At 46.5% G+C, this 71,236-nt stretch overlaps 4 protein-coding genes across 4 annotated transcripts; 3 read left to right on the top strand and 1 right to left on the bottom strand.

Moving 5' to 3' along the window:
• Positions 1–7,259: 7,259 nt before the first annotated feature.
• Positions 7,260–10,507, bottom strand: LOC127331343 (elongation factor 1-alpha). The gene is made up of 3 exons (XM_051357460.2): positions 10,367–10,507; positions 8,899–9,382; positions 7,260–8,358 (listed from the first exon to the last, which is right to left on the bottom strand). The coding sequence occupies exons 2-3, from the start codon at positions 9,358–9,360 to the stop codon at positions 7,477–7,479; spliced, it is 1,344 nt and encodes a 447-aa protein (XP_051213420.1). The 5' UTR covers positions 9,361–9,382; positions 10,367–10,507; the 3' UTR covers positions 7,260–7,476.
• An 18,553-nt stretch (positions 10,508–29,060) lies between these two features.
• LOC127328251 (uncharacterized) lies at positions 29,061–30,388 on the top strand. Its single transcript, XM_071825255.1, has 3 exons — positions 29,061–29,651; positions 29,752–30,071; positions 30,157–30,388. Exons 1-3 carry the CDS (start codon positions 29,061–29,063, stop codon positions 30,386–30,388), a joined length of 1,143 nt encoding a protein of 380 aa, XP_071681356.1.
• LOC139835405 (uncharacterized) lies at positions 30,377–42,399 on the top strand. The gene is made up of 4 exons (XM_071825254.1): positions 30,377–30,561; positions 30,662–30,925; positions 31,004–31,329; positions 42,394–42,399. The coding sequence occupies exons 1-4, from the start codon at positions 30,492–30,494 to the stop codon at positions 42,397–42,399; spliced, it is 666 nt and encodes a 221-aa protein (XP_071681355.1). The 5' UTR covers positions 30,377–30,491.
• Positions 42,400–43,512: 1,113 nt separating this feature from the next.
• Positions 43,513–44,219, top strand: LOC127331341 (polyubiquitin 11-like). Its single transcript, XM_051357459.2, has one exon. The coding sequence runs from the start codon at positions 43,554–43,556 to the stop codon at positions 44,217–44,219; it is 666 nt and encodes a 221-aa protein (XP_051213419.1). The 5' UTR covers positions 43,513–43,553.
• Positions 44,220–71,236: the final 27,017 nt, after the last annotated feature.

Genomic DNA, 71,236 nt, shown 5'->3' with positions numbered 1-71,236 from the left:
CAGTATATTCAGCGGCTCATCAACACCATTGTTCCTGCTCCTCTCAACGTTTTTGATGAAAAGGTCGTCATGGAACCATTCAGATTTCCTACTCTGGACGGTCGCCCGGAAGTCCCTTCCATGATGCCCACCACTGAGCGCCGTTCCAAGGAACAACATGATCCTGCAGCAAGCTCCAGCTACTCCCGGCGCCCTCAGCGTGGTGCCGCTCGCTTCTTCTCCAGCATGTGGCAGATGTGCAAGAACACCAATGATGTTGCACACCAGAGTCTTGCCTTGAACCAGGAGACACGGAGGAGGCAGAGTGAGTTCATGGCTGCACGGAATGCTCCTGTTCCTCCTTCTGGCCCTGAGATGGAGTCTATGGTTGCACCAGCTTGGGAGATGCCTCCCATTACCGATGAGATGCTCTAGAACTTTGACTTCTCCATGTATGCTCATGGTGGCCCTCCTCCTCGGACTGCTCGTGCTCCCTCCCCTCCTGCTGATGATGATGATGAGGATGATCGTGGTGCGGCTGCGCGCGATGATGACGAGAGCTCCTACTCCGTCGGGCATGAGTTCTATTGATGGGTGCGATAGCATCTCTCCTCTTTTCTTCGCCTTTTTGGTGTCCCGATGCCAAAGGGGGAGAAGAGAGTAGAGCTAGGACCACGGGGTTCCTTGCTTGATTGTCACAAGCCATGGGAGTTGCTTTATTTGGATCTTATATGGCTTGTGCTTATTTGTTTCGATTTCTCGAGAATCATTTGCTACTTTGAATAATTTGTGTATGGACGTGTATGGACGACTATGTGTGTGCTTATTCACTCTATTAGGATAATCATGTTTTATGCTTATATATCTTGATATACTTGTCCATACCATGCTTGTTTCCTAAAGATATTGGGGGAGCTTCTCATATTACATATATGGTGCACTTTGCATTCAAACGCAAATTCTCCAAGTGCACACATTATGGGGGAGCTGTCGTAATATCTTATATGGAATCAAGGTTTAGAGCTTATCATAATATCTATATGTGACTCTAGCTCGGTTTGTCATCGTATACCAAAAAGGGGGAGATTGTAAGGGTATTTTACCCTTATCCATTATTTTGGTAACAATGACACCGTGCTAGAGTATTTGACCTAATATGTTTATAAGGATTATCTCAGGTATTAGGCAAAGAGGCATAAATGGTGTATCAAAGGAACAAGAAGGCTAAAGGAGACCCCCCACTTCAACAACAATCGAAAAGGGGTCTACAGAAGAAATCCGGTCTGTCACCCGGTTGGACCGGGCTCCAGACCGGCTGGTCCGGCGTGCGGTCCGGTTGACCGGGCGCCAACCGGGCTGCAAACCAACGCCTGAAGAATTTGGTTTGCCGCCCGGTCAGCCGGCCTCCAGACCGGCGAGTCCGGCGTACGGTCCGGTCGACCGGGCGCCAACCGGGCGCCAACCGGAGGAGCTCCTGGACGAAGAAAAAGAGGATCTGGCCCAGCATCCGATCACAACCGGCTGGTCTGGTCACTGGTCCGGTCTGACCGGACTCCAGACCGGACAGTCCGGTCACTGGTCCGGTTGACCGGGTTTGACGAGAAGAAAGCTGAGGTGGCAAGTGACCAACGGCCATATTTCAAAGAACACTATAAATAGGCCTTCTCCTACCTCAGAACACTTAGGCACTACACTACAAACTGTTCTTGAGCTCTCTCTCTCTTACTCCATTACTAGAAATACCAAAAGCCTCCGATCTCCCTCCTCCTCCACCCAAACTCAAATCCCTCCGGGGAATCACTAGAGGAGGACCCGATCTACTGTTCTACCAAGCCAAATCTCATTCCCCCTTGTATTTATCGAGAAGCTTGCTTCCTAGGGTTCCTTGGAAACCCTAGGTGGGCAAGAGGAGTCCGGAAGCATCCGGGCTGTGGATTTGCTGCGGGCAAGATTGTGAAGGTTTGGAGGCTACCTCAAAGTCTACCACAAGTGAGTGAGCTATTCCTTCGTGGGATAGGCTCCGGAGAATAGGGTGAGCCTTCGTGGCGTGGGGAATCCTTCGTGGGACCTCCACCCCTCCAAACGTGACGTACCTTCTTGCAAAGGAAGGGAACACGGGAATACATCCTCGTCTCCGCGTGCTATCGGTTATCTCTAACCGAACTCCTTACTTGTGATTTAACTGCCTGAGAGAGCCTTCGTGCTCGAGTTAGTTGTATCCTCATATAGGTTGCCTCACCTAGTTTGCATTAGGCTCACCTTTATATTCCGCAAAGCCTAATATTGCAAAGAAAGAATTAAAATCTGTAGAAACCTATTCACCCCCCCCCCCCCTCTAGGTTTACCATCTCTATACTTTCACCATTAAACCAAGCCAAAAGAGTCATACAATATCATTTCACCACACAAAGTCAAGCTAGTACCAAAGAAAACAAGATGCAATTGTTGAAGTAAGTGCTCAAACATGATCAAGTAAGGGTAGGGTTTAAGAAGGGGTTTTAGAAGAGTAGAATGATCCTTTATGGTAGTAGAATGAAAATACCGATCACTCCATTATATTTTAGGAAACTAAAAATACATATTAGAAACCTTTTATAAAATTTTGACGTCACCCAAAATAAGGGTAAGCTATTTGGAAATTAGTTTGAGCCCAAAATAATTTTGGAACCCTTTTTATGCTACCATGACCGGAAGTGATCATAGCCCCTTGAGAACCAAAGGTGTAAGGCAAGATCATAAGAATTAAAATTTTGAGTTAGCAAAATAAAGAGTTTTTGTATTTTGTCAAAAACTTCAAATAATTTTGAAGGGGTGAGGCTAAGGTCATATAAGAGTAACCATAGCTTCACTATTTTTCTTGAGACTAGAATATGTGAGTTGAGGTACTTATGGGAAAACACCAATCAAAAGTGACATAAGGTTTTAGGTAGTGGTAGAAAAGTCTCCAAGGCCACACATGTGTTTTATTCAGTGAGTTGCTAACTTGTTTTACTACTAGAGGTGTTGTTCTTTGAGGTAGCTCAAGACAAATTTTCGACAAGCACAACAAGATAATTCCTCTACCAGCAGATCAAGGCATTTCATTCACACAGATCAAGGCAATTCATCTAATTAATCTTTAGAAAAAGTTTTTGTTCCCCCTGATTTTTGCACTAAGGATAACTAAACAAGGTTGCAAAAGTTGGGGTGTGACAGCTTGCTCCGCCCGCGCGATTGCTGCTTGGCCGCGTTGCTAGTTGATATCGCGCCGCCTGCTGTGTTCGTCCGCCGCGCGCGGCGCCTGCAGCGACGAGTTTGGTCAGCGGTGCATAATTTTAACAAAGCAGCCATAAATCGCCGGCTGGAGGTGGTTGTACGGATGGCGGTGCTGGAGGAGCGGTGAGAAATCCGTTCAGTTTTGCGCATGTAAACTGTCTTTGGGTTTGTATTAATAGAGGTCGAGTGTTAAACTATTCGGGCGCCTGAAAAAGTTTTTTGGGTTGGACGGCGAGTTTAGTCTCTGTTCTGCGCCACTTTCAACCTGAACCCATAAATCGGCCGAAAAAATACGTTTTCGGCGTGATTTACGGGCTCAGCTAGAGATGCTCTAACAATAGTCAAGCTCTTCAGCCTTCAGCCATTTCTTCGTCAGTATTCCTCATCATCTTGGCACTCTCTACTAGATTGGGTTTCGGCTTACCCGAGTACGAGGTTAAGTTCTCAGCCATTTTAATTATTTGCGCCTCCAAATTACGTTACGGTCTGGAAGAACATGCACATTTGTTTTTAGTCCAACAGCTTGATTGGTCAAATAAGTTTTAACTGTGCACAGAGGTATTATTTTGCTCGCTGCTCGGTCCATTGAGTTTTAACCTTTTCACAAAGGTATTATTCTGCTCGGTCTAAGCACTGAAAAAAGATTTTTTCAGTTTCATCAATAGTTGGGTGATTACAGTTGGTGGTTCTATTGTTGTTGCTATAATTGTTTGAGCACTTGCCGGATTAGTAAAAGGATTTTTCTAACTTGAGTCATAATTTTGACTCCTTGAAGCAATTGAAAATATTATGAGCAATAAAATTAATTTAGAATTTCTTCCTTACCTTTAATAGTGCCTATTAGCTCATAAAATTTTGTTGAAGACCTTTATTATTTTCTTCCGTGATGAAGTTTACCTTTCTCGATTGATATTTTCACATGGCATGGGGCATGGTTCTCTTGCATATCATTGAAGAGTTTCTTAGCAATTGTTGCTTCTTTTCCCATGAAGGTTCATTTTGCGCGAGTGTCAAGCATAGATTTCCAAAGAGGGTGTAAATAATTATAAAATAAAATGCTTAACCATTCCTCCATCCCATTGAGGCAGTTTCTTATGGCATCTTTTATTATTTTTCATACAAGTGTTAGTGGCTTCTGGTATTCCTTCATACAACTTGTAGCATTAGAATTCAAGTGCATAATTTTTCAAGACAAGAAATATTTAGTCTTGAATGCACTAAATCAATTTTCCTAAGAGGTAATTGTTCTTTTAGGTGATGCAAACAACCACTCTTTACATTTCCTCTCGCTGAAAAAGGGAATAAGCACAACTTAACTGCATCAGGGTAAACATCTTACATGTAATGATTCAAGGGGGCGAAATGGATCAAAGTGAAGCTCTCTTCCTTTGTTTCTCCTTCCTCTACTTTCGTATCTCTTGTGCGACGTTCCGTGGTTTTCGATCTTCTTCCTTTACAAAAATTGCTTATGTTGATAAGGCAAAGGTGGCGACGTGTGTATGAGCATGCCTGCCCATACCGCATGTTGTTAAAGCTTCCATTTCGCTTGGAGGAATTCCCTTCGATTGGAAAGTTACATATTTTCCTTCCAATCACCCCATTATATATGTCTTTTCATCTTCCTTACAATGTGTAGTACCTAGAAGTCATACAAGAATACATGGTTTATTTGTTTTCTATAAATATTTGTTAGTGAAGAGGCAAAAACCATTAAACTAGTAGTGAAACCACTAAAAGATACATCGGAAACATATATATAATAGAGTTCTCACTAGATAGCTGATTCAGGCAAAAGCATCCAAAACACTACTTTGTCACCTACACCACATAAACGATAAGGGTAGCCACCGAGAAGAGACACAAAAACAATCACAAAGTTGTCACAACTAAGAACCACAAAATAGAGTTATGGCAAACAAGAACATTGCGGAGTTTGCCACTTCCAACGATGATTACTTGTGTGTACCTATTTCTCAACCTCCTATTACAAAACTAATTTGGTGTTTCTATTTGTGAAGATGCATGTATGCATTTTATACCTTTAACGAGCTTTGTGACATGATGCACATACGATGTAAGTAAAATTGCAAGCGGGATGGACACGAGACTACAGAAAATCCCCTCTTAACCGGCGCATCTTTTGGATGGCAGAAGCTGAAGTTGCCTGCAAAAATGTTTTGGCCGGTGGATGAGCATTTCCAGCATCCAACAAGGACGGCGCACATATTTTCGCCGTGGTTAATTGCATATCGATGGATAAGGTCATGCCTGGTGGCAGACAAGTTCGATGCTACGTAGTGGCTCGGTTGAGCAAGGGATACATTTAGTGTTGCTCGTCCAACCAAACGAAAACCGGACGACCAAAAATGCTTCAAAAGCTACCATTCCAAGTGGACTATCTTCATCTCTACAATTATGGCCGAGATACTTGGCGGAAGAATATGTATATGTTCTTTTTAGATCATCCCGATCAAGCTCATCGAGATCACCCCTCATAATGGTATGGAGTTCCAACTGACTCAAATAAAGTTCAAAGAAATGTAAAATAAAACCACCGACATGTTTAACGTATGAAATGGGGGCTCTCCATGCATCATCCATCACCGTGTAAAGGACTAATATCTGAGTAGTAATCCCGTAGGTAATGTGTCCCTTCTCTAGTTCCGTCGTCATCTTAGCCAAAACAAAATTACTTGAAAATTGTTCTTACATCCTCCCTATTTTTGTATGAAGATAAAAATATTATAGTATGTGCATGGAAGATTTCCTAAAAGGTAGAAGTAGAGCTCCCCCTAGCACATTACTTCACACTTGAACAAAATGAGAGGAGCGGTCGATCAGGGTGATGCCAAATATGTCTTTTGTGGGAATAATGCAATCAAATACCCGTAAACCCTAAAGATGACGATCAATTTGTGTGGAAGCTCAGTGTCATTGTCCTTTGTCAGGGCTCCTTAGCGTATCAAGCGTTCTTCCATAGAAGTTTTTTCATGGGTACAAATGAGGTGTGGTTTAACAAACACTTTTGTCTGAAAATATATATTGGTTTGGCTGGCTATGACATCAACCTCATTGGCCCTTCCTCGAGACCCGAACTATATCCCACATTCCCACCTAGTGATTGATTGTTCCTGCTCCAACGGTCCAATCAGGTGTGGCATGACAACTCTACTCTCCCTGCAAAATCTTCAATACTACGGTTAACATCATCTTGAGGCAGATTTGGCTGGACAAGAATGAACGTGTTTCTAGCGTGAGGCAGACCCCACTCACTTTGTAACCAAGAATCTTGGAGGAAAGACATGAAATCATTTTGGCTCATAGAGGTATGCATGAGAGAGGAATAACATACTGCAGTTACTACTGGAAACAACACAAATGTTTCTGAAAGATGTGATGCAAATAAGCTCGTGTACGAATTTGGCATGCTTTACACAGATAGGAGATTTGGAAGCTTAGCATGCCTGTTGTTGCGTTGACATGGCAGGCTACATCCAGAATGATAAGTGGCAAACGAGTTCAACACACAGTATAACAGTTCAACATTACAAACGAGTAAAGTTGTGTAGATTTTTGCAGACAAAAGAAAAAATCAGTTCTTGCACAATGAATCATACGAAAGTACGTTTCAGCAGGAAAACAAGCTACTTTAAACAATAATCTATCAGCACAGAAAACATATAGCAGAGTACTGGCTACTGCAACTAAGATTTAAGATGCCAAGTTCATAACTAGCAAGTTACTGGTGAACTGCAACTACGGATAGATATTTGAAGGTGGAGAGTAGTTTATGGCAGGTCAAGATTTAAGATGAAAGCTAGAGATAAGTGGCTAGTTACTATCGAAAATGCAATGCATACATATCCTAAGTTGCAGTAGAAAGTTGCCAACTTAAGTTAAATACTGGGCAACTGAAACTTCCGAGATAAGATGCAAAGTTGCCAGCCAGTTGAGATAAGCTACCAAGCTACTACCCTAAATGCAAGGCTAAATATAAGAACAGAACAGCAAACTAATGCAAATAATAAGACTCAAAACTGCGGAGTATATAAAGGGGTAGCAACTTTAATCGAACATAGCATGATATTGTTCCACCAACACAAACGAAAGATAGAATGATAACAGCACGAAGGCTGCTCAACAGACATAACCAAAACAGTTTTCAACTCAGCTAACAAGACTACCATCACCACATACCGCCACAACCACAGGTGTGGCAGTGGACAACCACCAGGGATCTTCTCATTTCTTCTTGGCAGCAGCCTTGGTCACCTTGGCTCCAGTGGGGTCCTTCTTCTCCACGCTCTTGATCACACCAACAGCAACAGTCTGCCTCATGTCACGCACAGCAAAGCGACCAAGAGGAGGGTACTGCGCGAAGGTCTCCACCACCATGGGCTTGGTGGGAATCATCTTCACGAAACCAGCATCACCGTTCTTGAGGAACTTGGGGAAGGCCTCAATCTCCTTACCAGATCGCCTGTCAACCTTGGTCTGGATCTCAGAGAACTTGACGGCGATGTGGGAGGTGTGGCAGTCCAGCACTGGGGCGTAGCCGTTGCCGATCTGACCAGGGTGGTTCATGATGATGACCTGGGCAACGAAGCTGGCAGCCTCCTTGGCGGGGTCGTCCTTGGCATTGGAGGCCACGTACCCACGCTTGATATCCTTCACAGCAACATTCTTGACGTTGAAGCCAACATTGTCACCTGGCCCAGCCTCAAGCATAGACTCGTGGTGCATCTCCACAGACTTGACCTCAGTGGTCAGCCCAGTTGGGCCAAAGGTGACGAGCTGGCCAGGCTTGATCACACCTGTCTCAACACGCCCCACCGGCACAGTTCCAATGCCACCAATCTTGTAAACGTCCTGGAGGGGAAGACGCAGGGGCTTGTCCGAGGGCCTCTTGGGCTCATTGATCTGGTCAAGAGCCTCAAGGAGGGTGGGGCCCTTGTACCAGTCAAGGTTGGTGGACCTCTCAATCATGTTGTCACCCTCAAACCCAGAGATGGGGACAAATGGGACCTTGTCAGGGTTGTAGCCGACCTTCTTCAGGTATGAGGAGACTTCCTTCACGATTTCCTCGTAACGGCCCTTGGAGTACTTGGGGGTGGTGGCATCCATCTACAAAGAACAGAACAAGCACATTAGTTTCAAAGATAGTGCTGCTTACTACTTAAGGCATGTATAAGAACGAAATAAATAGAAACGAACAGGCAGCACATGCTTGTGAAAAAAAGAACAGCAGAACAATTAGAACAAATGTAAAAGACGTATTTGTTACAATAGAAGGAATTAATTAGCAGAACAAACTAAAAGAACAACTGCATGGATTGTAATAGAAGTAGAACTGGCATATTCCTGCAATCTTACAAGACAACTGAAAACAGACAGTCTAGTCTATTCAGAGTAGGACATCTCAGTGAACAACAGACTTAACAGCCAAACAATGTGTAACAGTAATGAAATGTGAAACACTACATACAGATCATGTTCACTAGAAACAAGCATCAACATCATGAGGCAAAAGAAAACAATTCAGGGACTACTTAATAAATAGCATCAAGATCATGCAGCAAGTTTGAACAAAGTTAAAGACTAGTATAACACAGGTGGCATCACGTAGCTTGAGGGACAAACACAGGTTGAACAAACAAAGTATACCTTGTTGCAGCAGCAGATCATCTGCTTCACTCCAAGGGTGAAAGCAAGGAGAGCGTGCTCACGGGTCTGGCCATCCTTGGAGATACCAGCCTCAAAACCACCAGTGGTGGAGTCAATGATAAGCACAGCACAATCAGCCTGGGAGGTACCAGTGATCATGTTCTTGATGAAGTCACGGTGACCAGGAGCATCAATGACGGTGCAGGAGTACTTGGTGGTCTCAAACTTCCACAGGGCAATATCGATGGTGATACCCCTCTCACGCTCGGCCTTGAGCTTGTCAAGCACCCATGCGTACTTGAAGGACCTCTTGTTCATCTCAGCAGCTTCCTTCTCGAACCTCTCGATCACACGCTTGTCAATGCCTCCAAGCTTGTAGATCAGGTGACCAGTGGTCGTGGACTTGCCGGAGTCGACATGTCCAATGACCACAATGCTGATGTGAATCTTCTCCTTCCCCATGGCTGCTGGAGCAGTTAACTAACTGCATAAACAATCAAAAATTAGTACAGAACACAATTGAACATCAATAAAAGCGAACAGAACATCTGTCGGTCAACAATTGACTCAACAGGTAAAGGCAGAACACAACTGATGTGAGAAAAGTAGAACAACATGTCAAGTATGTAAGCAGTGCTAGTAAAAACATGTGAAAAACAGAATCACAACTAAAACATGGATATACAGGTGGGTGCTAACAGTATTAGGATAACCCTATGTCCAGAATACCATGTCATGTAGCCAAGCTGATCTAATCCGAGTAAACAAGATTAGCAGGCAAGGCAAATACTCAACAAGGTAATTCAGGATCAGAGCAAAGTGGAGATGCAAGGAACGTCAACAGACGCACCCAATAGGAATCGAACCTATATCAGAAGGCCCCGCATGGAGGCCTTCAGTCTTTACCATTAGACAATGGGCACTCATTGCATCTCCAAATTGCTACCACGCAAACAGTACAGCAACGAACTCTAAACTAGGAGGAACCAACTTGCAGATAGCAAGCTCTAATTTAACAACATGAATAAGAAAAACTCTACTACGATTACCAGTTACAGCAGAATTATTTAACAGATCTGACAAGGATAAACCATAAACTGGTGAGGCATGTTTAATTCAATTTTAATAAGATGTTTAACCGTGAATCGAGGCATATATGAATAGATCTACCCATGACGACCGCTAAGATATAAGATCGGCACCATGGTACCAATTAACAACGAAAACCACGGTGAAACCGTGGAAATCTGAGAGGCTAAGCTACCGGTTGAACAAATCCAAGCGATAGGCTCGAAATCCAACCAAGCAGAGCAAGCAAAACTAGTCGATCTAGATAACCAGTTCATACGACAAAGCTCAGATACCAAACAAAGCAGATCTACCAGATACACGCGCTCGATCTATCCATCTACAGACGAGGAGAAGGCACACAAACGAAACCAGAATCGGGACGGCGAGGATGGGTTACCTCGCTTGAGCTCCCGAGAGGACGAAGAGGTCGAAGCAGCAGCGGCGGCGGGCGGGGGTGGAGTGGAGGAGGATGAGGGATGGTTCCGTCGCCCCTCTTTATATAGGCGGGCACGGGCGGGGCTAGGGTTTATCTGCGGCCGCCGCCGCCTCTCGGCTCTCGATCGCTGGACGGACGGCTGTGATTGTGGCGCCTCGTGGTTTCGTAGCCACTGCTCTTTCGAGGTTTCGTGGCGCCTGCGTTTCGCCCTGGTTGGCCGGAAAGGGAAATGAGGCCTGGGCTGGTCTCGCTACGCTGCAGTTGAACGAAATGGCCAAGCTCCTGGCCCGGCCAGACTGTTTCTGGGTAAGCATCTTTCACCACAAGAAGATAAGGGCATCTCCAGCGGCGCGACGCATTTCGGAAGCCCAAAAATGGTCGCGAGTGTCCGTTTGCATCGCCCCGCGGACATATTTTGTCCGCTCGTCCGTTTGCGTCTGGGTGTGCTCCCATCGGGGCGGCCCATTTTTTGAATTGCAACATAGTACAAACATTAAAAGTAGTACATAAAAATGCATAAAAACTATACAAAGTAGATCTATAGGCCTAGACTACTTGCTTCCTGACGGGCCGGCACCGTCGTTGCGTCGCTCCGTCGCACCTTCTCCCGCCGCCTCCCGCGCGGCCGCTATGGCTCGGTGCGCCGCCGCGTCCTCTTGCGAGCCTTTGCTCCCGGCCTCGCGTTGGCGGCCTCGTCCTTGAGCGTCTCGAAAGACTCGACGAGGGCCCGCTGCTCCGCCGCCCTCTCCTCCGGCGTCGGCGCATCAGGGTCATCGGATGACCAAGATATCTCCGAGTCGGAGTCCTCGGCTGCAGCGGCAGCCGCGAGCCTGCGCTGTTCCAGCTCGGCGTCCAACGCCGCGTGGCCCGCCAGCTCCTCCTCTGCTTCTTGCGCCGCGAGTGCCAGGGCCACGGCGTCCCTGACCGGGTCGAGGAGGTCGCTCGTGCTGTCGTCAGAGTCGAACTCCTCGGAGGAGCTCGACGCCGGAGGAGGTGGAGTGGGAGGTGAAGGTGGAGGTGGAGGCGCGGCAGCCTGGCCGCGTCTGGCGCTGCTCATGGTGGATCTGCTTGAGAGGAAGCGGCGCTACGGCAGCGGCGGCTAGGGTTTGTGGGGAGGAGGTGCTCATGGTGACCCCTGTATATATAGCGCGGAGGCAGGGCGACGGCCACGCCACGCGTGGCATCGCCATTACTACGTGCGCAGAGGTAGGCGACGGCCGCGAGCCACGCGAGGCATCGCCATTAACGCGGCCGCAGACTGCCGAAGCGACGCCTCGGTGCCAGTACTGGCGGAGAAGACGCATCGACGCTGCGCACGCTCGCGGAAGCCGAGGTACTTCATTAACGCGGCCCTGCAAAGGCTGCAGCGCGCCGCCCGGAAGTAATGCCGCGGAAGACGAAACAGTTGTGCCGCTGCCAGGCGGGCCCGTGCGAGGACCGAGCGGACATTTTCCGCGACCGCCGAGTGTACATTTCCGGTCACGGTGGACACAAACGGTCGCTCAGCGTCCGTTTGCGTCGCGCCGCTGGAGATGCACTAATACACAGATCTTTGGTTGGATCCTGGTTTTTTATACTATTATATTGGAGTTGATCGTAGGTCGTACAACGCGTTTGATGAAGGAGATTGAGAGCATCCATACCGTCGATCTATATTCTGATGTCACACAGATTCCACCACACAAAAAAGGAAGTTATAAAAAAGGAATGGATAAAGAATAAGTGTAGAACCAAAAATCTGGGACTTGATGATAGGCAATTCCGTCGCCAAATATTCCTCGCGCTAGAAAAAAGGAGACGCTGCGGGTAGTTATTGGATGCGCATGGATTTAATCCCTCGTTGGTTGGCTGTGTGGCTGGCCTTGAAACAAGGAGATGCATGCACAGTTCAAAAAAAAGGAGATGCATGCAAGGAATGAGTGGGAGCAATATTAACTGTGTTGGCTATTAAATAGGGGCACCTCCGGGTAAAAATTAAGGTGCATAACTCTTCTTAATCGGTGTGCTGCAAATTTTACGCCTTAAGCTACAAGACGGAGGGAGTTTGTCGCTCGTCCTTCATCCCCACATGCAGTCCCTCCGACGACCTAACCCCAGCCCGTGTTCTCCTTCGAGGCTGAGCATGACTTCGCCGACCTCTACCCTCCCCTTCCCCGGACGAACATCATTTCCATGTCCCGCTTCCGCCATTATAGGACTGCTTCGAGCCTCGAGTCAGTAGCTGCATTGGTCGATGCGAGATATCAAAATAGTGAGAGATTTAGGGCCCTGGCGAGCTTCGCCATCGCCTACCATTGGCGGCGCCAGGTTATTCCCCTGTATTCACGTGATTACCAAAGATTTCGAGCAATTTTTCTTTAGTACTACTCATATGGCCCGTGGCACATACAACGGTCCAGTAATCCAAACCAATCCTGGTTTGCTCACGCACAGAAGCCACGTAACGCATCGCTCGGATGAACTCCACGAAGCCACAACGCATAGGCGGGCGGCGGCAACCCTAGGCGAAGCGACCCGGCGGGAAGCAGAGCTGTCGACCGGCGGCGGCGACGATAGGCAAAAAGCGGCAGGCCGGCAGCCTGCAGGGGACCTCTACGGTGCGGCATCAAGGGCCAGGATTGGGGTTACCTCTTATTCGCATGATCTCTCCTATTCCCTTCAGATTTTGCAATTTGTATGCCTGCATCAGATTAGCACTTAGGAGTATTGCAATACTATATTAGTTGTTTGTAAGTTTGTAAGTTGCAAACGTCCAGCCTATTTGTGTGTTATTGACTAATTTAGGTGTAAACATCCAACCTAGACTACCAATTGCCGCTAGATGGGAGCTCGTAATTGACTAATTTTCTTGTAATTTAGATGAAGAAAAAGGGTGCTGCTATCAGTAGCCTATTTGCGTTGTGGGATAAAGCTTCAAAAGCAAAGAAGGTGAAGCGGAGAGCAACGGTACAACCCAACCTTAATTATAGAAGATGATGAAGCAACTAATGAAGATGATGAACAAACACAAGCAGATTTGGAGGGACTCGAACATGATCTTGGCATGCGGATTTCCATATCGAGGTATGCTGTCAATGACCAAGATAGTAAGGAGTTACTTGAACAATTGTTGTAGTATTGATAATTATTATAGATTTATGGTCTTAAAATTATGTACTGTTACTTGAAAGTTTTTGTTATACTGCTACTGAAATTATGGCCACATGTCTTATAGATAGCGTTTGTTTTTTTCTCATAGTGCTTTGAGATTTTTTTTTTTGCAACGAATACACAGTGTCCATTTCCTGGAGCCGCCACTGGCCTACCCAGACCAATTCAACGCCGCCGACATCATCTCTTACTACCAGAACAACGTCGCCATCCTCCTCTAGGACCTATACCAGCAGGTTAATTCCCACCATCTAATTCTACCTTTGGTTATGGCGATTGAGTTTTGTGTTTGCAGTTTAAGGGTCTCACAGTTTAATTGTGGGTGATTTGTGAATGAAAGGCTTGGCTGTTTTTAAGGTCGGCTTCATCCTAGACTTATAGCCTAGATGTGTTCAGACTTTTGTGCATATACTGCTTGGTTTGGTAGTGATCGTAGTTCTGCACAATTCTGTTTAGAAAATTCTCACATATTTATGGATCCACGTGGGCGTATGTTATTTTGATGAAAATTGTAATCCGCCTGAACGTTTGAAATCCCGTTAGTATGGCGAACATAGTACATCAGCATGGTCGTAGCTGGCATGGAGATTTCTGGCTAGATAAGTGCAGTTAGCAGAACCATGTGATTGCAGAGAAGCCAGTTCACTACTGATATGTTTAATTAAGCCTGCAATCATTCTATTATAGAAGGTGATTCCTTAATTTCTAACCTTGTGGTACAATGTTTACAAAGATCGGAATTTCTTGGTAACATAACATTTGTACAATGCAAGCATGTGCAGAAAAAAAAAATCGTTATGTGTACTTATGTATATTTATTTTCAGGTGGATCTATCTTTCTGATACTACAACAAGCTAGACAATAAATCCCTCTTCCGGGCGCTGTGGTATCTTCAGTCAATGCAGAAGCTGAGCCACCAAGATAAAAGTCCATACCTTGCCCCATGAAGATGGTTCTTTGAAGATTCTGGTACCTGCTGTCTCTATGTGTTGTTTTCACTCCTCATTTAGGCTTCCTCGACCATCTAGACATTAAATACAATATGCTCACATGCACGGACATGGTGCTTTTGCTCCTGGGCGCAGATGCTCCCTTTATTTAAAACTAGTATAAATGCCCGTGCGTTGCCACGGGTCCTTAAATTTTATTTCTTAATGCACATATATAATTCACAACTCACTATGAGAATTCAGAACAAATCAAGGTTGTCATAATGTACTACAACATGGTAATACCGAACGCAATAACAAGACTTCATTGTTGTGCATCTGCGTGGTTTCATGTTCTAGGTCTTCTTGTTACTCTTCCGCGGTAGTTCCATAAATGTGTTCTAAACCGTCATAATTGTCAACTCAATAACCTCTCTTTTTGGATGTATTATTGTCTCACAAAGCATGGGTGCTGCAAACACAGGTTTAACTGAAGTAATACTTTTTTTCCTTATATTAGTCCAAACAACACTCATAAATATCCAGAGACAACCTTGAATTACAGCGTTTGTGTCAAACATACAAAATGAGCTTAGCAAATCTTCGATAATGACCTGGGTAAAAAATTCCATCGTCAGGCCAGTGGTGTCGATGCTGATATTTTTAGGCAGCGATATATCCGCATAAGAGCTGGAGAGTATTTATATGAGGATGAGAGTAAGAATACCTTCCATACATGAATATGACCGATGTTACTCTTTGTAATATTATAAAAAAGGCATGTGAACTTGTGAAGGGTATTTTAGAATACTCAAATACACGATGATAGTCTTGGTTACGACAAAAAAAGCTCTTCTCTTATATACGAGTTGTATAAATATTACTCCCTCTGTTCCATTCTATATTGCATATTGTTTTTTGGCACGGAAATTAGCGTAAGAGTATTTTTTACACAAGACCCCTAGCTAAACGATTTGAGATCAACATAAAATTTGGGAAATCCATATCTTCCTTACTTACCATAACAATTTTGGGAGCTGGACGATTTGGGAGCTGAACGGGGAGGGGGTAATTAAAAAAAGCTAAGTTACAACTTTATATTCTGAAACAAATGCCAAAAATCTATAGGCACTATAGAAAGGAACGGAGGGAGTATTATAAGAGGAGAGTACTACAAATAGACAAATAAATAGCCATCGGTCATGCACTCCAAGTGGTGTGTCGCACTAAAGGCTATATTCTAGATTTTTTCTCGAATAACTATATGTCTTATATTTAGGAACGGACTGGGCATTTTTTAAGTCATAGAGAAGTTTATTAATGAAAATAGTATTTTAAAAAATAAAATAGAAAAACATGTGTTGTTTAGTTTCACATGCCACCGAGAGATCAGCCTGGTGCTAGCGGCGATCATGCTTTTTCTTTCGAGAATTAAGGAGGATAATAAATCCCCACCACTTGTTATATTATTCGAGGTGACTTGGCAGTCATACCATCCGTACAAAGTGGGAAAGAGGGGTGCATGGGGGTTAGAGCACAAAACATAGCAGCAGACAGGAGGAAACTATGAAGAGTGTCTAGCCATCTGCGGTCATGGATCTTGTATCTCCACCTCCAGATAGCAAGATCATCCCCAGCCCTACGGAGCACATTGCTCGTCGTGGAGGTCTTCGCATTGAAGACAGTCATGCTTTATGCTGAATGTGTTTACTTCTATCCGATTTTCAACGAGCCTACAAATCCCGTTTAATCGCAGAGCTATGCTTCATGCCAGTCTTTCCTTGCCCATTTAATCCATAATCCAATTGATACAGGGCAGCCAAACACAAGGGGGACTATAATTCCCTCGGAATCGTAATTATTATAATTTTTGACCAATCAATGGTGATGCTTTTTGTTGATTCCTTGCCGGTATTCCAGGCATCTACCGACGTATATGAACCGGTATGACTCAATGTAGGCAGCAAAGTGGGACTATTCAGTCAAAATCCAGTAGACGAAGGAGCGGAGAGAAAACGAATTGCTCAACTAAGTTTTTTTTTGCCCAACCACCTAGACGCAGGCGATCTATCTAGAAAAACCTCAATTCGTTATATCCATAGAACAATGTGTGAAGATGGCGGCGTTACCAGACCTGTGCAGGCGTGCAACTGATCTCAATTGATGTGTGTGGCTGGACGTGGAGGATATTTGGAGCAGCAGCAGGCACTCCGAGATAGCCGATGTGCGGCAAGAACAACGAGCACTTCGAGATAGACACGTGCAACACATGTCTCATAAACCAACCAATGCTTTTTACATACAAATCAAACTCGATAAATCCGAAAACCGCAAGAAAAATAAAATTGACGATCTTAACAAAAAAAATTAAAGACACCGGAGGGAAAGATTACTTGCGATTATTATTATAGAGGATTTCATGAGTTGATTTGTGAGTAAAAGTGTCATGTATCTTAAGTCTATCTTGAAAATAATAAAGAGACCGGAGGGAAAGAATCCTTTGGCTATTTTATTATAAGATTTCGTGAGATCAAACCCAGGTGGCAGTCTAGTTACCATTCCGGCTATGCCACAGTTATTAAGTCTATCTTCAAAAGAACAATTGCAAGCCTAAACTTGAAAATGCTTAAATAAATAACAAGGTCGTTGATGAATTCAACCCCAAAAAGCTGCATGATTGGTATGCAAGCAGTCAAGCCACTCAAACCAAACAAGCGATATGTGGGTGATGATGTAGGGATTCGTTGCATAGAAAACAAAAAATTTCCTACCGCGAGAACGCAATCCAAGCCAAGATGCAATCTAGAAGACGGGAGCAACGAGGGGATGATCGAGACTCACCCTTGAAGATTTCCAAAGCCTATAAGAGTAGGCTCTTATTGCTGCGGTAGACGATCACTTGCCTCTTGCAAAAGCGCGTAGAAGATCTTGATCACGGTGCCACGATCGGGCAGCACCTCCGTACTCGGTCACACGTTCGGTGTTGATGAAGACGACGTCCTTCTCCCCGTTCCAGCGGGCAGCGGAAGTAGTAGCTCCTCCTTGAATCCGGCAGCACGACGGCGTGGTGGCGGTGGTGGTGGAGAACTCCCGCGGAGCTTCGCTAAGCGTGCGGGAGTGGTGGAGGAGAGAGGGGGCGGCTAGGGTTTGGGAGAGGGGGGTGCCGGCCACTATAGGGTGCGGCCATCTTGTGGTCTTGGGGTGGCCGGCCCCCTCCCCTTGGCCCCTCATTATATAGGTGGAACCCCCAAGTGTTGGACTACAAGTCTTCGAATAAGACCCCTACCCAAAACCTTCCATGTAGTAGGGAAACCTACCCAAGGTGGGACTCCCACTTGAGGTGGGATTCCCCCCTTCCATGTGGGGGGTGCCCGGCCCCCTTAGGTGGAGTCCACCTTGGACTCCCCCACTAGGGTTGGCCGGCCATGGGAGGTGGAGTCCCTTCGGGACTCCGCCTTCCAAATTGATTTCTTCCGGACTTTTCTAGAACCTTCTAGAACCTTCCATAAAATCTTCCGGATCATTTTAAATCTTATAAAATGACTTCCTATATATGAATCTTATTCTCCGGACCATTCCGGAACTCCTCGTGATGTCCGGGATCCCATCTGGGACTTCGAACAATACTTCGAACTCCATTCCATATTCAAGTTCTACCATTTCAACATCAAACCTTAAGTGTGTCACCCTACGGTTCGCGAACTATGTGGACATGGTTGAGTACTCTCTCCGACCAATAACCAATAGCGGGATCTGGAGATCCATAATGGCTCCCACATATTCAACGATGACTTTAGTGATCGAATGAACCATACACATACGATACCAATTCCCTTTGTCACGCGATATTTTACCTGTCCGAGGTTTGATCATCGGTATCACTCTATACCTTGTTCAACCTCGTCTCCTGACAAGTACTCTTTACTCGTACCGTGGTATGTGGTCTCTTATGAACTTATTCATATGCTTCCAAGACATTAGACGACATTCCACCGAGAGGGCCCAGAGTATATCTATCCGTCATCGGGATGGATAAATCCCACTGTTGATCCATATGCCTCAACTCATACTTTCCGCATACTTAATCCCATCTTTATAACCACCCATTTACGCAGTGGCGTTTGATGTAATCAAAGTACCTTTCCGGTATAAGTGATTTACATGATCTCATGGTCATAAGGACTAGGTAACTATGTATCGAAAGGTTATAGCAAATAACTTAATGACGTGATCTTATGCTACGCTTAATTGGGTGTGTCCATTACATCATTCATACAATGATATAACCTTGTTATTAATAACATCCAATGTTCATGATTATGAAACTAATCATCCATTAATCAACAAGCTAGTTAAGAGGCATACTAGGGACTCTTTGTTGTTTACATATCACACATGTATCAATGTTTCGGTTAATACAATTATAGCATGGTATATAAACATTTATCATAAACATAAAGATATATAATAACCACTTTTATTATTGCCTCTTGGGCATATCTCCAACAGTCTCCCACTTACACTAGAGTCAATAATCTAGATTACATTGTAATGTACCTAACACCCATGGCATTCTGGTGTTGGTCATGCTTTGCCCTAGGGAGAGCTTTAGTCAACGGATCTGCTACATTCAGATCAGTGTGTACTTTGCAAATCTTTACTTCTCCATCTTCGATGTACTCGTGAATCGAGTGATTACGCAGCTTGATATGCTTCAGCCTCTTGTGTGACCTTGGTTCTTGTGCATTGGCGATGGCACCCATGTTGTCACAGTAGATGACTACTGGGTCCAATGCACTAGGAACCACACCGAGCTCTACAATGAACCTCTTCATCCATACCGCTTCTGATGAAGCCTCTGAAGCCGCTATGTACTATGATTCTGTTGAAGACTTCGCCACCGTGCACTGCTTCGAGCTTGCCCACCATCGCAGCACCATTCAATATAAACACGTACCCAGACTGTGACTTAGAGTCATCAGGATCAGTGTTCCAACTTGCATCGGTGTAACTTGTTACAACGAGCTCTTGGTCACCTCCATAACAAAGAAACATATCCTTAGTTCTTTTCAAGTACTTCAGGATATTCTTGACCGCTGTCCAGTGTTCCATCCCTGGATCACTTTGATATCTGCTAGTCAAACTAACAGCATGTGCAATATCCGGTCTACTACATAGCATGGCATACATAATAGAGCCTACTGCCGAAGCATAGGGGATCTGACTCATCCTTTCTCTTTCTTCTGCCGTAGCCGGTCCTTGAGTCTTACTCAAGACCTTGCCTGGTAACATAGGTAAGAACCCTTTCTTACTTTCGTCCATTCTAAACTTCTTTAGAATCTTGTCCAGGTATGTACTCTGTGATAGCCCTATTAGGCGTCTTGATCTATCTCTATAAATCTTGATGCCTAATATGTACGATGCTTCACCAAGGTCTTTCATTGAAAAACTATTATTCAAATAACCTTTTACACTGCTTAATAGTTCTATATCATTCCCAATTAATAATATGTCATCTACATATAATATCAGGAATGCTACAGAGCTTCCACTCACTTTCTTGTAAATACAGGCCTCTCCATGACACTGTATAAACCCGAAGTCTTTGATCACCTTATCAAAGCGTCGGTTCCAACTTCTCGATGCTTGCTTCAGTCCATAGATTGAACGCTAAAGTTTGCATACTTTGTCAGTATTTTTAGGATTGACAAAACCTTTGGGTTGTACCATATACAACTCTTCCTCAATGTCTCCATTAAGGAACGCCGTTTTGACATCCATCTGCCAAATCTCATAATCGAAAAATGCAGCTATTGCTAACAAAATCCTCACAGATTTTAACTTCGCTACAGGTGAGAAAGTCTCATCGTAGTCAACTCCTTGAATTTGTCGGAAACCCTTTGCGATAAGTCGAGCTTTATAGACAGTAATATTACCATCAGCATCCGTTTTTTTCTTGAAGATCCATTTATTCTCGACAGCCTTGCGGCTATCAGGTAAGTCTACCAAAGTCCACACTTTGTTATCATACATGGATCCCATTTCGGATTTCATGGCTTCTTGCCATTTGTTGGAATCTGGGCTCATCATCGCTTCTTCATACATCGCAGGGTCCTCATCATTGTTGTCCACAATCATGATATTTAGACAAGGATTATATCAATCAGGAGTGGCACGTTCCCTTGTCGATCTACGAGGTTCAGTAGTTTCCTCGTTCGAAGTTTCATGATCATTATCATTAGCTTCCTCTGTTGCCGGTGTAGGCGGTACAGGAACAGTTTTCGGTACTGCGCTACTCTGATCAACGAGTAAAGATTCATCAATCTCATCGAGTTCTACTTTTCTTCCAGTCACTTCTTTACTGAGAAATTCTTTCTCAAGAAAGGTTCCGTTCTTAGCAACAAAGATTTTGCCTTCGGATCTGTGATAGAAAGTGTACCCTATAGTTTCCTTAGGGTATCCTATGAAGACGCATTTCTCCGCTTTGGGTTCTAGCTTGTCCGGTTGTAACTTCTTTACATAGGCTTCGCAACCCCAAACTTTAAGGAACGACAGCTTAGGTTTCTTATTAAACCATAATTCATACGGTGTCGTTTCTACGGATTTTGATGGTGCTCTATTTAAAGTGAATGCGGCTGTCTCTAATGCATAACTCCAAAATGATAACGGCAAATCAGTAAGAGACATCATAGAACGAACCATATCTAAGAGAGTTCGATTACGACGTTCGGACACACCGTTTCGTTGTGGTGTTCCCGGCGGTGTCAATTGTGAAAGTATTCCGTATTTCTTTAAATGCATGCTAAACTCATAACTCAGATATTCACCTCCACGATCAGATCGTAGAAATTTAATCTTCTTGTTACGTTGATTTTCTACTTCACTTTGGAATTCCTTAAACTTCTCGAAAGTTTCGAATTTATGTTTCATGAAATAGATATACCCATATCTACTCAGATCATCTGTGAAGGTTAGAACATAACGATAACCACCGTGCAATGCTACACTCATTGGTCCGCACACATCGGTATGTATGATTTCCAATAAGTCAGTAGCTCGCTCCATCATACCAGAAAATGGAGTCTTAGTCATTTTTCCCATTAGACATGCTTCGCATCTATCAAGTGACTCAAAGTCAAGTGATTCAAGTAATCCATCGGTATGGAGTTTCTTCATGCGTTTCACTCCAATATGACCAAGACGACAGTGCCACATATAAGTAGAATTATCATTCAATTTAATTCACTTAGCATCAATGTTATGTATGTGTGTATCACTACTATCGAGATCTAACAGAAATAAGCCATTCTTTTCAGGTGCTCGACCATAAAAGATAATATTCATAAAAATAGAACAACCATTATTCTTAGACTTGAATGAATAACCGTCTTGCATTAAACAAGATCCAGATATAATGTTCATGCTCAACGCAGGTACAAAATAACAATTATTTAGGCTTAAAACTAATCCCGAAGGTAGATGTAGAGGAAGTGTGCCTACAACGATCACATCGACTTTGGATCCGTTTCCAACGCGCATCGTCACTTCATCTTTCAGTAGTCTTCGTTTATTCTTTAGTTCCTGTTTCGAGTTACAAATATGAGCAACCGAACCAGTATCAAATACCCAGGTACTAGTACGAGAACCAAGAGATAAACATCTATAACATGTATATCAGATATACCTTCTTTCTTCTTCTTGACAAGGCCGCTCTTCAGATCAGCCAGATACTTGGAGCAATTACGCTTCCAGTGTCCCTTCTCCTTGCAGTAATAGCACTCAGCATCAGGCTTAGGGCCGTTCTTAGGTTTCATAGGAGGCATGGCAGCTTTCTTGCCACCCTTCTTTAATTTTCCCTTAGACTTGCCCTGTTTCTTGAAACTGGTGGTCTTGTTGACCATCAACACTTGGTGCTCTTTCTTAATCTCAATCTCAGCAGCTTTTAGCATTTCAAAGAGTTCAGGTAACTCTTTGTTCATGTTCTGCATATTGTAGTTCATCACAAAGTTCTTGTAACTTGGTGGCAGTGATTGAAGGACACGATTAATCCCCAGTCTGTTAGGAATCACTATTCCCAAGTCACTGAGTTTCTTCGCATGCCCGGTCATGGCGAGCATGTGCTCACTAACGGAGCTGCCTTCTTCCATCATGCAGATGAAGTGTTTCGATGCTTCATAGCATTCCACGGCCGCATGAGTTTCAAATATAGCTTTCAGCTCATTGACCAACTCATGAGGATCGTGGTGCTCAAAACGTTTTTGAAGATCGGCTTCCAGATTGCACAGGATGGCACACTGAACTTGAGAGTACCGAGTTTTCCAAGTCGCGTAAACATTCTTTACTTCATCGGTTTCAATTTCTGCAGGAGGGTCACCTAGCGGTGCATCAAGCAAATATTGCAGATTTCCGCCAGAGAGGAAGATCCTCACATGACGGAACCAGTCGGTGAAGTTGCTACCGTTGCTCTTAAGCTTTTCTTTCTCTAGGAACTGGTTAAAATTGATTGGGGACGTCATCTCTACAACATATATTTGCAATAGTTTAGACTAAGTTTATGACAAATTGAGTTCAAATTTTAATTCAACATAATTAAAAATCTAGGTGAACTCCCACTCAAAACAATATCCCTCGCATTGTCTTAGTGATCACACGAACCAAATCCACCACACCTAAGTCCGATCATCACGAGACAAGGTATAATTTCAATGGCGAACACTCAAAGTGTTCATCATATCAATCATATGATTCATGCTCTACCTTTCGGTATCACGTGTTCCGAGACCATGTCTGTACATGCTAGGCTCGTCAAGGCCACCTTAGTATCCGCATGTGCAAAAATGGCTTGCACCCGTTGTATGCACTTGTTGATTCTATCACACCCGATCATCACGAGATGCTTCGAAACGACAAGTCTTGGCAACGGTGCTACTATGGATGAACACTTTATTATCTTGATATTTTAGTGAGGGATCATCTTATAATGCTACCGTCGTGATCTAAGCAAAATAAGATGCATAAAAGGATTAACATCACATGCAGTTCATATGTGATATGATATGGCCCTTTTGTCTTTGCGCCTTTGATCTTCATCTCCAAAGCACGGACATGATCTCCATCATCTTCGGGCATGATCTCCATCATCGTCGGCGTAGCGTCAAGGTCAATGGCGCCGTCTTCATGGTTGTTCACCTCATGTAGCAACTATTACAACTACTTTGAAATACTACTCAACATGAAATTTAAAGACAACCATAAGGCTCCTGCCGGTTGCCACAATACAATAATGATCACCTCATACATATTCATCATCACATTATGGCCATATCACATCACCAAACCCTGCAAAAACAAGTTAGACGTCTCTAATTTGGTTTGCATATTTTACGTGGTTTAGGGTTTTCGAGAGAGATCTAATCTACCTACGAACATGAACCACAACGGTGATACTAGTGTTGTCAATAGAAGAGTAAATTGAATCTTCACTATAGTAGGAGAGACAGACACCCGCAAAGCCTCTTATGCAATACAAGTTGCATGTCGAACGAGGAACAAGTCTCATGAACGCGGTCATGTAAAGTTAGTCCGAGCCGCTTCATCCCACTATGCCACAAAGATGCAAAGTACTCAAACTAAAGACAACACGAGCATCAACGCCCACAAAACCATTGTGTTCTACTCGTGCAACCATCTATGCATAGACACGGCTCTGATACCACTGTAGGGATTCGTTGCATAGAAAACAAAAAAATTCCTACCGCGAGAACGCAATCCAAGCCAAGATGCAATCTAGAAGACGGGAGCAACGAGGGGATGATCGAGACTCACCCTTGAAGATTTACAAAGCCTATAAGAGTAGGCTCTTATTGCTGCGGTAGACGATCACTTGCCACTTGCAAAAATGCGTAGAAGATCTTGATCACGGTGCCACGATCGGGCAGCACCTCCGTACTCGGTCACACGTTCGGTGTTGATGAAGACGACGTCCTTCTCCCCGTTCCAGCGGGCAGCGGAAGTAGTAGCTCCTCCTTGAATCCGGTAGCACGACGGCGTGGTGGCGGTGGTGGTGGAGAACTCCGGCGGAGCTTCGCTAAGCGTGCGGGAGAGGTGGAGGAGAGAGGGGGCGGCTAGGGTTTGGGAGAGGGGGGTGCCGGCCACTATAGGGTGCGGCCACCTTGTGGTCTTGGGGTGGCCGGCCCCCTCCCCTTGGCCCCCTCATTATATAGGTGGAACCCCCAAGTGTTGGACTACAAGTCTTCGAATAAGACCCCAACTCAAAACCTTCCATGTAGTAGGGAAACCTACCCAAGGTGGGACTCCCACTTGAGGTGGGATTCCCCCCTTCCATGTGGGGGGTGGCCGGCCCCCTTAGGTGGAGTCCACCTTGGACTCCCCCACTAGGGTTGGCCGGCCATGGGAGGTGGAGTCCCTTCGGGACTCCGCCTTCCAAATTGATTTCTTCCGGACTTTTCTAGAACCTTCCATAAAATCTTCCGGATCATTTTAAATCTTATAAAATGACTTCCTATATATGAATCTTATTCTCCGGACCATTCCGGAACTCCTAGTGATGTCCGGGATCCCATCCGGGACTTCGAACAATACTTCGAACTCCATTCCATATTCAAGTTCTACCATTTCAACATCAAACCTTAAGTGTGTCACCCTACGGTTCGCGAACTATGTGGACATGGTTGAGTACTCTCTCCGACCAATAACCAATAGCGGGATCTGGAGATCCATAATGGCTCCCACATATTCAACGATGACTTTAGTGATCAAATGAACCATACACATACGATACCAATTCCCTTTGTCACACGATATTTTACTTGTCCGAGGTTTGATCATCGGTATCACTCTATACCTTGTTCAACCTCGTCTCCTGACAAGTACTCTTTACTCGTACCGTGGTATGTGGTCTGTTATGAACTTATTCATATGCTTGCAAGACATTAGACGACATTCCACCGAGAGGGCCCAGAGTATATCTATCCGTCATCGGGATGGACAAATCCCACTGTTGATCCATATGCCTCAACTCATACTTTCCGGATACTTAATCCCATCTTTATGACCACCCATTTATGCAGTGGCGTTTGATGTAATCAAAGTACCTTTCCAGTATAAGTGATTTACATGATCTCATGGTCATAAGGACTAGGTAACTATGTATCGAAAGCTTATAGCAAATAACTTAATGAAGTGATCTTATGCTACGCTTAGTTGGGTGTGTCCATTACATCATTCATACAATGATATAACCTTGTTATTAATAACATCCAATGTTCGTGATTATGAAACTAATCATCCATTAATCAACAAGCTAGTTAAGAGGCATACTAGGGACTCTTTGTTGTTTACATATCACACATGTATCAATGTTTCAGTTAATACAATTATAGCATGATATATAAACATTTATCATAAACATAAAGATATATAATAACCACTTTTATTATTGCCTCTTGGGCATATCTCCAACAGATGACTGGAACCACCTTAAGAGGTGAGGAGGTGAGATCGATGTGTGGTTGTTCAAATAGGCAAGCATAAGAAATAGGGTTATTGACTGGGATCAGATCACAGATTTGGCAGACCCTGGCAAGGGCGGCTCTCACCTTCCTCCCTCGTTACTCTAGAACAGATCTAAGTTCCTATGTTGTAATAATTCGTATACTGGTGATTTTTTAGATTGAGTTTGGGAGCTATCATATTTCCAGTTGCTTGTAGGAAGTAGTAGAACTGCTATACTTATGTACTTGACATACTGAAGATCACTGCTAGCTTTCTAACCAACAATTCATCTGAAGAACAAAGAATCAATGTAAGACAGTTTACCGGCATGTTAGCTCACTCAATACCAACATCTGTGTTGCGGCTGTCCTAGTCAGCTTGCACAACTTCCTATAAATCACCATGGATGTATAATTAGTAGACAAAGGCATAGTTAGTTGCAAACTTATAGCTCTTGGAATGAACTCTTCGTCTCAAAATAAAAACTATTTCTTCTACAGCCCGGCCACTTGACGATACTATAATCACAATAGCAAAACAATGCATCAAGAATAATATATCCGTTTCTGTTGTTTAGCCTGGTCGCCCATCCTCGACTCGCCATGTGAGTTTCCCACCTCGCTCTCTCGCAAATTGGGTGACCATTAAATTGGCTCTACTGGCTCTTAGTTTGCTCTGGAGGTCCTTCCCCCACATCCCGTTGAATTCATCACTATTTATTTTCCTGTCAAAGTGCTTCAGGAGCTCAGGGCATGTCCAAGACCCAGCATGCAATTTGTCCTTGATAAATCATTTGTTTTTTCCCTGCATTTAGGAACACCCAACATCAATGCGAATGTGTATGAGCTAAAGTAATACAATTCCTTTCCCGCGCAGGAAAAATGTGAATGTGTATCAGTAACTTCTCAATAATAAGGAAATTTATATGGGGAGTCAGCAGGCTGTGTTTGACAAGGGATTAACTTGTCAATGCCTATGGATTGTAGGCTAGGGTTTAGTTAGAAGTAGAGGGTAAGTAGATCTCGAAGGTTTCAGCCGAAAAGTACTCGACGACTATGAAAACTAGGGTTTGCAGACAATGATTCGATTGATTCTTCGTCCCTTGACTCCCCCTTTATATAGGAGGTGGAGTCGAAGGATTCGTGTTGTACAAGTTTACAGAGTTCGGGACGGTTTCTAACTCATCCCGCCAGATTACAACACTTCCTATTACAACTCTATTTCTTCCTTAAACGCATCTTGGGCTCCCGAATCTTCTTATTCTTCGGGTAGTGGGCCTTCAATAAACCCCGGGTACTATATTCGGCAGGCCCATTTGGGATGCCTATGTCAGTAGCCCCCGAGATTTTGCTTGAATTGTAAAGTCAGGGAAAATCTCCACTGTTTATTTTTACCCGAAAGCCTTAATCTTTCTATATTTCTTCTCATAAAATTCTATATTGTACAGGGATATTGGTAATTGGGGCTAGTTCATCTGACGGATCAGGTACTAGTTAACTGCTCTAGTGGCAATCCGCAAAAACCTACTTCAAAATCACGTCCCTGGACATGATCTCGGATACTGGTGTAAACTTCGACAGTGCCGCTTAAGGTCTTACCATTCGTCGAGTCCCAACAAATTTATCGGGTACCTAACGCGTCCGTTAGGATTTTTCTTCGTATCTGTTGATACGGATAAAAGTAGCAGAGCGCAGTCTTTGGCGATGCCACGCCCAGCAGAATGGATTCTGGGGTCTTACCTTCGCAAATTTGCGGCATTCAGAAATTGATCGCAACTTTGGCGTTCTGAGAATATATTGTCGAGTGCTTTTCCGGCTGTTGGAATGGCACATTTTATTGAGTCAAATATGACTTATATTGTTCTCCCGATGGGAGTATATGTAGAGTTAATTATAACTCGAAATATACTCTCTTGCTCTTCTATTTTTCCTTTGTTAATTTCATCGGGCACGCGAACAAAGCGTTCCCGATGGGAGTAGCTCCCGAGGCTACAGCCAAGAACTTGTGCTTGGTTGTAGGCTCAACATTTTATTCCACCTTGTCGCTATTTTGTCATTATTTCGCAATATGAACTCTTTCCTCTTCTTCTTCTTCTCTCTCTTTATTTTTATATTTCTCGGGTGCGCGAACAGCGCTCCCGATGGGAGTAGCCCCCGAGGCTACAGCCAAGAACTTGTGCTTGGTTGTAGGCTCAACATTTTCTATATTGTCATACTCGAAATTTTACTTTTTGTCGGAGTAGCCCCCGAGCATTTGGGCAAAAACTTGTATTTGATCAAAGGCTCCCGAAGTATTGAATATTTCATCCTGTCGCCAATCTCTGAATACTTCCTTGTCGACATTCTTCACTTAATCAAATTTACTTCATCCTTGACAAGTAGTCGTGAATTTTCTGTCCTGTGGGTCCATTGCTTCCACCACGTTGACACGTCGTGCAAGTGGGGGACACACGTCCTCCGCTTTTTCTGGCGCACGTACGGTAACGCCTATCTCAGTAAAAATACTTTGTTGCCCTTGTATCTAGAAGATCTATTCTCACCCCACGATTTTTTCATCCAACGGTGCACTGCTTCACCCGATTCTTATATAAACCCTTCTTCAACCTCCGTTCATCCCCTTGCTTGCGCCGCTCGTCTGTTCCTCTTTGCAAAACTTCTCCTGCGCCCAAATCTCTCCGAGCTTCCGCATTCACGAACATTGCTTTGCCCATTGCCGTTGATGCCACCGCGCACGCGACTCACTCGCCACAAAGACTCCCGAATCCAAGATGGCCACCGAAGATCTTGAGTGGGAGAGATCCAAAATCTCCAACCAGGACATCAACACGCTGAAAAGGCTTGGCCTCATGAAGAAGGAGGACGCCATCCGCTTCCCCAGCCGAAGAAAGCTACCCCAACCCTCCAATGGAGTATCGGGTTAGTTTTGTTGATCATCTCATCCGTGGCCTATCAACCCCAATCCCTGATTTACTCCGCCGCCTGCTCTTTGTTAATGCCATTCACCTGCACCAACCGCCGCCCAATTCCATCCTCCACATTTCTATTTTTATCACCCTTTGCGAATGCTTCCTGAGTCCCTCCTAATTGGGCTCTGTGGAAGCGTATTTTCTCGCCTCCGCCGCAATGGCTCTCACAACGTCACCTATAACATAGGTGGCGTTGTTATCTGTGTCCGCACTGATGTCGATTACTTCGACGTCAAGTTTCCTGACTCTGTCCAAGGATGGCGCAAGAGATGGCTCTACATTCACGAAGAAAGCGCCAACTCCGTTGAACACAACATAGTTCCTTTCGACGGAAGTGCCAGAATCCAACGCCGCCGCTCCTGGGATGCCGAAGTTTCTGAAGAAGAGAAAAAGGCGACAGAGGCACTCATGTCTCGTATCCATCAGCTGCAAAACATTCGAGGCAAAGAACTGTCTGGTGTTCAAATCACTGCCTACTTCCTTAGGATTAGGGTGCAGCCTCTTCAGGCTCGCAAAAATCCCCTCTGGACGTATTCTGGTGAAAACGACGCCAATAGAATCTCCGACGATCTTTCTGCAAAGGACTTGGAGAAGTTGATCCGAAGAGTTTCCCGCTTGGCAAAAAAGGATCCTATTCCTTCCGCTTGTCGCGTGGAACCATACAGCTCCGCCAATCCTCTCCCCGAGGTATTTTGCCTTCTCGAGTTTCTATCTTGTTCCGAATTTGCCCTGCATCTCATTGTATTTGTGTCACTCTAATTTTTCTTTTGTCGCTGTTTTCTTGCAGAACCATCCTACTATGACTTCCCTTCCTCCTCTTCCTGAGGATGGAGAAGTCGAAGAACGGGGCATCGTTGCCGAAGATACCCCAGGTTCTTCTATTCCTGAAAGTGAAGTCGCGGGTTCCCACAAATCTGCGGCTTCCCATGAAAAGGAAGTTGAATCTGAGGCCAGTGAATCGACGCAATCCCTTCCTCCTGCAGTTTCCCCAAAGAACAAAAGGAAAAGGCATGATGCCGAGGATTCTGGCACTTCTAAGGCTGAAGAAGCTGGTCCTTCTAATCCGAAGGCAGCTTACGATCCTTATGTTGAATCCCTCATCAGCTCGTAAGTCACCTATGTCGCTATATTTTTGTACTCGAAATATTTATCTTGTCGTGCTTTTTATACTGCTGATTTTTTGATCAATCAGTGATGAGGAGGAAGAAGTACCAGTTACTGACGTGGCTCCTCGAACAAGCACATCACGTACTGTACTTGCCTCAGACACGCTAGTTGAAGGAGAAGAAACGTCGCCTCCTCAACAAGACGTCGTCACCACTACTCCGCCATCAAGCCCCCGTGTCCCTTCACCAAAAAGGGCAAGGGTTGAAAAGATTGTTGATTACGCCCTCAGTTGGGCAGTTCGTCGACTCTGCTTTTAGATGATGTAAGTCTGTCGACATCTATATTTTCCTTATTTTATTTTTCCACACCTTCTCTTTTTCATGCCGATGTTTCTCTTACTGTGTTCACGCTGAACAGCCTATGATCAAGGATCTTCTCCGCATCGGGTCCCAATTTATTGGGTACCGTGAATATGCCGCCAGAGCCGAAGGTAACGACTTTTATACTTGCTATTTTGCACTGACTTTCTATTCCTGTTGCTCGGCACTATTTTTTGATCTTTCTTTTCTTTCTTTTTCATATCTCGACAGAAAAACTTTCAGAAGCCAACGAACGTGTCGACGCATTTGCTCAAAAACTCGAGCAAAGTGAGGCGGCTCGCAAGAAAGCTGAACTTGCTGCTAGCAAAGCCAAGGCCGAAGCTGATGAAGCTAAGGCGAAAGCTGCTGGTGTCGAGGAACTGCAGAAGAAACTTGAGGATGCGACAACTGCCTTGGATGAGCTCAAAGCTGCACAAGCTTCTCGTGACGAAGGAATCCTCAAGCGTTTGAAGTCGCAAAGTCGACGTACTCTGAGTAATACTATCAATCCCTTTTATTTTACTGCACTTCCTGTTTCTTGGTTGTTGACTGATGTCTTGTCTCGTGTGGCAGCCCAAACAAACCAGGATTTTGATCTGGATAATCCTGTCAACGATCCTCTCCTTGACGCACTTTCTCTTCTGGAATTTCACGGGCGCGAAATTCGTGAAGGCGTGGCAAATGCTAATGCAGGATTGTCAGCGTTGTTCCCTTATTTCTTCCCGAAGAAAGAAGAACCCGCAACTTTCCTTAACCTCGCCAAGCTTTTCAATTCGTCGGAAGACCTGGGATTGAAGATGCGTCAGGAGAATATGAAGGTTGCTGTCGAGAGTACTGTTGCCCTGGTTGCCGATGTACCAATGACGCTTGATTGGATGAAGGTTGGCGACACCAGCCAGGTAGAGCATTCGAGATGGAGGTCGCTGATCAAGGCAGCCAAGCCCAACACGAAGAAGATCTTGGCGTATCTGGGGATCAAGCCAGCTTCAACTCCTAGCTCCTCGAAGCCGGAGGTCTAGTTGCATGCCTCCTTGTTTCTTTTTCTGTTTCTTTTGCTTTTGTTGCCAAAGTAGTTGTTTTGGCGACATTCATTTCCTTAGCTCCACTGTAGTGCCCTTGTAATTATTCCAAGAAATTAATGAAAAACTCTATCTGTCATTTGATGTTGTCTTGTCTAAATTTCAGTTGATATTTGATAACTATACTCCAACTTCCGCTCCTTCCAATGTATCGCCTTCTTCTCGTGCGAGGAGAGCTTTTGCTGATACTGCACCTGTCGACGATACCTTGTCGCAAGAACTGGATGAACTTAAGCAATCCATGCGAAGAAGCAAACACTTGTGATGATGGAGCAATCTCGTAAGTCATCTGAAGCCGAAAAAATTGCTCTTCAACAATCTCACGAAGCCGTGGCTGCTAAGGAAATTGCCGCTTCCGAGGCTGAAAAGGCAACTACTCGAGAAAATTTCATGCTCGAATTAATGAATGAAGCCAGTGCAGATATGTCGGGTATGCCTGTTTCATCCGCTGATATTCTTTATCTTCATGCTATTGTTTCTTAGAGGTTTCCACTTCTTTGTTTTGATAGGTGCCTTTACTGATGCTGCTGCCGAGGAGGAGAGGGTAAATGCTAGGACAACCCTCCTTGTTAATCTTTCCCTGGACCATGGTTCTTTGTTTTGGGCTACCCCAGAGAGGACCCGCCAAATTGTCAGATTTCAAGATCGCGCCTCTCAAACTCGCGATTTCCTTGACTTCTGCACCAAGACTTTGTCCATGGTTTACAACTCCATGTTTCCTCGGAACGTCCAACCAAAAACTCTTCCTGAATTGATGGAAAGGTTCAAGGATGCTCGCAGTATCCATGATTTTGTCAAAGCTCAACTAGTAGCTGGCGCCAGATTTGCTCTTATCATGCTCCAAATCTGCCACTCGAAGCTTGACCTTACCCAGGTTGTCGAGAAGGTTCACCAAAAAGTAAAACGTCGGAGAGTTGGTGTTGACAGGATTAACACGAAGGTTACGCCTATAGCCGAAGAAATGATTGAAGACCTACTTCGGATGGATGCCGACTTTTTTGCCGATGGCCATTATGCCGATTTTCTTGGTGCTGCTCCTGAGGAAAACAGGGTTACTCTTGATGACATATTGAATCAAGACTAATTAGTTTCTTCTTGTAGATATTTTTTCTTTGTAATCCATGACTATATTGTAAAGCAATCATTATATTTCTCTGTTTGTTTAGCCCCCGAGTGTTTCGGTGACTCTTTACTATATTTGTATACTTGCGAGGTTTTGAACCAAGGCATTTATATATTTAAGGCGAATATGAGCCCCCAAGCTTTTTATTGAGTACTATTTTGTATTTTTGTTGACTCACGAGGTATTTGAATACCAAGGCAAGTTTTTCCTTTTGTCGATGAACTATATTGAAATTCGTCGTAGCGAAGACTTTGGTCATGTCGATAAAGAAGAAAAGTTATATTGTCACTATCTTTATTATATTGCAGCACCGCGAGCCCGCCTCATTAAAAACCTTCTCCGGCCCCACTCGGTGCCCCGAAAAAGGAAAAGAGTGCGTCTGAAAACTCGCGGGCGTTTCAGTACATTGAAGCTTTACAAAGACTATATTTTGACTCTAGGCGTAAAACGCCTAAGTTGCGCCACGTTCCCAGTGGGTTTGGCTCCTCCACCCCTGTCTTCTTGTCCTTTATTCTGTATGCTCCTCCTCCAATTACTTCCGTGACAATGTAAGGGCCAAGCCATGGTGACTCGAGTTTTTCATGACTTTTTTGCGTGAGCCGAAGAACTAGGTCTCCCACCTGAAAAGATCTTGGCCGCAAACGTCGACTGTGGTAATTCTTTAAGTCCTGCTGATATTTGGTTACCCGAGATAATACTTCATCTCGAGCTTCATCAAGTGCGTCGACGTCGTCTTCTAGCATTCTTCTCGACGTTTCTTCATCATATTCAGCGACACGTGGAGAGTTGTGCTCTATCTCGATTGGTAGTACTGCCTCTGCTCCATGAACCAGGAAAAACGGAGTTTCTGCGTTGCTGTGTTTGGTGTTGTTCGGATGCTCCACAACACGCTTGGTAGTTCTTCTGGCCAGGTATGTCGAGCCTTTTCCAGTGGTCCTAACAAGCGCTTCTTGATACCATTGCAGATGATGCCATTGGCTTTCTCGACTTGCCCATTGGTTTGAGGATGTGCAACTGACGCAAAGTTCAGCTTAATACCCACCTCTTCGCAATAATCTTTGAATTCATGGGATGTGAAGTTGCTGCCGTTGTCTGTGACGATGCTGTGGGGCACTCCAAATCTGAAGACGAGGCCTTTTACGAATTTTACTGCGGATGCTCCATCTGGTGAATTTATCGGCTTCGCTTCTATCCACTTTGTAAACTTATCGACAGCTACTAGCATGTACTCCTTTCCTCCTGGCCAGGATTTGTGTAACTTACCCACCATATCAAGTCCCCATTGAGCAAAGGGCCAAGACAATGGTATTGGTGCTAGCTCTCGCCGGAGAGTGAGGTTTTGCGGCGAACCTTTGACATGCGTCGCAAGTTCTTACTATGTCCTTGGCGTCCTCGATTGCTGTCAACCAGTAGAATCCTGCCCGAAAAACCTTGGCTGCGATAGCTCGACTACTTGCGTGGTGGCCACATATTCCTTCGTGTACATCCTTCAGGATTATTCTTCCTTCTTCGGGTGTAACGCACCTTTGCAAGACGCCTGAAATACTTCGCTTATACAATTCTCCCTTGACCACCGTAAAAGCTTTGGAGCGTCGAATTACTCGCCTTGCTTCAACTGGATCATCGGGTATTTCTTTCCTCATGATGTATGATATGTACGGCTGCATCCATGGTATCTGTATCACCATGACCAAGTCCTGATCTTCTTCTTCGTCCTCTTGCTTTTCCTTGGCAGCCCCCGAGGGTTTCTTCTCCTTCTTTTTGACTTTGTTGGCTTAGTGGATCTCTCTCGTTATCTCTTCCCGAATACACCGCGGGATTGGAAGGCACTGTGACCCGATGTTTGCAAGAACGTCGGCTTCGTCGTTGCTCAACCTGCTAATATGATTTACTTCGCATCCATCGAATAACTTTTCAAGCTCATTGTACACCTCCTTGTATGCCATCATGCTATCATTGATTGCATCACATTGGTTCATAACTTGCTGAGCCACCAACTGTGAGTCGCCAAAGATTTTCAATCGAGTTGCTCCGCAGGCTTTCGCCATCTTCATCCCCTGAATGAGAGCCTCATATTCTGCTACATTGTTAGATGCGTTAAGGAACGTCATCCGGAGGATGTACTTCAATTTGTCGCCTTCGGGTGATATGAGTACTACTCTGCGCCAGCTCCTTTCTAGTCTCTTGGACCCATCAAAGTTCATGGTCCAAGTTCTCGATAAATCTGGAGGTCCTGTATTTTGCAACTCCATCCATTCTGCGATGAAGTCCGGCGATTTGCGACTTTATTGCTTTTCTTTTTTCATACGTGATGTCCCGAGGGGAAAGTTCTATTCCCCAAAGGGAGACACGACCCGTAGCTTCGGGTTATTCAAGATATTTGACAAGGGAGCTTCATTGACCACTATGATCGGGTGTGCCGAAAAATAGTGGCGCAATTTTCGTGCTGTCGTGAACACTCCATATGCTAGCTTTTGGTACTGAGGGTACCTTTGTTTTGAAGGTGACAAGACTTCGCTCACGAAGTATACTGGCCGCTGCACTCCATGGATTTTCCCTTCTTCTTCTCTTTCGACAACTAATACCGTGCTAACCACTTGGGGCGTGGCTGCAATATATAGCAGGAGAGGTTCCTTTTCCTTTGGAGCCACCAGGATTGGTGGTGTCGAGATTTTTCGCTTCGCATCCTCGAAAGCTCTGTCGGCCTCTTCGTTCCACCGGAATTTATCTCCTTGTTTTATCAGCGCATAAAATGGTAACGCTTTTTCTCCTAACCTCGGCGACGAACCTGCTCAAAGCTGCGACTCGCCCGATTAGCTGCTGTATTTCTTTCAACTTTGTTGGCTTTCTCATTGTTACTATGGCTTGTATTTTGTCGGGATTTGCTTCAATCCCTCTTGCCGAAACTAGAAACCCCGTAAGTTCTCCCGCCGGGACGCCAAAAGAACACTTCGTCGGGTTCGGTTTGAGGCAGAATTTGTCGAGGTTGTCAAAAGTTTCTTTGAGATCCTCGATCAACGTTGTCCCCTTTTTTGATGTTATGACGACATCATCGATGTATACTTGCACGTTTTTCCCGATCTGTGTTGCTAAACACTTCGCATCATCCTCTCGATATGTTGCTCCCGCATTTTTTAGACCAAAGGGCATTGTCTTGTAGCAAAACACGCCGTAAGGTGTAATAAACGCTGTCTTGGCTTCATCATCTTCTTTTAATCTGATCTGGTTATAACCGTAGTATGCATCCAAGAAGGAAAGACGTTCGCAACCTGCCGTGGAGTCGATAATTTGATCGATCCTTGGGAGGGAAAGTGATCCTTAGGACAATGTTTATTGAGACACGTAAAGTCGACGCACATGCGAAGGACTGTCGTGTTTTTCTTCGGCACCATCACCGGGTTAGCTACCCATGTGGCTTCGTAGATATTTCTCTGATAAAACCAGCTTCTTCGAGTCGATTTATTTCTCGAAAGCATGGCTTTGCGGTTTGGTTCCGAAAAACGCCGCAAAGGTTGTCTCGATTGGTTTCATTGTTGGATCCAAATTTAGGTGGTGCTCGGCAAGTTCCCTGGTACTCCTGGCATGTCAGCTGGACACCATGCAAAGATTTTCCAGTTCTCACGGAGGAACTTGACGAGCGCGCTTTCCTATGCGATATCCATATCGTTTGCGATAGATGTCGTCTTTTTTGGATCTGTCGGGTGAATCTGCACCTCCTTAGAATTTTTCTCTCGTGTTGAAAGTTGATTCTTTATTTGGCCTTCCAATACCTGGGCAAGACGTCGTAATCAGTCATGCTTTTTGACGCCAAGTACTCGGCTTGCATCCCGAAAGTTTCGCCAACCCGTGAAAATCCTTGTCGCACTTATCGGCTAAGGCAAAGCTTCCCTTGACTGTGATTGGTCCTCTTGGTCCGGACAACCTCCACAACAGTATGTATAGTGTGGTACTGCCATAAATCTAGCATATGCTGGTCGTCCCAACAGAGCGTGGTATTGTGATGGAAAATCCACGACTTCAAATTCGAGCTTCTCGATTCTATAATTTTCTCGGGTCCCAAATTGAACATCGAGATTGATTTTTCCCAATGGATAACTTGGTTTCTCCGGTGTAATGCCGTGGAACCTTGTGTCTCGTTGGTTTCAAGTTTGCTAAGGATATGTTCATCTTCCTCAATGTATCTGCATACATCAGGTTCAAGCTGCGCCGCCGTCTATGAACACTCGAGAGACATCAAATCCTGCGATAATCGCTGGCGTAATAAGTGCCGATCGCCCCGGTCGAGGAACTTGTTGCGGATGATCTGCTATTGTGAAGCCGATATCTTGTCCCGACCAATTAAGGTACTCAATCGTTGGTGGAGGCATTTTCTCTGCCATAAACACCTGTCGTGAGATTACTTTTTGAGCTCTATTGGACGGCCTTCCCTTCGAATCATCAACACCGCTCCGTTGGAGTTAGGATCAACATAGGGTGGTGGTGCAGTCTGCCGCTATTCTTAGCTGGTGTCGATTGTCCTCTCGTAATCGCGGGAGGTGGCGGTAGATGAACCTCGCTCCTAGGCTCCCGAGGGTTTCTCTCGTGCTGCTCGAGCGTGAGCATTTTCTCGCGTATCCGAACATTGCACGAAAATTTCGACAGCCTTTCTGCAGGTGCCCTGACTGTCTTTTCCCGTTGTCGTCGAGGAAGAAGTGCATCCGGCACGGTCCGTTCAGCATTTCCTCGGGGGACACGAAAGGTCTTGGAAACCTCGGCCCACTATTTTGCCTGTTGCGTGAATCATCCCTATTATCACCTCGCTGTTCACCGCTTCTCTCGGTAATCATCTCTCGTTGCCTCCTCGTATTTGTCCGAAAACCTGCCGAAATTTGTCCCGGGCGTCGTAGTTCGGTACGTCCGAGGAAATCTTCGCCTCGGTTGATAGTTTCGACCACGGTCCTCCTCTCGGCGACCTGTGTCGTTTGTTGTGGACAGCGTCTTCTCCATCTGCCCATTTATTTGCTATCTCCATCAACGCGGATACTGTCCTTGGATTGGTCCTTCCCAAATCCTCGACAAAGTCTCCACGCCTCGACTCTGCGACAAACGCATCTATTGCTCTCTCGTCGGATATGTTTTCTGCCGAGTTTTTGATGATATTCCACCTCCTGGATGTACTTTCTCATTGGCTCATCTCGGCTTTTGTCGACACGCTCTCAACTCCTCTAACGATGCGGGTTTTGCACGTGGATCTGAAGTTCTTGACGAACACGTCCTCGAAACTTTCCCACTGTCGATGGATCCTGGAGCGAGTTTCTTTATCCATGATCGTGCGGCACCACTCGGGTGCACCTGGATGCTTTGCATGGCTGTTGCCCTAGTTCCTCCCCGTCAACTTCACCGTCTCCGGATAGTCGACTAGCCAATCCTCTGGATCTTGAAGGCCGTCGAATTTCTTGAAATTATCGGGTAACTTGAATCCCGAGGGGACTCGCGTTTTTCGGACTCTCCTCGTGAAGCATGGTAAGCCGCACATATCTTCGTCGTTAAGTTCGGGGATTGCCGATGATCCCTTCGCTTTGCCGCGCTCTCGTCGACTCTTGCTTGTGCTGCGTGTCTCTTACTCCACTTGGCCCTTCAGTGCTTTGCCGTTGTTGCTTCTTTGCGGGTCGCGGACTATTTTGCCTTGCCACTCCTTCGGGAGGCGTTGATATAAACGCTGTCCCCATAGCTCCAACTCCTGCTACCGCCATATTGTACAGTGTTTCCCTTGGGTCACCCGGAGGTGGCTTAGATGCAAGGATAAAAGCATGTGTCGCCATATACCCAGCCTCTGGTGTCTTAGGGATGATGTTTCCTCTTGTATCTATCGACATAAAGGACATGTCGAGGTTTTGAACCAAGTGTTCTCTTTCTGCCTCGGGTATGTGTTGCAGCCTTGATCTTGCTCTGTTCCGCGCCTCCCGATGGCTATCACCCGTAGTTCTAGATTGTCGACTTAGATCTGCCCTTCTCCTGCTGGATGCGTAAGCTGCCTCCTTTCTCCCGTTCAACTCACTGTCTGTTTTCCAATTCCCTGGCAGCTCGTGTGAGCCTATATTGATATGCTTGCAATTCTTCTGGTGTGGCTGTGGTAGCCATTGGTTCTGTGCCGTTCATAGCTCTCGCAGCTCTGTCCCACGCTGCTTGTGAAAGTTGAACTCTATCTCGCGGCTCTGGCCCGACGTATTTGTTGCCCAAGCCTTGTCGCAGATTGGAGGGATCGACGTATGGATTTCCTAAACTGTCGAAAGCCTCAGATGTCTCCTCTTGACCTTCAATGGCGTAAATCTGATGATACCTTGTACTCAGATCTATGTTGGGTTTGGTGACATCATCGTTGAGATTGATGAAGACCTTGCCCACTGTGAGAGATTTGTCGATGAAGTCGTAACTGTCGGCATCGCTTGAACCATCGCTTATATACGAGTCCGCAGATGACTTAAACGATATGTCGTTGAAGATCTTGGCGAGTTTCTCTCTTGCTCTGATACTGACGTAGCGTGTCGCCGAGGTTTCTTCTTCTCCTGACTCGTTTGACGATGCATAGCTTGAAAAATCGGAATCGGCCACTGATGATCCCGACGAAATCGGAATTTCGACACGATACGATCCTTCCTTCTCGACGCGAAAGTGGAACCTTCCGAACGTCATCTCCATGGGCTCCGCCAGATACGCATATGCATCCAAACGGGAGGGTGGGTGAGGAACAAAATCGACAAGACCAGTAGCGATCTGTTTACCTCGATCCATTGTGTTGCTTGCGGTTGACGATGTCGAAGATCTTGAGCGTGCCATCGAGATCAGCTCCTTACGCCTCTAATTCCCACAGACGGCGCCAATTGACAAGGGATTAACTTGTCAATGCCTATGGATTGTAGGCTAGGGTTTAGTTAGAAGTAGAGGGTAAGTAGATCTCGAAGGTTTCAGCCGAAAAGTACTCGACGACTATGAAAACTAGGGTTTGCAGACAATGATTCGATTGATTCTTCGTCCCTTGACTCCCCCTTTATATAGGAGGTGGAGTCGAAGGATTCGTGTTGTACAAGTTTACAGAGTTCGGGACGGTTTCTAACTCATCCCGCCAGATTACAACACTTCCTATTACAACTCTATTTCTTCCTTAAACGCATCTTGGGCTCCCGAATCTTCTTATTCTTCGGGTAGTGGGCCTTCAATAAACCCCGGGTACTATATTCGGCAGGCCCATTTGGGATGCCTATGTCAGTGTTGGGCAAAAGCCACCGCTTCCATGACAGGGAGGAAACGGAGGGTGCTTTATCCTCTCTCTATACAGAATGCGCGGATATGGCGGCATGCTGGTGAATTGGTGCGGGTTCGGTGACCTCCTTAAGGTTCCATAGTGGATCGAGGACATCCCTTTTGGCGGGAATTCTCGAGGAGAGTACGGTGGCCCTCATGCATTTGAAGTGACTTGTCCTCCACACCGCTCCAACGGAGAGAAGCACTCGCAAGAGTGTGAACTTCGGGATACATCGTTGTCTTCGCGTCACTTCGGTTATTCCTATACCCGAGCTCTTTACTTATGCAGTTTACTTTATGATAACCATCGTGCTTGAAGTTATATATCTTGCTATCACATAGTTGCTTGTATTGTTTAGCATAAGTTGTTGGTGCACATAGGTGAATTATAGTATATAGGCTTTGGGTTTGACAAAGTAAACGCTAGTTTTATTCCGCATTTGTTAAGCCCATCTCGTAAAAGTTTTAAACCGCCTATTCACCCCCCCTCTAGGTGACATCCGTGTCCTTTCAACAACACCATTTTGCTGAGAGGTATAGGGAGCTGAAAACTCATGCTTGATGCCATCATCATCAACAAATTCTTGCATAGTGTAGTTCTTGAACTCGGTGCCATTGGTTGTCCTTATCGCCTTGATCTCTGTTTCATACATTTGTGGAGCTTTCTTGGCGAAGATGATGAACTCCCTATAGGTCTCATCCTTAGACTTAAGGAGAAATACCCAAGAGTATATTGAATAATCATCAACAATGACCAGTCCATATTTTCTCCCACCAAGAGTATCATAATGAGATGGCCCAAAGAGATCGAAGTGAAGGAGCTCCAAAGTCCTAGAGGTGGTGATGATACTCTTGATATGATGTCTCTTCTTGAGTTGCTTCCCAGCTACACATGCACTGCACACACGATCGTTCTCAAAGGCTATGTCGGTTAGTCCAACAATGTGCTAACCGTTTAGGAGTTGTTTAAGATATCTCATGTTGACATGACCAAGGCGGTGATGCCACAACCAACCCTCGTCATGTTTGGCCATTAGACATGTAGGATGAGAAGGAATCTCTTTTGAGAGGTCAACCACGTAAAGGTTGTTCTCTACATATCCAACAAGGACCAATTTGAGATTATCACTCCTAAATACTTTCACACTATAATTAGTAAAATAGGAATTATAACCGACATTTGCAAGATGATAAATAGAAAGAAAATTGTATCCAATGGATCCAAACAAGCATGACCGTCTCAAGGCACAAGTTCTTAGAGATTGCCACCTTGACATATCCAAGTACATTTCCCTTTGAGTTTTCACCAAAGGCGATGCTTAACTTTTTGTTAACATCCTCTATGAATTGGTCAAGCACACCTCTTCCTCCGATCATATGATTGGTGCATCCACTATCAAACACCCATTTTGGACCACCGGAGGAATATCCCTACAAAATTAAGTAGAGGATTTAGGAACCCATTGATTAATGGGTTCATTTGCAATGGCAACAAAATATTTTGGTACCAAAATTGAGTACCCTCTATAAGCATAGTCATTGCGAGGACCAACATATTCAGCATAAACATCACCATAATAATTTATAAATAAAGCATAGTGATTGTTAGGTCCCGTGCGGTCACCACTAGTGGCTTTGCCCTTTGGGGCTTTGCCATCATTAGTGACCTTCTTGTTCTTTTTTGAGCGGGCTTCTCCTTTTTGTAGTTCTTCTTCTTGTGGGACTTAGGAACATACCCAAGTCCATACTTCTTATTGTTTGACATTTGCTTACTCAAAAGGTTATTCAATCCCATCTTATTCTTGGAGATAGTGAACTTGGCTAGTTCCTTGGTTAACCTAGCAATCTCTTCAAGAATAGTTGTTTGTTCACTAGTAGAGTCAGTGGGATAATAGTTGAGACCATATTTGGTTACCAAAGATTCAAGATATTCATTGGTTTCAACATAAAGAGATATTTCTTATTTTAATTGAGCATGTTCCTCAACAAGTTTAACATGTTCACAAGTAGATGAGGTAGAGGAACTAGCAATATTTTCAATTACAATGGGATCACTCAATGATCCAAGAGTCTTCTTAGTACTTAACTACTTATTAGTGAGTTGAGATACTTAATTTTTATTCAAATTTGTTATCGATAAATGTAAATTGCAAGTGATTTGTGTACAATTTAACCTACCCACCAGGTACCCACCCGTACCCACCAGATATAGGTATGGGTAAAATTTTATACCCATGGATGTGTGTATGGGTAGAAGTTTGTACCTATTTACTATACGGGTATGGGTATGATATTGCTCTACCCTACTCATGCCCTACCCATTGCCATTCTTAATACAACCTTAGTTTGATGCAGAACTGCATGACGATATAACCCTGTCCATGTGCTTACGATCATTGCCTGCAAGCAGTTTCATGCCAAATCGATATAGCCAGCATAAAACTGCAGACTCATTTTGAACCTGAAAACAACACCTTCAGGTTTAATCCAATCCATTGACCCCTGTAACAGAAAGGTTTTATTTCTTTCGAAACTAGAAATTCCAGAAAAAAGGGAAAACGTGAATAAGGAGGAGAGTTCTTAAAGTCAGAAACGAGACGGATAGAGATGGAAATTCTGATATTGCTATCAAAACAACCCCCGTCACTCGAGTTCCTGCCTTCGCACGATCGCACCTTGCAGCCTAACAGACCGTATAAAAATTGCCATATATCCCCAGCCAACCCTAGCTCCTCCCCTTCCGATCTCCTTTTGCGCTATACGACGGAAGCAAGAACACCCACTGCTCCTAGCAAACTTCGTCGACTTCAAGGTGCGTACGAAGCTGTTCCTTTGCCTGTCTCTACTACTAGCAGTCTCATTCATATTCATGGTGTCGCTGGTCAATGTCATGTAGGATTATAGTGGAGGGTTGCCTCATAGATTTTGTGTCCCTTCTATGATTTGTTAGATCTTGGGATTGGTTAGATGGAGAATATTATAATAGTTCATCCTTTTTTCTTGCCGGTAAAATTGCTCACCTACAGCTACAGAACGATGGGGTATAGTATCGTGTCCTTGCCACGGAATCTAACAAATTTAGATATTTTGTTGTTTATATGTATTGGTTAACCTTTGAAGAGCTATTACCTGTTGTAACTGTTGGCGTCTTTTGTGCATTGTGCTCTATAACCCAAATAAAAGCTGCAAAAGCGTCTGCTGTTAATTTTTATTCGGCGGTGGATGTTAAGGGCTGCATATTCTGTTTTTCACTTTGATCGATACGCCGTAGCAACTCTGAAGCGCGCACTAGCTTATGTAACCTTAGTCTTGATAGCTGATTTGGCCTTCGTCTGTATGGGCTCTATTTCAGTACAAAATGTCGGTTACTTAATTGAAAACTCACTTCATCTACTCAATGTACATAACTGAGTGAACCACGTAATCGATTACCTAATTACTCAAGACTTAACTTTGCTTGCATGCTAGGGCAGTATGTATTTACGCTTATGCAGTCTATTTCTATTACAGCTTCTACTATTTTTAGATAACTAGTTTCTGCTCCTACTATCGGCTGGAATTGTTGACTGTTTTGATCGTTGTTTTATATATAGCCTAATAAAAGTTTTTTCTCCTAAATTTTGTTCCATGCTCGTTCAGAATGCAGCTATTTGTGAAGTGCCCCACTGGCAGGACAATCTGCCTCAGGGTCCAGCCATCAGATACCCTCCTTGCTGTCAAGGCAAAGATTCAGGAACACCACCGCCTTTTCATCGATGGAAAGCAGCTGGAGGACAACCTTACATTGGCTGATTACGGCATCCAGCATAAGTCCACGCTTGACCTCCAAGAAAGTATGCAAATCTATGTAAAGGAGACGCTAGCAGGCTTGACCATCACTGTCGAGGTTGACAGCTTAGATACCATTGGCAAGGTGAAGTCCAAAATTCAAGATACTCAGGGCTTTCCCAAGGGTCAGCAGTGCCTCATCTTTGCCGACAAGCAGCTGGAGGATGATAGCACCTTGGCAGACCTTAACATTCTGAAGGAGTCCGCTCTTCTCCTTGTTCTCCGTCCGGGCAGTCCAGGTGGTAGGATGCAGATCTTCGTGAAAATGGTAGATGGAAATAGCCAAACCTTTTGGGTTGCGAGCTCAGATTCTGTGGACAGTGTCAAGGTGAAGATCTACGAGGTGTCAGGCATTCCCCCCAAACAGCAACGCCTCATCTATGCTGGCAAGCAGCTGCAGAACGGTCACATACTGGAGGACTATAACGTTCAGAGGGATTCTACCCTCCACTTGGCGCTCTGCCTTTGTGGTTGTTGAGTTGGATGATATGATCATTCGACGAGTATTGCTGCAGTCTTCTTTCCAGCGTAATTTAGCAGTAAAATTACTGTTGCAGCAGTCCTCTTTTCTTTCCGGTGGTGGTGTATTATAGTAAAACTATCATGTCTAGTACGTAAATGTCTTAGTACTTCTTTACCGAAAAAAATGCTTGAGATCTTCTTATATTAAGTGTCTCTGAGTCTGTCTTGGCATCGGTTGATTGAGTAATATATAGTCAGCAGTGCTTGGCATCAGTCCTTGTTCTAATACCTGTCTATTTCCTCATGCAGTCCTTGCTCTATAATATCTGTCAACAATTATTGTTGGGGCCTTCTTTCTTTCCAGTAGTGGTTTCTTTTTGGCAGGAAAATTTGCTCCAGTAGCGTATGTTATTATTCAGTATGTTATGTGTTAAGTACTTCCTCTGTGCATCATTATAAGACATTTTGAAAAGTTGTTTTTTACAAGCTAAGACAGCTTGCTAGAACATCTTATATTGTGCGACTGAGGGAGTACTTATCAATAAAAGAAACGTGTGACACCAAGATGTTGTTATGTTAAGAGTCGCTGGCATTGTTCGATTGAGAAATATAGCCAGCAGTACAATGTATTAATTCGATCCAACATATATAGAGATAAAAACATTAGTTGCTAGCCAGCTGATGGAGAAGCCTGTGTTTGATCATGCGAAGAAGGTTGACTTTGATCTTCCAAAACACACCTACCTGTTGTAGTACCTCTTTTTATTTCTGTGGTCAGTAGGCACGACAATGTTTTTCTAAATAGTTTTAGACAACTCCTAACACGATCTACTCCTGTATCACCCGCAGCTGCCAGCTCCCCCCGCGCATCTCTTCTCCGGCCGCCGCCGCCCGGGGTGTCGGCGGAGTTCATAGGGCACAGTTCAGGTCAGGGCAGTGGTGCCTGTCTGCCCACTATATGGTTGTGTTGCGGATGGCGATGGCCAGAGGGCCTCCTGGCGCGAGACGGCGGTACAGGTGGGTCCAATCTAGGTCTAGATGGGCTTGGACAAGCCGTGTCCAACGTAGGCACATGTTGGTGCTTCTGAGCTAGATCTGCAACATGAGGATGTCAGGGCCTGGACCCGGACATGGTGGTGTTGGCCTCCTCCTACGTTGGGTGCGGTCGGCTGGCTAGGTGTGGTGGATTCCATGCTCAAACATCTAGTCCCGGTGGAAGATGGGAATTGAAGACGCAACTGCAAGTGAGAACTGAGCTCCGACCCCGGTCTTGGCGGGCGTTGGCGGTGTCTAGGCATCGTTTCCTAGTTGAATGTATCGTCGTTGCAGTGAGCGTCTACTCACTCATGTTGGTCCGGGGAAACCCTAGATCTGGGTATTCTAGATCAGACGATGGCGACGCTTTTGGTGTTGCTCTCCTCTTGGGGGTATCGTTTTAGGAGCAGCTGCTGGAGATGGAGGTGTGTGGTGGAGCGGTGTGCACCTACCACGTTGAGGACGACGAGTCACGGTGGCGTGGTACAACAGGGCCTCATTGACGGGCGAGGTGTGATGGACTTGCGCAGGGCATGGGCGCTTCCTGGCGGCGTCAACGACAGAGCTGGGAAGGGCTACGCGGAACTCTTCCTTGAAGATGGGCAAGCAGTTGATGGCGGAGATGCCTTATGAAGTGAGTGCATGCTGCTAAACCGGCTGTGTGCCCCTGTTTCATCATAGGAAGACCCAGTGATGCCTACGGTTTTCAGCTGGTGGGGCATTGTTTGTGTTCTTAGGGCATAAGGTTGTGATAACATGATTGATTTTCACCCAATATCTGGTTTGTTGGTGTTGAGTGGCACCTTCGGTTTGTGATGTATGTTCTTGGCAGATCTTCGTTGAATAAAATCTAAATAAAGGACGTATGAACTGTCGGAGATAGTGCCCTAGAGGCAAATAATAATAAGTATTTAGTATTTATATCTCAATTGTTCATAATAGTTTCAGTTTCGTGCCATGCACTAGTTCGGGAGGGCATTTAGTCCCGGTTGGCCTTCCAGGGCTGTCGTCGTCGTGAACAGACAGATGCCATGGGATGGCTTAAGTTGGGGCCGAATGTGCGCTAGAGGATTTGGGGGAGGGTTTTGGTAAGGATGGGATGGATTCCGGAGGGATAGCCGGATGCTTTCTTGACGAACTTGGCCTTGGCCAGAGGTTGAAGAAGAAGAAGAACACAAGAACTTGCTCAACTTTGGATCTCTCTATTCCTTGATCAAACGAGATTACAGGTTATCAGTTCTCACATATCACCTACCCGCGCAAGGGGGTGCTCCCTCTCCTTATATAGGGGAGAGGGTGGCTTACAGGGGAAGAAACCCTAGGAAACCCTAATGGCATCTTTGACTAGGCAAACTACTTTACAAAGCCACTTTGGCCCAGCCGGTACCGGCTATGACTTTAATCAGGGGGTGGTGACCTCCGCCGGTACCTTTTACGTCATCCTCTGCTTTGGCGCCAGGGCTTCGTTTAAAGCTGAAGTGCTTCGCTCACCCTTGTCCTCTAGCTCCTGAGAGAATCTTTGACCAGCTTGCCGACGTGCTATAGTGTAGCCTATGCCGGTACTCCGGTACCTTCTTAGCCTCTTCCGGTATACCCCTCCTGGGATACCGGTATGATTTCACTTAGCAATGAATCTATCTTTGTTATTCAGAATAACCTTTAAACCGGTACCTCAACAGCCTAAACAAGGCCATTCCGGCATGCCTTTGGCATACCGGGGGTCATCCCCCCAACATTAGTCCCCGAAGCTGGTATAGTCCGGCGGATCCTATCCGACGGACCATGCCAGTTTCCCTTTTCTTAACGTACCGGTTTAATTCTTCCGGAAACCAATTCAAACCTTCTCGCATCTCTGCCGAACTCATCTCATCGTACCGATCTTTTCCGGTAGCTTTGTCATTAAATTCTCCTCGGCGAAGTCAAGAATATCTCGGAAACAATGCCTGTCAGAGACATACGCACTGTTTCTGAAGCGCCAGTGTCAGGGGCCACTTCCCTTCGACTTCCGCGTCCGCAATTAATGTGTCGCACCGGATCCTCGCGGCCGTTCCGGATCCGTGTGGCCTCCCTGTGGCATCTCATTTTTCACGCGTGTATCTCCGCGCCACATGGCGGCCCACGAGGCGAAGCGCCGTGGCCCAGCGGTTGCCGGCCCACGAACCTCTCTCCCTATTTAAGGGCGCGGCGGTTCCACATCTTCTTCTTCCCCGCACTCGCTAGTTCCAGCGCACCTAGAGCCTCTGCCCTTCGCGCTCGCCTTGCCGTCGCACGCTGCCGCAACTTCGTTCTCCGGCGAACTCCGAAGAAGCTCCACAGGGCTCTGCTCCGCAGAGATTCACCGCAGCTTCCCCGCAGTTTCCGCCCAGAGCGCCGCCACGGCTTCTTCTCCCTCTTCATCGTTCTTCGCCAGCACCTGCTAGCTCGCCCAACTCCGGTGAACCTCGAACTTCTCCTTCACCGCCGTCCTCAGGTTAGCCTCGCGGACTCACTGGTTCCCTCCATCTCCATTGCATTACTCCTGGGCCGGTAGAGTATTTACCCTTCCTTTTCTTTTGCTTTTTCTCTTACTCGTAGATCTTCACGAGAGGCTAGGTTTGAGGAAAAGTGTTTGTAGGTAGATCTCGGAATTTTTAGGCCAACATGTCTTCCGAAGAATATCTTTCGGGTTCCCCTGCCAGCAGTCGTCACAGCGAGACCCCTACCGCTTATTCCGGGGAGGAGATCTCAGTTGACCGTGTTTCTGACGGGCTCGAGGCGGATCTCGCCCAGACCGGAGAAGATGCCGGTAGCTCTGCTCAGGCTACCGGCGACCCTGAGATGGAAGCCGGTAGCTCGAGCCGTGGTGCCGCTGCCCAATCTTCTACCCCCAACCTCGATTCTTATACTCGTGGGGCATGGATGGGCTCCGAGGTGACCCGGGCGGAGATCGACTGGCTCTACCGCTCCCGAAGGGTACCGGAAGAAGTCTGGTGCCGCATCCCTGGCGAGGAGCACCAGCCTGAACCTAAGCCGGGTGAACGTGTGGTCTTTTCTGCTCATTTTTAGCGCGGATTAGGCCTTCCTGCGTCAGATTTCTTTCGGAGCTTTCTTGACTTCTATGGGCTTCAGCCCCATCACCTTCCGGGCAACTCCATCTTTTATCTTTCTTCCTTTGCTACTTTCATGGAGGGGTATGTCGGCATGACCCCATTAGTGGATAACTTCTCTTTTTTCTATTATCTCCGGAAGAATTCTATCCAACATAAGAATCTTCCGCCCCCCAAACCGTTTGTCCGGTGCGGAGGGTGCATTCTCTCGCCCCGCCAAGGGAGCCCCTTCTATAAACTTTCCGGTCTGGAGTCTGTCCGGACCTGGCAGAAATCCTTCTTTTACGTTCGGAACGGTGGACCGGAAGACTTCATCAACCTTCCGGAATATGTTCCCGGGCCACCCAGTATGAGGAATTGGCTCCGTAACCCTAGGGATGATAAGGAGTCCATCCGGATTGGCCTTTTCATTGAGAAGAACAAGGAGGAGACCAATCTCTCGGCAGACGATCTGGTCATGGCTTTCCTTTCGCGCCGGGTGCTGCCCCTTCAGCGCCGCGCTCATAAGATCTGCCAGATGTTAGGCCGGATGGATCATACCCGGATCACCACCTATCAGCTGAGCGCCTCTGATTTGGTCCTTAAGGCCAAGCAGATCTGCAAAAACGCTTTGAGGCCCAGCGGAAAATATGGGCTAGCTCCTTATAGCCGCAACAACTCTCCTCCGCGCCAAGTAAGACCTCGGGATTTTCGGGAGACCTTGTACCGGAATACTTGTGGTTTATCTTTCTCATACTGATTTGTTTTTTCTGTGTTGCAGAACTTCCGCCGGATCAGCACGGAGGAGCAAGCCACCTACGCCCCCAACCGGCGCTTCCAGGACGACTGCGATCCGGACCCCTACGTGAAGGGGAAACATAAGATGGGCCCGACGTACACCAAGCACCGCGGTAATTTCCCAACTTCTTATCCGGCAAATGATTCCGGTTATGATGATGAGGTAGCCATATCTGATGAATTTGGTTTACCAGTTTCCTTACAAACTGTTATTCTATAGATCTGCGCCCTGCCGGCACGAACCCAGAGGTCGTGGAGCACGCTGCCCCTCTGCAGGCCGAGGTTGGCCAGGAGTTCCTGGACAACCTAGCCTCCCGGGGCCGCAAGAACAAAGCCCGGCCTCTGAGGCTGGCTCCAGCGAAGATCCCCCCGCCAAGCGCTCCAAGAAGGGCGACGGCGACAAGCCCTACACCACGAAGCGGTACTGGAGTAAGATTCCGGTCGCTACCGGGTAACCTTCCGGTTTTTCTTTCTTTTTGCCTTTCGCTTGTGAATTTCTGACAAGGTATTAACTTGTCAATGCCTACAAGTAGTAGACTAGGGTTTCGTTGGATGTAGAGGGCAAGTAGATCTCGAAGGTTTCAGCCGAAAAGTACTCGACGAAATATAAACTAGGGTTTGCTCAACAATGATTCGATGCCTTTCTCGTCCCTCGACTCCCCCTTATATATGAGGCGGAGCCGAGGGATTCGTATTGTACAAGTTACAGAGTCCGGGGAGGTTTCTAACTCATCCCGCAAGATTACACACAACACTTCCTATTACAACTCTAGCTTTCCTTAATAATATCTTTGGGCTTCCGAGTCTTCTTATTCTTCGGGTAGTGGGCCTTCAGCAAACCCCGGGTACTATCTTCGGCAGGCCCATTGGGGATGCCTATGTCAGTAGCCCCCGAGATTTTACTTGAATCGTAGAGTCAGGGAAAATCTCCACGGTTTATTTTTATTCGACAACTTTAGCTTGTCTATATTTCTTCTCATGAATTTCTATATTGTACAGGGATAATGGTAGTTGGGGCTAGTTCATCTGACGGATCAGGTACTAGTTAACTGCTCTAGTGGCAATCCGCAAAAACCTACTTCAAGATCACGTCCCTGGACATGATCTCGGGATACTGGTGTAAACTTCGACAGGTGCCGCTTAAGGTCTTACCATTCTGTCGAGTCCCAGTCAAATTTATCGGGTACCTAACGCGTCCGTTAGGATTTTTCTTCGTATCTGTTGATACGGATAAAAGTAGCAAGCCGTCGTCAGAGACGGTGCCACGCCGCACAGAACGGATCTGGGGTCTTACCTTCGCAGTGTTTTGCGGCATTCAGAATTTATTCGCAACTTTTGGCGTTCTGAGAATATATTGTCGAGTGCTTATTCGGATGTTGGAATAGCACATTTCATCGAGTCAATTTCTGACTTATATTGCTCTCCCGATGGGAGTATATGTAGAGTTATCTTTATAACTCGAAATATGCTCCTTCTTCCTTTTTTTTACTTTCTTTCTTTCTCTTTTTCTTTTTCTCTCTTTTCTTTTTCTTTTTGATACTTTTCATCGGGCACGCTGTGCCCGAACAGCGTTCCCGATGGGAGTAGCCCCCGAGGCTACAACCAAGGACTTGTGCTTGGTTGTAGGCTCAACATTTTAGTGCACCGTGTCGCTATATTGTCATTTCTTCTCGAAATTTTCTTCTTTTCTCTCTCTCTTCTTTTTTTATCTCTCGGGTGCGCGAACAGCGCTCCCGATGGGAGTAGCCCCCGAGGCTATGAACAAAAGCTTTGCATTTGATCATAGGCTCCCGCAAATTCTATATTGTCATACTCGAATTTTACTTTTTTCAAAGTAGCCCCCGAGCATTTGGGCAAAAACTTGTATTTGATCAAGGGCTCCCGAAGTATTCAATAACTTCTCCTGTCGCCAATCTTCTGTTATTTTTCTTGTCGAAATTTTCTCCCTTGGTCAAAGTTACTTCATTGCTGTTAATAGTCGCAATTTTTCCGCCTATAAAGCGTAAGTACCACTCTCTCTCTGCCTTGTGGGTCCATTGTTTCCACCACGTTGACACGTCGTGCAAGTGGGGGACACACGTCCTCCGCTTTTTCTGGCACACGTACCGTAACTCCTCCACTGTAAAATACTTTTTTACCCTTGCTTCTACGTGGCTATCATCTGCTGCACATTTTTTCCATCCAACGGTCCCCCGTTTCTCCGCACCTCTATATAAGATCTCCTTCTTCTTCCTCGAGCACTTCCGCTCGCGCCGTTGCTGTGCTCCCCTCTGCAAATCCTCCTGCGCTCCACAATTCTCTAAGCTCTGCACTCCTGCGCCATTGTTGATGCCTCCGCGTCGCTTGACCAGGCACAGCACGCCGGAATCTTCAATGGCTGCCGTGGATCTGGGAACCGCGGAGTGGGAAAGATCCAAGCTTTCCGCTCAGGACATCAATCTTCTGAAGAAGCTGGGGCTCAGTAAGAAGGCCAACGCACTGCGCTTCCCTAGTGAAGAAAGCTACCCAACCCCTCCAATGGGGTATCGGGTAAGTTTTATCGACCACCTCATCCGTGGTCTTTCCGCCCCCATTCATCCTTTTCTCCGCGGACTGCTTTTTATTTATGGTCTGCAACTTCACCACTTGACGCCCAATTCTATCCTCCATATTTCTATCTTCATCACCCTCTGCGAAGCCTTCCTTGGCGTCCAGCTTAACTGGGCGCTATGGAAGCGCATTTTCTTCTGTCGCCGCAATGGCTCTCCAAACGTCGCCTATAATATAGGCGGCGTTGTAATTTCCGTTCGCCCCACCGTCGACTACTTCGACGTCAAGCTCCCTGACTCGGTTCAAGGGTGGCGCAAGAAGTGGTTGTACATTCAGGAGGAGAACCATGGATGTGCTGAAGACAACATCCCTCCTTTTGACGGTGCCGAGAAAATTCTTCGCCGCCGCTCCTGGGACGCGGAGGCTACCGAAGAAGAAAGAACAGCGACGGAAGCCCTGATGGCTCGTATCCATGAGTTGCAAAATACTCGCGGCAAAGAGTTATCAGGTATCCAAATCACAGCTTATTTTCTGAGGACCAGAGTGCAGCCTCTTCAAGCTCGCAAACACCCTCTCTGGAAGTATTCTGGCGACACGGACGTCGATCGGTTGTCGACGGATTTAGAGGTCAAGGATTTAGAAAAACTTGTCCGAAAAATCTCGTCTCTCAGCAAAAAAGATCCTGTCCCTTCTTCTTGTCGCGTAAAACCATTCAGCGCCACCAATCCACTTCCCAAGGTAAGCTTTGTCGCCTGATTTGCTATTGCTTTGCTATCTTATTTTTTTATTTTCCTACTCTTTTAACATCTTCCCCTGCTTTTTTGTATAGAACCATCCAAATCTCGTCTCGCTCCCTCCCCTTCCTGAAGGTGGAGAAGTCGAGGAAAGGGCTATTATCGACGACAACCAAGATGCCCCCTCGTTTGTGAATGAACCCGTAGATTCTTTAAAATCTGCGGGATCTTCTGAAAAGGAGGCTGCTTCCGAAGGCACTACATCGGCACAGTCCCCTCCTCCTGCTGTTTCTCCAAGGAACAAGAGGAAAAGGAATGATGCCGAGGATTTCGGCACCTCCAAAGCCGAAGAAGTTGGTCCTTCACGTCCGAAGGCAGCTTATGATCCATACCTTGGATCCCTCATCAGCTCGTAAGTTGTCTTTATTTCTCCTTATATTTGTACTCGAATTTTTTTGTCTATCTTGCTTTTTATGCTGTCGTCTTTTATTCGCAGTGATGATGAGGAAGAATTACCAACTCTTGATGTGGCTGCTCGAACGAGTACGTCACATACTTTAGTTGTTTCGGAGACGCCAGCCGAAGGAGAGGAATCCTCGCCTCCTCAACTAAATGTTGGCGCTCCCACTCCACCTTCGAGCCCTCTTGTCCCTTCACCAAAAAGGACAAGGGTAGAAACGATCGTGGAGCCTACCCTTGAATTGGGTAGCTCCTCCAATTCTCTCTTAGATGACGTAAGTTCTGAATTTGCTTATTACCATCTATATTTCCTCTTGTTTCCTTATTTTATGCCTTCATATTTTTCCCATATCGACGTTTTCTTTCTTTGTCCCTCTTTGACAGCCTATGGTCAAAGAGCTTCTTCGTATCGGTGCCCAATTTGTTGGGTACCGTGAATATGCTAGCAAGACTGAAGGTAATAATTTTTTTTAATGACACCTTCTTTATGACTTCCTGCTCCTGATTTGTTGCAATTTTGATGACTCTTGACTATTGTGGCAGAGAAACTTGCAGAAGCCAACAAGCTTGTCGACACTCTTGCTCAGAAACTGGAGCAGAGTGAAACGGCTCGCAAGAAGGCTGAACTTGATGCTAGCCAAGCTAAAGCAGAAGCTGAAAAGGCCACGGCAAAAGCTGCTGGTGTCGAAGATCTGCAGAAAAGGCTTGATGACGCCGAAGCTGCTTTGAATGAACACAAGGCCGCCCAGATTGCTTGTGAAAAGGCGATCACCAAACGCTTGAACGCGCAGAATCGGCGCTTTGTCGGTAATCTTGTCATCCCCTTTTATCTTTTTCTTTTTTAGGGTTAATTTTCCTTTCTTGCTGTCGACCAACGCATATTTTCTTCGGCAGCCAAAACAAACCAAGAATTTGAGCTTGAAGATCCCGACGATGATCCTCTGCTAGACGCACTCTCTTTCTTGGAGTTTCATGGAAATGAAGTTCGCGAAGGCATAGAACATGCTAACGCGGGTTTATCAAAGCTGTTCCCCTACTTCTTCCCAAGGAAAGAGGAGCCCAAAACTTTCCTTGCTCTTGCCAAGGATTTCGATCCGCCAGAAGATCTTGGATTGAAGATGCGCCAGGAGAACATGAAGGTTGCTGTCGAAAGCACTGTTGCCTTGGTCGCGGACAGCCAACAAACTGTTGACTGGATGAAAGTTGGCGCCACCGAGCAGATAGAACAAACGAAATGGCGTTCGTTGATCAAGGCAGCCAAGCCCAACGCGAAGAAAATCCTGGCCTATCTCGGGAGCCAGCTTCAACTCCTAGCTCATCAAAGCCGGAGGTCTAGTTGAACGCCTCCTCTTTTTCTTTCTTTGCTTTTGATGATGTCGCCAAAGTAGTTATTTGGTGACACTTATCCCACTAGCTCCACTGTAATGCCTTGTAAATATTCTGAAAGATCAATGAAAACTCTATCTTGCTTGTTGATTGATGTCGACTTTTTTGTTAAATTTCAGTTGGTATTTGATAACTATACTCCGTCTCCTGCTCCTTCCGATGTTTTGCCTTCTCCTTCTCGCTCAAGAAAAGTTCTTGCTAATACTGAACCTGTCGAAGATTCCTTGCCGCAAGAATTGGAAGAACTTCGGCAGCAACTTCAGTATGCGAAGAAGCAGACGCTTGTGATGATGGAACAGTCTCGCAAGGCATCTGAAGCCGAAAAAATTGCGCTTCAGCAAGCTCAAGAGGCCATGGCTACTAAGGAAGTCGCCGTTTCTGAGGCTAAAAAGGCGACTACTCGAGAAAATTTTATGCTCGAGTTAATGAATGAAGCCAGCGCGGATATGTCGGGTATGCTTGTCGCTTTTTTTTTTTTTTATAAAACCACGATACCTTCCGTCTTCATGCTACGTCTCTTAAAAATTTCTGAACCGTTGCTTGATAGGTTCCTTTATTGATGCTGCTGCCGAAGAAGAGAGGGTAAATACTAGGACGAACCTCCTTGTTAACCTTGCCCTTGACCATGGTTCTCTGTTCTGGGCTACCCCGGAGAGGACCCGACAGATTGTCAGATTTCAAGATCGCACCTCTCAAACTCGCGACTTCCTTGATTTTTGTACCAGGACCCTGTCTATGGTTTATAACTCCATGTTTCCTCGGAACGTTCAGCCACAAACTCTTCCCGAGCTGATGGGGAGATTTAAGGATCCCCACAAGATCCATGGTTTTGTAAAAGCTCAACTAGTAGCTGGCGCCAGGTTTGCCCTTATCATGCTTCAGATCTGCCACTCGAAGCTTGACCTGACCCAAGTTGTTGCAAAAGTTCATGAGAAGGTAAGGCGTCGAAGAGTTGGTGTCGACAGAATTAACACGAAGGTTTCGCCTGTAGCCGAAGAAATGATTGAAGATCTCCTTCGGATGGATGCCGACTTTTTTGCAGATGGTCATTATGCTGACTTTCTTGGCGCTGCTCCCGAAGAGGGCAGAATTACCATTGATAACATATTGAATCGTGACTAATTTTTCTTTGGTAGACAACTCTTCTTTGTAAGCCACAATTGTGACTGTATTGTGAAGCAATCATCATATGTCTATATTTGTCTAGCCCCCGAGTGTTTCGGTGCCTATTTTCTGTATTTGTGTATTGCGAGGTTTTGAACCAAGGCATTTATTCAATATGTAGTGTTGGCGAGTATCAGCCCCCGAGCTTTCTTGTCGAGTACTATTTTGTATTTTTATTGACTCGCGAGGTATTTAATACCAAGGTGAGACTATCTTTTTTCGAAGAGCTATATTGAGAATCGTCGGGCCTGAGCCTTTGGGCGTGTCGATGAAAAAGAGCTATATTGTCACTATCTTTACTATATTGCAGCACCGCGAGCCCGCCTCATTAAAAACCTTTCCCGGCCCCACTCGGTGCCCCGAAAAAGGAAAAGAGTGCGTCTGGAAGCTCGCGGGCATTTCAGTACATTGTGTTTTTACAAGGACTATATTTCGACTCTAGGCGTAGAACCGCCTGAGTTGCGCCACGTTCCAGGGGTTTTGCTCCTCCACCCCTGTCTTCTTGTCCTTTATCCTGTATGCTCCTCCTCCGATTACTTCTGAAAGGATGTTGGCTGTAAACGTCGACTGTGGTAATTCTTCAGGTCCTGTTGATATTTGGTTACTCGAGAGAGTACTTCATCTCTAGCCTCGTCGAGGGCGTCGACGTCATCTTCTAGTGCTTTTCTCGACACCTCTTCATCATAGTACACGACTCGTGGAGAATCGTGTTCTATCTCAATTGCCAGTACTGCTTCCGCTCCATGGACTAAGAAGAACGAAGTTTCTTGTGTTGCTGTGTTTGGTGTTGTTCGTATGCTCCATAATACACTGGGCAGCTCCTCTGGCCAGGTGTATCGAGCTTTCTCCAGTGGTGCTAATAAGCGTTTCTTGATGCCATTGCAGATGATTCCATTGGCTTTCTCGACTTGACCGTTGGTCTGCGGGTGCGCAACCGACGCAAAGTGTAGCTTGATACCCACTTCTTCGCAATAATCTTTGAACTCGTGGGATGTGAAGTTACTGCCATTGTCTGTGACGATGCTGTGAGGCACTCCAAATCTGAAGACGAGACTTTTTACGAATTTAACTGCGGATGCCCCGTCTGGTGAGTTTATCGGCTTCGCTTCTATCCACTTTGTAAATTTGTCGACAGCTACCAGCATGTACTCCTTTCCTCCTGGCCAGGATTTGTGTAACTTTCCCACCATATCGAGGCCCCATTGAGCAAAGGGCCAAGATAAAGGTATTGGCATCAGCTCTGCTGCCGGGGAGTGAGGTTTTGCGGCAAACCTCTGGCACGCATCACAGGTTCGTACTATCTCTTTCGCATCTTCTATTGCTATCAACCAATAAAATCCAGCTCTAAAGACTTTGGCAGCAATAGCTCGGCTGCTCGCGTGGTGACCGCAAATTCCTTCGTGTACATCCTTCAAGATCATCCTTCCTTCTTCGGGTGTGATGCACCTCTGTAGTACTCCCGAAATACTTCGTTTGTATAGCTCCCCTTTGACCACAGTAAAAGCTTTTGATCGTCTAATAACTCGCCTTGCTTCAACTGGATCGTCGGGTATTTCCTTCTTCAGGATGTATGATATGTACGTCTGCATCCATGGTATCTGTATCATCATGACCATGTCCTGATCTTCCTCTTCTTCTTCCTCTAGTACTTCTTTGATAGCCCCCGAGGGTTTTTTCTCCTTCTTTTTTGGTTTTGTCGACTTCGTAGATCTTTCTGCTATCTCTTCCCAAAATACACCTGGAGGAACTGCGAGGCATTGCGACCCGATGTTTGCGAGAACGTCGGCTTCGTCATTGCTCAATCTGCTGATGTGATTTACTTCGCATCCATCGAACAACTTCTCGAGCTCGTTGTAGACTTCCTTGTATGCTATCATACTATCGTTGACTGCGTCGCATTGGTTCATGACTTGCTGAGCTACCAACTGTGAGTCGCCAAAAATTTTTAGTCGAGTTGCACCGCAAGCTTTCGCCATCTTCATCCCGTGTATGAGGGCTTCGTATTCTGCCTCATTGTTAGATGCGTTTGGGAACGTCATTCTCAGGACGTACTTCAACTTGTCGCCTTCTGGTGATATTAGTATCACACCTGCGCCAGCAACTTCTAATCTCTTGGATCCGTCGAAGTTCATGGTCCAAGTTCTCGATAAATCTGGTGGTCCTGTGTTTTGCAGCTCCATCCACTCTGCGATGAAGTCTGGCAAAATCTGTGACTTTATTGCTTTTCTTTTTCCATACGTGATGTCCCGAGGGGAAAGTTCTATTCCCCAAAGGGAGACACGGCCCGTGGCTTCTGGATTGTTGAGTATATTTGACAAGGGAGCTTCATTGACCACTATGATCGGGTGTGCCGAAAAATAGTGGCGCAATTTTCGTGCGGTTGTGAACACTCCGTATGCTAGCTTTTGGTACTGAGGGTACCTTTGTTTTGAAGGCGATAAAACTTCGCTGACGAAGTATACTGGCCTCTGTACTCCATGGAGTTTTCCTTCTTCCTCTCTTTCAACGACAAGTACCGTGCTTACCACCTGAGGTGTGGCCGCAATATACAGCAACAGAGGCTCCTTCTCTTTCGGCGCCACCAAGATTGGGGGTGTCGAGATTTTGCGCTTGAGATCCTCGAAGGCCCTGTCCGCCTCTTCGTTCCACTGGAACTTGTCTCCCTGTTTGATCAAGGCATAGAATGGTAACGCCTTTTCTCCAAGCCTGGCGACGAATCTGCTTAAAGCTGCGACTCGCCCGGTTAACTGCTGTACTTCTTTCAACTTTGTTGGCTTCCTCATTGTTACGATTGCCTGTATTTTTTCGGGATTTGCTTCAATCCCTCTTGCTGAAACTAAGAACCCGAGAAGTTCTCCTGCAGGGACGCCAAAAGAGCACTTTGTCGGGTTCAGCTTGAGATAGAACTTATCGAGGTTGTCGAAAGTTTCCTTCAAATCCTCAATTAGAGTGTCGCCTTTTTTGGATGTTATGACGACATCGTCGATGTACACTTGTACATTTTTCCCGATCTGCGCTGCTAGGTACTTCTGCATCATCCGCTGATATGTTGCTCCCGCGTTTTTCAACCCGAAGGGCATTGTTCGATAGCAGAACACGCTGTTTTCACCTCATCATCTTCTTTCAATCTAATCTGGTTATAACCAGAATAAGCATCCAGGAAGGAAAGACGTTCGCATCCTGCCGTGGAGTCGATAATTTGATCGATCCTTGGGAGGGGAAAGTGATCCTTTGGACAATGTTTATTAAGACACGTAAAGTCGACGCACATGCGAAGGACCTTCATGTTTTTCTTCGGCACCAGCACTGGGTTAGCTACCCATGTGGCTTCTGTATGAGTTTCTTTGATGAAACCTGCTTCTCTGAGTCTATTAATTTCCGACAGCATAGCCTTGCGGTTTGGTTCCGAAAAACGCCGCAGAGGTTGTTTGATTGGTTTCGCGACTGGATCCAATTGTAGGTGGTGCTCGGCAAGTTCCCTGGGTACTCCTGGCATGTCAGCTGGACACCATGCGAAGATTTTCCAGTGCTCACGGAGGAACTCGACGAGCGCGCTTTCCTATGCGAGGTCCATGTTTGTCGCGATGGACGTCGTTTTCTTCGGGTCTGTCGGGTGGATCTGTACTTCCTTGGAATCCTTTGCAGTGTTAAAGGTTGATTCCTTACTAGGTCTCCCCACATCTGGTAGCACGTCGTAGTCTGTTGTGAGTCTTGACTCCATATACTCTGCTTGCATCCCGAAGGTTTCTGAGAGCCGATGAAAATCCTTATCACATTTGTCGGCAAGCGCAAAACTTCCTTTCATTGTAATTGGCCCCTTAGGTCCAGGCATCCTCCACAACAGGTATGTGTAATGTGGTACTGCCATAAACCTAGCGTATGCTGGGCGCCCCAACAACGCGTGGTATTGTGATGGGAAATCCACAACTTCAAACTCCAGCCTCTCGATTCTGTAATTCTCTCGGGTGCCAAACTGAACGTCGAGATTGATCTTCCCCAATGGGTAACTTGGCTTCTCTGGTGTGATGCCGTGAAAACGCATATCCGTTGGTTTAAGGTTTGCCAAGGATATGTTCATCTTCCTTAATGTATCTGCATACATAAGGTTTAGACTGCTTCCTCCGTCGATGAAAACTCGAGATACATCGAATCCTGCGATTACTGCCGGCAAAATAAGTGCTGATTGCCCTGGTCGAGGAACTTGTTGCGGGTGATCCGCAATTGTGAAACCAATATCTTGTCCCGACCAATTGAGATACTCGACTGTTGGTGGAGGCATCTTCTCTGCCATGAGCACCTGCCGCGAAATTACTTTCTGAGCTCTATTGGATGGTCTGCCTTTCTGAATCATCGAGACCGCTCCATGGGAATTGGGATCGACATATGGTGGTGGTGCTGGTGCTGCCGCTATTCTGAGCTGGTGTCGATTTTCTTCCGTAATTGCGGGAGGAGGTGGTAGGTGGACCTCACTCCTAGGTCCTTGGGGATTTCGACTTGCTGCCTGAGCATGGGCTTGCGCGGCAACCCTCATCATCGCTTGAAAATTTCGACAATCTTTCTGTAAATGTCCTGACTGTCTTACCCCATTGCTGTCGACAAAGAAATGCATCTGGCATGGACCATTCATCATATCCTCAGGGGTCACAAAGGGCCTCTGAAACCTAGGTCCATTGTTTGGTCTGTTATTTCGCGAATCATCTCTGTTGTCATTTCGCTGCTGGTTGCTTCGTTGATAGTTATCTCTATTGCTTCCTCCAGCGCCTGATCGAAACCCAGCCGAAATTTGGCCAGGTGGATCATAACTCGAAAATCGAGAGAATCGTCGCCTGCCCTGATAATTTCGATTGCGGTCCTCCTCTGGTGACCTGTGTCGCTTATTGTGCACAGCATCTTCGCCATCTGCCCATTTGTTTGCTATCTCCATTAATGCTGATACTGTTTTTGGGTTAGTTCTTCCCAAATCCTCCACGAAATCTCCTCGTCGGACTCCTGCAACGAACGCGTCTATGGCTCTCTCGTCAGATATGTTTTCTGCCGAGTTTTTGATGATGTTCCACCTTTGGATGTACTTCCTCATTGATTCATCATGTTTCTGTCGACATGATCTCAACTCCTCGAGTGTCGCAGGCTTTTTGCAAGTAGACCGGAAATTCTTGATGAATATGTCCTCAAAATCAGTCCAGCTGTCGATGGAACCTACTGGAAGCTTCTTTATCCAAGATCTTGCGGCTCCACTCAAGTGCACCTGAATGCTTTGCATTGCCGTTGCCCTTGTGCCGCCAATTAACTTCACTGTCTCGAGGTAATCTACCAGCCAATCCTCAGGATCCTGCAATCCATCGAATTTTTTGAAATTATCGGGTAGCTTAAACCCTGAGGGCACCCGAGTTTTTCGGACCCTTCTAGTAAAACATGGTAGCCCGCACATGTCCTCTTCGGCTATGTCTGGAGAGTGTCGATGTTCCCTTCTATGTTGTCGTGCCCTGTCTACCCTTGCCTGAGTTTCTGCGTCCCTTGCTTCGCCTGTTCTCTCGGGAGCTGCTGCTGCAACCGCAGGTCGTGGACTATTTTGCCTTGCTGATCCTTCGGGAGGCGTCGATGCGAACGCTGTTCCCATGGCTCCAACACCTGCCATGGCCATGTTATAAAGTGCTTCCCTTGGATCTCCAGGAGGTGGCCTAGATGCGAGGATAAAGGCTTGTGTCGCCATATACCCAGCTTCCGGTGTTTTGGGAATGATGTTTCCTCTCGTGTCTATCGACATAAAGGACATGTCGAGGTTTTGAACTAGATTCTCTCTTTCGCCTGGGTATGTTTTGCAACCTTGACCTTGCCCTGTTCCGAGCTTCTCTGTGGCTATCTCCCGAAGTTCCTGAATGTCGACTGAGGTCTGCCCTTCGCCTGCTTGACGCGGAAGCTGCCTCCTTTCTTCTGTTCAGATCAGCTGTTTGTTTTTCCAATTCCCTTCCAGCTCGAGCGAGTCTATATTGGTATGCCTGCAATTCCTCGACCGTGGCGGTTGTCGCCATTGGTTCTGAACCATCCATAGCTTTTGCGGCTCTGTCCCATGCTGCTTGTGGCAACTGAACTCTCATACGTGGTGTAGGCCCGACGTATTTGTTGCCTAATCCTCGCCTTAAGTCAGAGGGATCGACGTATGGATTTCCCAGATCGTCGAAAGCCTCCGACGTTTCCTCCTCATCACGACTTGCTTCTCCAATGGCGTAGATTTGATGATATTTTGAATTCTGCGCGTCGCTGGATTCGGTGACACCATCATAGAGATTGGTGAAGACCTTTCCAATGGTGACAGACTTGTCGAAGAAATCGAAGCTGTCGATGCTCTCGGAATCGCTGCTTATATAGGAGTCCGCAGACGACTCGAAAGACATGTCGCTGAAGATCTTGGCGAGTTTTTCGCTTGCCTTGGTGTTGATGAAGCGTGGCGAAGAGGTTCCTTCGTCGCCTGACTCGACCGATGATGCCGAGCTTGAAGATTCAGTATGTTCCACAGAGAACCTCGAGAAGGTCGGAATTTCGAGACGATACGTTCCTTCCTTCCCACGCGAAAGTGGAACCTCCCGAATGTCATCTCCATGGGCTCCTCCAGATACGTATATGCATCCAAACGGGAGGGCGGGTGAGGTATAAAATCAACGAGACCAGTTGCGATCTGTTTACCTTTGTCCATGATGTTGCTTGCTGCCGATGAAGTCGACGATCTTGAACGTGCCATCGAGATCAGCTCCTTGTCGCCTCTAAATCCCACAGACGGCGCCAATTGACAAGGTATTAACTTGTCAATGCCTACAAGTAGTAGACTAGGGTTTCGTTGGATGTAGAGGGCAAGTAGATCTCGAAGGTTTCAGCCGAAAAGTACTCGACGAAATATAAACTAGGGTTTTCTCAACAATGATTCGATGCCTTTCTCGTCCCTCGACTCCCCCTTATATATGAGGCGGAGCCGAGGGATTCGTATTGTACAAGTTACAGAGTCCGGGGAGGTTTCTAACTCATCCCGCAAGATTACACACAACACTTCCTATTACAACTCTAGCTTTCCTTAATAATATCTTTGGGCTTCCGAGTCTTCTTATTCTTCGGGTAGTGGGCCTTCAGCAAACCCCGGGTACTATTTTCGGCAGGCCCATTGGGGATGCCTATGTCAATTTCCTTGTATTGTTGCTTTTTCTAACTTTGTTTTTCCCATTTCTTTCTCAGGTCTGCTCTGAGCCTCACCAGGAGCGCCTCTGGCATGAGGCCGGAAGCCTCCGAGGGTGCCGCCAGGACCTCTCCTCCTCCTCAAGGAAGTCCGGTACCATCTGGTGCCGGGAAATCTCCAGCCTCCTCTCGGGGAGGCAACACAAGTACGGGGCGCGCGGCTCCTGAAACTTCCCATCATCGCGCGGAGGAGGATTTCTTTTCCCCTCCAGAAGCTGAAGACACCGGCGCCAGCAACACCTGCGCCGGTAGCGAAGATGCCGGGCGGGTGGAACCCTTGGTTCCTCCCGTTCCCAAGAAGAAGAAGAAGAAGGCCAATGCCCCCTCTTCCAAGACTGCGCCGGATCCTTCCGCGCCAGCAACCTCATCAGCGGCTAAGGAGACACCGGATGCTCCTTCGCCAGCAAAGGGCGCACCATCACCTCCTCCGGCAGCTCCAACCGGCAAATCCGCTGCTGCCGAGCCAATTCGCCCAGAAGGCGCAAAGCTCACCGCTCAGCAACTTGCTGCGGTGGTCACTGCGGCGACCTCCTCCTCTCCCGGCTCGCAGTCACTAGTGCTGCACGCCGGCCGCGCCGTTGTTGCGGCCAGTGAGAAGGCTACAGCTCTGCTGGGCCGGATCACCGAGCTCAACCGCGGCGAGGTAAACCTGGGCCCGCTGCAGGAATACGCTGAGAAGTGGAACCAGGCGGACTTGTCTCCGGCTACCCGCGGCCTGGGCAAGGACAAGCTTCCGGTGGTCGACCCTTCCGGCCCGCGGAATACAGCGCAGCATCTCAGCCGGCTCAGGCGCGCGGTCAAGGAGTTCGACACCGCGTGGCACGATGCCAGCAACAATGTGGTGGTAAGTTGCACAAACCTCAAAGTTCTTTAAATTCATGCCGGTTTTCAATCTTCCAATTTATATGTATATCCTCCCAGTCCCCGAGTTTCGGGTTGAGGACGCAGTTCTTAGCACGAAACTTTCTTAGAAATATAAAACCGGCATAGCCAGTCCCCGAGTTTCGGGTTAAGTACGCAATTCTTAGCGCAAAAATTGCTTGAAACAAAACGCCGGCATAGCCTTACCAGAATCTTTTAACTTGAACAGGGCACCTTGGACACCCGGAAGCAACTCTTTGAGGAGCTTCTGTGGGAGCACCGATTCCTTGCCGAGGCCCACAGCGAGTGCCAAGGTTTATTTTTCTCCCTCCGGCTTCTTTTGTACTGGTTGCTTTTTTCAATCTATATTCACAAGTTCTTTACACAATAGCGCTTCCGGAAGCCTCCTTTGAGGACCTCTCCACCCATCTCTCCACGCTCCAGGGTATCATTTTCTTTTCCGGTTGTCTTGTCTTTCTTTAATCTACCGGTTTCTTTCTGTTAATCGTATCTTTTTCCGGATTGCAGCTGAAAAGGAGTGGCTTGTCCTTGAGCACCGCCAGGCCCTGGATGCCCAGGAGAACCTCTCCGCTGGGTTAAAGGACCAGCTCATGGAAGCTGAACTCCGGCATTCGCGGGAGCTCAAGGAGGCCCAGGCTACTGCTGAGGCCAAGCTGGATGAGTCGGTAAGGGACTTCACCGACGCCAGCACAAAACCGCGGAAGGAGCTGGAGGAGGAGTACCGGCTGCGGAAGGAGGCGCAAGACCGGAACGCCACCCTCACGACGGACCAGGCTGAATATGACCGGTTGGTCCTTCAGGCCGATGAACTGGCTCGCAGTAAGTCTTTTTTCTTTTCTTTTTAGCTTATAAGCTTATACCTTCCGGCAGTATGTCTTATACCGGTTCCTTTTTACTTCTTTTTCTTTCCTTGCAGAGCTTTTCCCGGATTCCCAGGCCTTTGCGCACAAGAAGGTAACAGAGCGCAGGGCTGAGCAGGCTCTCATCAATCCGGATGCGCCCTGGGACGCCTACGACCACCTTGTGGCGCTGGCCGCCCGCATCTCTCACATGAGAGATGTGGACCGGCATCTGGTCGACTTGCCGGATGTGGCCATGCAAATCTTCAGGGTGCTGTGGCCTGGGGAGGCGATTCCGGCATGACGCTCCTCTCCGATCGGCTGAAGGACGCCTGCAGAAGGTTCCGTGAGTGGAAGTGCTCAGCGGCCCGTGCCGGAGTTGATGCAGCGCTATGCGTTGCCTGTTCTTGGTACGAGGAGCTGGACCTCGACGCCCTCCACAGCTTGCGCGGCAAGGCTCCTACCGATATGGACCCCGCCTTAACCGCCAAGCGACAGGACCGCGCCTACCGGGTGGCCCAGTTTGCTAGCACCGGCACCTTCATCCGTCCTCCTGCCGACATCAGGGACGAAGTCACTGATGACAAGGAAGAAATTTCCAGCGAAGACGAGGATGAGGATGCCGAAGAAGGCGATGCCCCTCCGGAAGCTCCTGAAGCTGGCCCCCAGCCTACTGTTGCTTGAATACTCTCATTATGTGCTTGTTGCATCTGTTGTATCAAAACAATGTTCGTTAAATTCTACCCCGGTATGTCAGGGTCTTTGATGTAAAGTAATACTTTGACGTTCTTTTGGTTGTGCTAATCTTCATTATGCCGGTAACTTATATGATATACCGGTAACTTATTAAGTTATGTTTGTATGCTACCTTAGCAATTTGCCTATTGTTTGCTTTGATCTTGCACTGTGAAGACTCCAGAATTGTTTCCGCATCCAATCTGATGCGCACTTGGTTCTTTTGCTTTGGCTCTGCCTTCCTCTCTGGGTTGTTTGGCGTATGAGTCACAAAGTTCTTTTGCCAAGCAAGCACTTTCTTGAACTTAGAAATAACTCGAGATTTTTCACAAAAAACTGGTATAACCGGCGTTAGTCAAGCTTTCTTCGGATTGTTTGTTCTTGACCTCTCTTTGCGTGTTTCACGTGCTTGGATCCTTCCGGTTTATCTTGCTTGCCATGAAGCCGGGTTTCGGACAACAGCAAAGTCGAAGACTCCGGTAGGTTTAGCACGCTACTAAACCGGAAAGAGAAAACGTCCAACAACCAAACCGGTATACTGAAAAAAATAAACACATTGCATGCAATTTCGGTAGAGGTAGTCCCCGAGATTCATTCGAGGTGCCGGCATCTTTTATTCATAGCATATAAGGTACAAAAAAGAACTCCTTACAACACATCTTCAGGAATAGAAAGGACGTAGCAAAGCTATGTTCCATGGGTGCTTGGTCTCCTCCCCTGACCTATCCGCCTTTCCCTTCTTTGATTCATGTGCATCGATCAAGTAGTAGGCATCATTGTGTAGAGCCTTGCTCACAATGAAAGGTCCTTCCCACGGAGGTGAGAGTTTGTGGCGTCCCTTAGTGCGCTGTCTTAGGCGTAGCACCAGGTCCCCTTACCGGAACACTCTCGGATTAACCTTCCGGCTATGATAGCGTCTTAGATTCTGCTGGTATATGGCTATTCTTGCCAAAGCCAGCTCTCTTGCTTCTTCTAGCAAGTCCACATCATTCTCTCAAGCCTCTTTTACCTCTTCTTCGGTATAGAGCTGAACCCTTGGTGAATCATGAATGATATCGGTTGGTATCATGGCTTCCGCCCCATAAACCATGAAGAATGGAGTGTATCCGGTAGATCGGTTCGGTGTTGTTCTGATGCTCCACAGCACTGATGGTAGCTCATCGAGCCAACATCCCGGTGTCTTTTCAAGCGGTTCGATGAGCCTTGGTTTGATACCGGAAAGCACCAAAGCATTGGTTCTTTCTACTTGGACATTGCCTTGCGGGTGTGCGACTGAGCACAGATCCAACTGCATATTGTTATCCTCGCAGAATCGCTTAAACTCTCCTTGGGCAAAGTTTGTCCCATTATCAGTGATGATACTATGCGGGTATCCATACCGCAAGATGACATCTTTCAAGAATTTCACCGCCGTATGCCCATCACATGTTGCGATAGGTTTCACTTCCAGCCACTTGGTGAACTTATCCACCATTACTAGGATGTGGGTCATCTTTCCTCTTGCAGTTTTGAATGGGCCTACCATGTCAAGGCACCAAACAGCAAACGGCCAGGTTAACGGTATGGTTTTCAGACCGGATGCTGGGGTATGGTTTTGCTTGGCGTACCTCTGACACCCGTTGCATTTTCGTACCAAATCCTAAGCGTTTTCCAGCACCGTGGGCCAGTAGAACCCATGCCGGAACACTGTTTCCACCAGTGCCCTTGATGAGGCATGATGCCCGCATTCTCCTTGGTGAATCTCCACCAACATTTCTTTTCCCTCTTCCGGTTCCACACATCTTTGGAGGACACCGGTAACACTCCTCTTGTACACCTCTCCGTTGATGATGGTGTAGGCCTTGGATCTCCTCTGGATCCTTTTCGACTCATTTTCGTCAACCGGCAGGGTGCCGTTGATCAGGAATTCCTTAATAGGTTCAACCCAGGTTGGTGCTTCCCGAACCAGAAATACCGGTACGTCTATCTCCATACTGTCCACCAGCATAGCCTCTTCCGGCTTGGATCCCGCAGTCCCCGGGTTTACCAGAACATTCCCGGGTTTCCTTCAACAATTTCCATTGGCACAACGTGTGACTCCGGTACAAAGATTGATTCAGACTCCGGACTCGGCTTAATGGATGGTGCCCTTAGGTGAGCCAAAGCTACTCCGGGAGGGATTTCTTGCCTGGAGGAGCCCAACTTAGAGAGCGTATCCACGACTTCATTTTCTGCCCGTGGTACATGGTGAAACTCACAACCCTCGAAGAATCCGGCAATGTTTTGCACATGAAACCGGTATGAGGCCATGTTAGCATCTTTTGCGTCCCAATCTCCGGAACATTGTTGCACCACAAGATCCGAGTCACCGTAGCAAATGATCCGGTGTGCACCAATTTCTTTTGCAACCCTGAGCCCATGGATTAGAGCCTCATACTCAGCGACATTGTTTGATGCCCTGAAGTGTACTTGCCGAACATACCGGAGATGATCTCCTTTAGGTGAAGTGAGAACCACACCGGCACCTAGAACCTATTTGAGCTTGGATCCGTCAAAGTGCATCTTCCAGTATTCTATTTTTTGTTCTGGCGGCTTGTATTGCATTTCCGCCCAATCGACCAAGAAGTCAGCCAAAGCTTGCCACTTGATGGCATCTCTTCTCTCGTATACCGGCACGTATGGTGATAGCTGAATCGCCCATTTGGCAATCCTGCCACTGGCATCCTTGTTGCACATGATATCTGAAATGGGTGCCTCGCTTACCACCTTCATTGGGTGCTCTTCAAAGTAATGCTTGAGCTTCGTGGCGGCCATAAACACGCCGTAGGTCATTTTCTGGAAGTGAGGGTAGTTTTGTTTCGAGAGGGAGAGCACCTCGCTCAGGTAGTATACCGGCCTCTGCACGGTTTTTCCTTCCTCTTCTCTTTCTACCACAACCACAACACTCACAACCCGGTTCGTTGCTGCTATGTACAACAGCATGGGCTCCCTTTCCAAAGGCGAAGCCAGTACCGGCACAGTGGCTAGCATATTTTTTAGCTCTTTGAACGCTGCGTCCGCCTGAGGGGTCCAGACGAAGGTATCGGATTTTTTCATTAGAGCATAGAGTGGTAGGGCCTTCTCCCCCAACCTGCTTATGAACTGGCTTAGCGATGCCAAGCTACCGGTAAACTTTTGCACGTCCTTAAGTTCTTGCGGTATAGTCATTCTTTCGATGGCCCTGATCTTTACCGGGTTAACTTCTATACCACGGCTTGACACCAGGAAACCAGCAGCTTTCCGGCAGGAACATCGAAAGTACATTTTGCCGGATTAAGTTTCATCCGGAACCTTCTCAAGTTGTTAAATGTTTGCCTCAGATCATCGATCAAGGTTTCTTTTACCTTAGTTTTTATCACGACATCATCCACATAGACTTGCACATTCTTTCCAATTTGGTCAAACAAACACTTTTGCATACAGCGCTGGTACGTTGCACCAGCGTTGCGCAAACCGAAAGGCATAGTGACATAGCAATAAGCCCCGTGCGGGGTAATGAACGCAATTTTTATTTGATCTTCCTTTTTCAGGGGAATTTGATGGAAACTGGAATAAGCATCCAGAAAAGACAACAGCTCACAACCAGCGGTAGAACCGATCACCTGATCAATTCGAGGTAAGGGAAATGGATCTTTCGGGCATGCCTTGTTCAAGTTGGTGTAGTCGATGTACATGCGCCACACCTTTGGAGATTTGGGTTCTTCCTCTTTTTTATTCTCGACCAGCACTGGATTGGCCAGCCACTCGGTATGCAGTAATTCCACGATGAAACCGGCAACTAGTAACTTTGTCACTTCTTATCCAATGATCTTTCTCCTGTCTTCAGCGAACCGGCGTAGGGGTTGTCTTACCGGCTTCGCATCCTTCTGGACATTTAAAGAGTGCTCAACCAGCTCCCTCGGAACACCCACCAAGTCATTAGTAGACCAGGCGAAGATATTCCGATTCTCAGGGAGGAAGCTGACGAGCGCGCTTTCCTATGCTTCACTCAGGCCGGCACCGATACGAACGGTACGCTCAGGGTATGCCGGATCCAGCACGATATCTTTTGTCTCCTTGGGTGGCTTGAATGTCGGTGCGCCCAAGTTTCCACTCATTGCCCCTAAACTCAACTGTGAGGACTGAGCCAGTGCAACTGCGGTTTGCATCCTTCTTTTTTCTTCTGCAATCACCAACGATTATGCTAGGTTTGATCCGGCGGAAGCGGTTTCCAGTGAGATCTTATAGTTTCCCACCACAGTTAAGGGTCCACGAGGTGCCGGCATCTTCATCTTGAGATACGCCGTATGTGTTGAGGCCATGAACGCCGCCAATGCCGGTCTCCCCAACAGTGCATGGTAAGGACTGTCTAGATCCACCACCTCAAACATAAGGTTTTTGACCCAGCAATTATCACGTCCTCCAAACGATAATCCACCCGGATTTTTCCCATGGGCGAACAGGACAAACCCGGAACGATTTCGTGGAATGTTGTGTGAGTTGGTTGTAGCATGTTCTCTGTTATCCCAAGCGTATGCATGGTGTGCCGGTACATGATATTTATGCTGCTCCCATTGTATATCAGCACTTTGCTGAACTTGACACGAGTCATTGGCCCATGCATGATTGGGTCCACAACAAGAGCGTAGCCACCCGAATTCGGCATTATCTTAGGGTGATCCTTGAATGACCAGGTAATTTTCTGATCTGACCACAACATGTATTTTGGAACTGCCGGCATCACTGCATTCACTTCCATGGAACGGCGATGCATGCTTTGCTTGTCTGTTGGCTCAGTAACGAACACAACGCATCACATGTGCGGATCCTTGTAAACGTTCTGGCCCAAAGGTGCCGGTGGTGGTGGTTGGCAATTGCCATCTTCCACCTGATGAACTTGTTGTTGCTGCTGCCGGTTTGGCTGAGGCTGTACCGATAGAGCATTTGCTCCGGTAAGCGGTGGTGGTGGTGGTAGTTGCCGCAAGAGGTCTTGCGATGGTGGCAGCATCGTAGTACAGCCTTGTGCTTCTGCATCTTTTACCGCACCTTTCAACATCAGATACTTGGTCTAGGAACAATCTTTTGTCAAATGGTTCGCCGGCCTCGCCGGATTCGGAGTGTGCCACCGGCATGGTTGTTCCATTGCCGATTCCATGGTGTACTTTGCATGATCTTGCCAATTCTTTTTCTCTCCCCACGGCTTCTTTTCAAACCATTGTTTTTTTAGGGCCCGCCCATGGCTGCGATCTGGTTTTTTGCCTCTGGCTTCCGCTGGCGCCGGAATTATCCTGCACCGCGGCTACTTGCTGCGGACCATACCTCCGATCCGGAAAATCTTCTCTTCTTTTGTTGTGCCGGTTGTTCCGGTATTGATCCTCGCGCGGTTGGCTCGTTTGCGTCGGATCAGCTTGAACCGCCGGTTGCATTGGGTCTCCCAATGCGTAGCTATCTGCCACACATATCATCTCTGCCAAAGTTGCTGGCATGTTTCTCTGCAGCTATTGCCACGGCGGTGAACCTCTTCTGCACCCATTGCAAAACCAAGCAATGGCCTGTGCCTCGATCACTTCTTCATAGGAGTTCCTTGTGGAGTTCCACCGGGTCAGGTAATCCCGGTCTGTTTCATTGGAGCGCTGCACGCATAGGGCGAGCTGGTGCGGCCTGTTCGGCCTCCGGTACATACTGCTGAAGTTACTTACAAAAGCTTCCTCAAAGTCCAACCAGCCATTTATGCTTCCTGCTGGCAAGTTGTTAAGCCAAATGCGTGCCGGTCCTACCAGGAAGGATGGTACGATTCTCACGGCCCAACGTCGGTTTCCTCCACCTGTTACGGTTCCTCCGCCGCCAGCGACGTATACTGCGGTCACGTAATCCGCAAGCCAGTCTTACGGCTTTGTGGTGCCATCATATGTTTTTGTGTCACGGGGCAACTGGAAGTTGCGAACCGGTGGTTCCTCTTTCATGATTCGTGGGCCAAAGCATTTTGGGTCCGGAGGACCTTCTGCCTCGATCATCTCAGATAAATACACCCTGTCCAGCCTGTGCCTCGCATCCCGGTCTGGCAGGCACCTTTCTCCTACGCGTTCCCCAAAGGGTTCCGGTAGGCTGCGATTCTTTCAGTTCCTGAATTAGCTTCATCATAATGTTCCGGTACCGCGGCTCTTGCCTGCCGGTACCTTGGTGGAGGCA

This window comes from Lolium perenne, chromosome 2 (genome assembly GCF_019359855.2).
Source record: "Lolium perenne isolate Kyuss_39 chromosome 2, Kyuss_2.0, whole genome shotgun sequence".
NCBI classification, from domain to species: domain Eukaryota; kingdom Viridiplantae; phylum Streptophyta; class Magnoliopsida; order Poales; family Poaceae; genus Lolium; species Lolium perenne.
The sequence above is the reverse complement of the archived record's forward strand: the minus strand, read 5'-3'. Positions and strand labels throughout refer to the sequence as shown.

Coding starts and splice junctions, on each gene's coding strand:
- LOC139835405 (XM_071825254.1), top strand. CDS start 30,492: ATGATCAAGGATCTTCTCCGCATCGGGTCCCAATTTATTGGGTACCGT. Junction 30,562..30,661: donor ATATGCCGCCAGAGCCGAAG/GTAACGACTTTT, acceptor ATATCTCGACAG/AAAAACTTTCAGAAGCCAAC. Junction 30,926..31,003: donor GCAAAGTCGACGTACTCTGA/GTAATACTATCA, acceptor CTCGTGTGGCAG/CCCAAACAAACCAGGATTTT.
- LOC127331341 (XM_051357459.2), top strand. CDS start 43,554: ATGCAGCTATTTGTGAAGTGCCCCACTGGCAGGACAATCTGCCTCAGG.
- LOC127328251 (XM_071825255.1), top strand. CDS start 29,061: ATGCTTCCTGAGTCCCTCCTAATTGGGCTCTGTGGAAGCGTATTTTCT. Junction 29,652..29,751: donor CCGCCAATCCTCTCCCCGAG/GTATTTTGCCTT, acceptor GTTTTCTTGCAG/AACCATCCTACTATGACTTC. Junction 30,072..30,156: donor GTTGAATCCCTCATCAGCTC/GTAAGTCACCTA, acceptor TTGATCAATCAG/TGATGAGGAGGAAGAAGTAC.
- LOC127331343 (XM_051357460.2), bottom strand. CDS start 9,360: ATGGGGAAGGAGAAGATTCACATCAGCATTGTGGTCATTGGACATGTC. Junction 8,359..8,898: donor TGATCTGCTGCTGCAACAAG/GTATACTTTGTT, acceptor TGTTCTTTGTAG/ATGGATGCCACCACCCCCAA.